This window comes from Zingiber officinale, chromosome 4B, assembly GCF_018446385.1.
Source record: "Zingiber officinale cultivar Zhangliang chromosome 4B, Zo_v1.1, whole genome shotgun sequence".
Taxonomy (NCBI): domain Eukaryota; kingdom Viridiplantae; phylum Streptophyta; class Magnoliopsida; order Zingiberales; family Zingiberaceae; genus Zingiber; species Zingiber officinale.
The window spans coordinates 120,538,020-120,610,108 of NC_055993.1; the positions used below are offsets into that span (position 1 = coordinate 120,538,020).

The 72,089-nt window shown below is 39.7% G+C and overlaps 4 protein-coding genes across 4 annotated transcripts; 1 reads left to right on the forward strand and 3 right to left on the reverse strand.

Annotated features, from left to right (window-relative positions):
- The first annotated feature begins 3,381 nt into the window (after positions 1-3,381).
- LOC121976289 (putative disease resistance protein RGA3) lies at positions 3,382-8,044 on the forward strand. Its single transcript, XM_042528390.1, has 4 exons — positions 3,382-6,803; positions 6,889-7,270; positions 7,344-7,441; positions 7,528-8,044. The coding sequence occupies exon 1, from the start codon at positions 3,429-3,431 to the stop codon at positions 6,801-6,803; it is 3,375 nt and encodes a 1,124-aa protein (XP_042384324.1). The 5' UTR covers positions 3,382-3,428; the 3' UTR covers positions 6,889-7,270; positions 7,344-7,441; positions 7,528-8,044.
- Positions 8,045-11,604: 3,560 nt separating this feature from the next.
- Positions 11,605-12,175, reverse strand: LOC121976291 (histone H4). Its single transcript, XM_042528393.1, has one exon. The coding sequence runs from the start codon at positions 12,104-12,106 to the stop codon at positions 11,795-11,797; it is 312 nt and encodes a 103-aa protein (XP_042384327.1). The 5' UTR covers positions 12,107-12,175; the 3' UTR covers positions 11,605-11,794.
- Positions 12,176-42,045: 29,870 nt separating this feature from the next.
- LOC121976290 (histone H4-like) lies at positions 42,046-42,618 on the reverse strand. The gene has a single exon (XM_042528392.1). It carries the CDS (start codon positions 42,530-42,532, stop codon positions 42,221-42,223), a length of 312 nt encoding a protein of 103 aa, XP_042384326.1. The 5' UTR covers positions 42,533-42,618; the 3' UTR covers positions 42,046-42,220.
- A 2,089-nt stretch (positions 42,619-44,707) lies between these two features.
- Positions 44,708-58,383, reverse strand: LOC121976292 (nudix hydrolase 23, chloroplastic-like). Its single transcript, XM_042528394.1, has 7 exons — positions 57,966-58,383; positions 57,492-57,623; positions 52,331-52,407; positions 45,688-45,823; positions 45,463-45,603; positions 45,275-45,333; positions 44,708-45,028 (listed from the first exon to the last, which is right to left on the reverse strand). The coding sequence occupies exons 1-7, from the start codon at positions 58,227-58,229 to the stop codon at positions 44,968-44,970; spliced, it is 870 nt and encodes a 289-aa protein (XP_042384328.1). The 5' UTR covers positions 58,230-58,383; the 3' UTR covers positions 44,708-44,967.
- Positions 58,384-72,089: the final 13,706 nt, after the last annotated feature.

Below are 72,089 nucleotides of genomic sequence, written 5' to 3' on the forward strand. Positions count from 1 at the left end.
CAAAGCCTAATTGTTGCTACTGCCTTCGTCTGAAGTTCTTCCCAATCTGATCTCTCCATGCTTTCCGGTTTCCTTTCTCCTAGCGCCTTCATCATACCTTGTTGCACCAACAAGTCCTTGACTCTTCTCTGCCATAATCTGAAGTTTCCGGTTCTATCAAACTTCACCATTTCAAACTTTGCAGAAGTCGTCCCCGACATGTTGAAGAAATCTGCCAAAATCTACAGCTCTGATACTAATTGTTGCGTAAAGAAGGGGCGACACCTCTCAACCTCTAACGTGTGGAAAAAGATAAAGAGAGAAAAGAGATCGCACAGAGCAACAAGACAAAGACGCACAAAAGGAGAGCAAACACGAGGAAGGAGAAAAAAAGAAAGAAAAAGAGTTATCGTGGTTCAGCAATGTGCCTATTCCACAAAACGGCCGAAGATTTATTAGAATTCTCTCTACACATGAGAATCACATTACATGATTCTTATGATTATTGTTGTACAATAGATTTACAATGATCCCTATAAATAATGTATAAATCCAGACCCGATAAAATCATAACAGAATTTTATTATAAAAAATCGCAACAGAATTCTATTATGAAAAATTATAACAAAATTTTGTTATATAAAATCACAACCGAATTTTATTACAAAAAATCTTAATAGATTTTTCTTCCATAACATTAATTGCATTGACCTCATCCAAATATGAACAACCTATCTACACATTTGCTTCCTTCTGCATTTGGATCCCTTGAACTCATAAGTCAATTCTCATAATTATCTTCTTCATACAATCGGTTGGTTTTTTCTTTTCTGTCTCTTTTTGCAGGATCAGGTATGTGAATCTCTATCTGGAGTTTCTTTGTAAGTGAATGAGGCATCGATCTCGGGGTGTAATGAAGATATTCATATAGGACTTATCTTTTTTCTACATTCAATATGTTTCTCAACAGTCTTTTAGGTTGAGAAGCAAGCCAATTGCTTACTTTAGCATGCAACAGGATGTGGTTTCTGAAGGTAAATTCAACAGGTATAGTCATCACTAGTGTACAGGCATTTCATACCGTGGCCATAACAAACACCATACATAGGAATACACCAGATTTCAAGTATCACATGAGTGGATGGCTTCTTGTTTCCAGTGCTTCCAGCCTCAGAGAGGAAGACAAGAAAGGTTTAGGATTTGATTCAATTCCACTGATTAGAAGCAAGCACAGACATTGGTCTAAACCAAGAATAATACAGACTCAATTCAAGGTCAACATGTCCAAAATCCTGCTGTTTAATTTCGCCAATGATGATCAATAATATGACCATCAATACACCTAACACGAGTGCTACAATGAAAATGAGAAACCTCTAGGTAGGGTTGAATTGGTTAGTACAGAACAAAGTTATTACTATAAGACCAGGATTCAAATCTCAATAAAATCGAGAAAAAAAATCTCTCCCTTGCACTAGTCAACAACGCTTCCTGATTTACCTTTTCACAGACCCCCATGTGGAGCCACCTTTTGCTATCATACAATGAAAATGAGAAAGTTTATAGTCCGCAAGGCTACTGTACGGTGGAAGGACGTCAAGTTGTCACCCAAATATCTGCGGTTCAATCCCAACTATAACACATTTATAAGGATTTTTCCTTCAAATAGAGCACATAATCATGAGAAGTTGGGCTTATGGGTCACCCATCATGAGCACTTTTTAATTTTTCTTGATAACCGATGAAAATTTTCATGAGGTCAAATAGATCGTCCCATATTCATGTTTTTTTACAATGAAATGAAAAATTGAAGTACTTTTGAGACAGCATTATGCTCTCTCTCTCTCGCTCTCTCTCTCTCTCACAGCATGGCTTTTGAAAATTTATTCCAAAGACAATTCTAGCATTTTCACTTGTTCTAAACTATGGAAAGTGGATCCTGGTCATCATGATCATGTGCTACTTGAATTAAGTAACGAGATAAGGTCTTATAATTTAACCCTGAAAATAGTTTCTTTGTTGCACGATTCCTCTGAACAAGCAATTCATGCTCTCGTTTATGTTTCCTTTTAGATACGTTAATAGTTGGGTCATAGCCCAAATGAAAAATCTAACCTCATCAAAGGACCAATTCATTTTGGGCTTTAGTTACAAAACAAAAACATCACCTTTACAAAAGGGAATTTGTGCCAATCCAATAAGAAAAGTTATAATAATTCAAAGCACAAAGATTGTTCATATCGATTACGGTAATGATCATGACTAAGTCAATCTATTACTAGATATATGGTTTGTTGGTGTAAGTTTTTGATGAGAAGGGCATGTTGCCATTTTGTATATTAGATGAAAAGGGTAACTAACTAATTAACATCGATAAATTTTTCTTTATAAATATATTGAGGAGACAAGATAATAATGCTACATTCCCTAATTATATTAGGACGCCAAAAACATACTAATAATGTTCCATTCCCTAGTTGTCACTTGACACTTGAAGACCAATTGAGTCCATATCGTCTTCACTTTCACTTTTGCATATTTCATCAAGGTGGAGTTGACAATTCAACAAGTTATTCACACAAAGATTTGACTTGAATAGCTAGAAAATATCGAGTGTCAAATCATAATATTGATTCTATCAAAGTAACTATCCTTCTTTCCTTACAAATTAAAATCTCTCTCTTCAATCTATTTCCTATTCCAAAGGACATCTTAGCCTTCGTTTACATTTTTACTTTATTGATGTTGTACATGAAAGTGTACACAATGTGTGAATTCATTTGCTACTAAAATAGTTTTTAAAGGATTCTTTTCTTAATATTATTAAAAATATATAAAATAGAATCTTCTTTACCTTTTACCTTTTACCTTTTCTTGATGCCAAATCATAACTTTTCTTGATGCTAAATCCTTTCCTTAGAAGAGAGGAAGACCCTTTCTTTAGATGAGAGGAAGAGCTTGTACAAAAGAATAATTTAAACGGAGGGTATATGCACTCTATTTATTTATTACATAATTATGTACTTCCCGTCCTTTTCCTCCATAAATAATGGAAAAGAAAAAAGAAAATTGTGTTTACTAAACAAAATGGAAGTAGCATTTCAATTAGTATTCATTATTCATTATTTATTGATGTTTATCTCAATGATTATAGTCACTCTACTTTACATGAATATATTAAACTTTTAAGTTTGTAAGTACATGTGCTAAAATAATATTTAATATGGCAAATTAACATTAAAGTTAAAATTTCTTTTAGGTTTAATTATTCAACATCCATAGCATCAATACTTTGTTCATAATAGAAGCATATGTTACTTTAAAATAGAAAATTAATGTCATTGCTCTAATTGTTTGGAGTCTATATATTAGGGCACTAGCTCTTCTCCATGCAAAACAAAAAACAAACCCTACAATTTGTGATCCTTTTCCTCTTCCTTCCACCAAGAATGGCACTGGTCTTAGATTTCTTTGTCTCAAAATTCTTGACGGCCACAGCGAACATGGTGGAGGCAGAGATCTCTAAGGTACTAGGCATCAATAAAGAGATTAAATCCCTTCAAAAAAGGTTGGGGACAATCAATGGCTATCTCCAACAAGTAGAGCAAAAGAGGCGTATAAATCATGAAATTGACATCTGGGCGCGAAAGTTGAAAGATATCATGTATGATGCCGATGATATTATTGATATTTGTATGATTGAAGGAGGAAAGTTATTGAAAGCTCGAGCCTTATCAAGTTCATCTACTGTAAGCATCCCTTGGAGCTATCTCTTTTCATGCTTTCGGTGCCTTAAATATCGTCACAATATTGCCAATCAAATTATAGCACTGAATAGTAAGTTAGAGGATCTAAAAAAAGATATTGTCATAACAAATTACTTGGATCGAGCAATCAAAGAAGTGGTTGAAAATGTTGATATAGTGATTGCACATGAGACATCTCACCTACAAGTCGAAGGAGATATTGTAGGAGCACAGATAGAAAATGCTATTGAGGCACTAGTTAATTTGATACTAGAGAATAACCCAAAGAAATGTCGTGTCTTCGGAGTTGTAGGAACGGGGGGAATCGGAAAGAGCACTCTAGCAAGTAAAATATTCGAGGATGAACGAATCAAAGATAATTTTCCAAAAAGAATTTGGTTATATGTTTCTAAAATTTACACAGAGTCTGATTTGCTAAAAAAGTTAATTAGGTCTTACGAAGGAAGTGAAACCAAAGGAGAAAATTTTGAAGGAAAAAGCAAAGCAGAATTAGAAAATACACTCGTATCTATTCTCACACGAAATACTTTCATTGTCCTAGATGATGTATGGAATTCATCTGTGTGGACAGATTTCTTGAGAAAACCTATAATGAAAAGTGCAATAAGTTGTACAGTATTAGTTACCACTAGAAAAGAAAAGGTCGTAATGCTAATGAAACCTAGATATATACACCCAGTTGAAAAAATGGATGAAGAAAGTGGTTGGACTTTGCTTAAACATTTAGTATTTGATGTTGAAGGAGATGAAGACGAGATATCAAGCTTTGAAGAAATAGGAATTAAACTTGTCAACAAATGTGATGGTTTGCCTCTTGCGATTAAAGCTATTGCAGGGGTTCTGTACCATCAAAACAAAGCAAAATGGGAGGAAGTTCTTGAAAGTGATGCATGGAATATGGATCAGATTGAGGAAGAATTAAGACCTTTATATTTGAGTTACGAAGACTTACCATCTAGATTCAAACAATGTTTTCTCTATTGCTCCTTGTACCCTCAAAAAGATATGTTTTCTATGGAGATTGTTCAGTTTTGGGCTGCTGAAGGTCTTATTATGAGTGAAGAAGATAACTGGAGGAGGGATCTTCCAACTCAAAACCAGAGAACATTGGAAGATCTAGGGGAGGAGATTTACAGGGAGTTACTTGGTAGGAATCTCTTAGAAGCTAAAAAGGATGAATTGTCCAAGAGTTTCTTCTCTATGCACGATCACTTCAGATCACTTTGTGCAAATTTAATGAGAGAGGAAGGGATTTTATATCGACATGGTAGAGAATTCAAAGCAGATGATAATGTGAAAGTTCGACGGCTGTCAATCTCTTGTATGGGGCCTATGCTAGTGTTACCGGCTCAAATTCTAAGACAAGCTTGTTTGAGAACTCTAATTCTCACGGACTCCCCTCAAACCAAGACAATTGAAGATAGTGTTGTGCGAGCATTACTGTGTTTGCGAGTTTTGGATCTCTCAGAAACATCAATTGAAAAGATTCCAGATTGCATTGGAGAATTGTTGCATTTAAGATATCTAGATCTCGATGGAACAAATATTCGTGAGATTCCGACAACTATCGGGAACCTTGTAAACCTTCAGAGTCTGAATATCTTAGGGTGTAAGTTCTTGGAAAGACTTCCTGTGTCCATCACTAAGTTGCATAATCTAAGATGGCTTAACATGATTGGCTGTCCACTGCTCACTTATGTGCCCAAGGGAATTGGGAAACTGGAAAATATCTATAGCCTTTACGGATTTATGATTGGACAGAATGACTCAACCTCTGAAGAAGGTTGTGATTTAGAAGAGCTGAAAAATCTCTCCAAGTTGAGAGTCCTAATCATTCTGAGGCTTGAGAGGGCAGAAAAAGGAGCCTCTGCACTTGCAAACAAGCCATTTCTTAAGGACCTTACGTTGTCATGGATGCGACCAGATGAGGAGGAAGATGACAATGGTGGAGGGCACGATGCTCAAGCCAATGAAGAAGAAGATGGTGATGGCAAGGATGATGGCTCTGGACAACGAACTGAAACTAAAGAGGAAGAAGAAGACGAAAATGAGGAGGTGGAGGATGAGGGTGAGGAAGAAGAAGACGAAAATGAGGAGGTGGATGGTGAGGAAGAAGAAAAAGGATGGAATGAGGAGCAAATCAGTAAAGCCGAGAGGATATGCAATGAAATGTCTCAGCCTTCATCAACCTTGGTCCACCTTCACTTCTATGACTACCCTGGCCGACAGTTCCCGAGTTGGATGACATCCTCTTCCTTGGCCGAATCTTTTCCAAACTTGACATATTTGATGCTTCTTGGTTTGCCGTGTTGTGTGGAGCTTCTTCCCTTGGGCACACTGCCTCAGCTCAAGTACCTCCGTATTGAAAGTGCAAACGCCATAACGACCATTGGGTCTCAATTTCTCGGATCGAGAAGCTCTGCATTTCCCAAACTTGAAGCGCTCCGATTCGAAGACATGCCCAGATGGGAGGAGTGGACATTCAATGGAGCACCTCTTTCAGTGAAGTTGTTTCCAAGTCTCATGGAATGTGCTATTATCGACTGCCCAATGCTAAGAGCTCTTCCTGACGGACTCCACCGAGCCACCAACCTCAACCAACTGGGCCTGCTTCGAACATATGAGCTAGGTGAGATTAACAACATCACCTTGGCTTACAGGCTTGAGGTCGCAAAATGCAGAGGGTTGAAGAAGATATCCAACATCTCGTCATTAAGATCTCTCGTGGTAATCGAATGTGGCAATTTGGAGTGCGTGGAGAATCTCGACAAGCTGCAGCATTTGGTGTTGATATGTTCAGAGGAAATGGAGCAGCTCCCGCAGTGGTTCATGGACTTGATCGAGCAGCATAACAACATGGCCAGCAGTCACAGGAGTTTGAAGAAGTTTGAGATGGCCTGCAATCTTCAACTGCTAATGAGCTGTCTCGAAGGCAATGAGAATTGGGACATTCTCAAGCATATTCCTGTTGTCGAAATACAGACATACTCCAGCAAAGAGTACATCCGATACACCAAGGATCCCTACAACTATGATACAAACATTCCTTCTAATTGAGTAAGGCAATTCGTCTATCTTCTTCTGATTCCTCCTTCCCGTGTAACCATACAATTCTTTCAAAGACCTTTGTTTGTTTTTGCAGGATAGTGTCAAAAAAAGCTATGCTTTCTTCAATTGTATTGATGAAGGTGTGATTTGTATGGTGCTGTTTGCGTTTGCTTCTTTCTACATTTGGTTTGATTACTTTACATTTGGTGAATGTGTTATTTGTATGTATTTATGTTTGCATTTTCTTCAATTGTACTGGTGAAAGTGTGATTTGTATCGTGTTGTATGCATTTGCAAGTCTGTACGTATCTATTTTCTGTATCAAGATGTAATGAACATATTCATATAGGACCTGTCCTTTTTATATATATATATACATCTATTTGTTTCTCAACCACCTCTTAGGTCAAAGGGTACATACTCTACACCAAAGAGCCCTACAACTATGATCCACATGTTGCTTCTGATTGAATAAGGTGATTCATCTATCTTCAAAGCCCTCCGTCACATACAACCTTTTAGTCATTTCAATCACCTTTCTTTCTGCAGGATGGCGTCAGCAAAAGCACCGATCACTTTGTGTGTTTCTTCAATTGTATTGGTGAAGGTGTGATTCTATGGTGCTGTTTGCATTTGGAATTGAACTGGTAATATCACCTTCAACTTCATCCTTGGAGTTACTTGTCTTTCTTAGGTTAAGATGCATCAAACGGCTTACTTTAACATGCTGCAGGGTGTCGATTTGTCAGAGAAACAAATCAATTTATAGAAGTGTATTTCAAAAGACCAAGTGATGGAGGATCTTCAGTTACAAATCAGGATGAGATACAGTTGAGAAAGATTGCAATGTTGCAGCTTCATGTGGTCTAATTTGCACTTGTCATGTCTGTGGCAGTCTTCAGATATGCATACCCCAGCCATCTCCGATTCGCAAGCAAGCGAAACTTTAGAGTTACAAAGGAGGCCTGCAGCTACAATTGGGATTCAGCCTTGTTGTTGTTGTTGGTGGTGGTGGTGGTGGTGGTAGTAGTAGTGAAGACAAGTTCTCAAGTAGAAACTGAAGCACTTTTGACAACATTATTATTCTTTCTCTTCGAGATTGATCATGCATTGATTCAGCGTGGCTTTTGAAAAGCAATTCTACCATTTTCATTTGTTCTGAACTATGGAAAAGGGATCGTGGTCATCATAATCATGTGTTCACTTGAATTAAGTAATGAGTTAAGGTCTTATTTATCCCTATTTTGTACCCTGAAAATAGTTTTATTGTTATATGATTTGTCAGAACAAGTTATTCAGGCTCTTATTTATGTTTCCTATTAGTTACTTCTATAGTTGGATCACCAAAGGATCAATTCATCTTTTGGGCTTTTGTTGCATAACAAAACATTAAACCAGTTTCATCCCATGGCAGGTCTGAATCGCCTTTACAAAAGATATTTCATGCCAATCCAATAAAAAAAAAGTATACTAATTTCAAACATAAAGACTGTCTATATCAATTACGATAATGATCATGATAAAGATAATCTATTACTAGATATGTCATTTGTTGATGCAATCAAACACCAAATGATTGAACAAGACCTTAGTTTTGACGTATTGATAAAAGTTTAAAGTTAGTTTCATATTAGGCTAATTTCTATGCCAAATATGCATGTGCAAGTTTATCTTGCAAGACGTTCAAGTTTTGATGTAGTTGATAAAAGTTTAAAGGTAGTTTCATATTAGGCTAATTTCTATGTCAAGTTTATCTTTGTATTAGCATTACTGGTGTTACATAAAACATCAATAAGTTGACAAAAGAAGTGAATCGAGGTCGACATGATATTTAATCCCAGAAGTGCAAACAGAAATTTGAATTAATCAACTGATGACGATAAGATCAACAAAAGATTATGTTAGAGGATAAGACTGTTACGATAAACCCAATATCAGTTGACTAATAGCTGATTTCTAATGATACAGTCAAATAAATGATGTGTTTAAACAATGAGGACAGTCAAATCTCAATCCATAAGATTCAATTTTTTTTTATTAGTTGGTATTAGATATCCAACTTATACCAACTAATTCGAAAGTGATCGATCTAACTCCACAAAAGTTTCTCACTAGCTCAATATTTTTTTAATTAATTATTATTATTTTATTTTTTTAGTTGGCATCAACTATCCAGGTTCACTAATCCTAGGGGTGACCGACACGACCGATAGAAGTTTCCCATTAGCCACCAGAATAAATCGGGAAGCACTCTCAACGGGCGGTCTATTAGTCTAACATTTATAGGTTGACAGTTCATTAAGAGAAATTCATCAGTTAATTCGCTAAAACTAAGACTCTAAAACTAAGACTCGATCCTTAGATATGAAACTGAGAACATACCCAGAGCATAGCACAATTAGTTCCCAAGAGGCAAATTTGCTTCCCTAAGACATTAAGAAAGCGTCTTACCACTGCACCATTGTCATGATGGCCACCGACTCAATCATGATGGCAAAAAGTGAATACGCTCGCCCCCAGCGCCCCCGCCAACCCGTCCCAGGGCCAACACGGAGGAAGTAAATCACGGACAACTACTAGCCTTTAGAATAGTGACTAGCACATAAGGGAAGTATTTACCTCGACTTTGTCGAGATTCGAACCTCATACCTCATGATGGCAACACCTCATGTGCTAGCCACTAGACCATCACGAGGGGGCGGCCACCGACTCAATCATGGTGGCAAAAAGGTCAATACGCTCGCCCCCAGCGTCCCCGCCAACCCGTCCCAGGGCCAACACGAAGGAGGTAAATCACGGACGGCTACTAACCTTTGGAATAGTGACTAACACATAAGGGAGGCATTTACCTCGACTTTGTCGAGATTCGAACCCCAGACCTCATAGTGGCAGCACCTCATGCGCTAGCCACTAGACCCATCCGAGGGGACGCCACTGACTCAATCATGTGGCAAAAGGCGAAATCGCTCGCGCCACTGACTCAATCATGATTTTATAGTCAGTGGCTGAATACGTCTAGATTCACACAAAATATAACTATATATCATGGGTGAGACTATTGATATGCGATAATCAATTGACTAATGAAAGTAGTAAGTAGTAGACAGATACAATCAATTAAAACTTGTAAACAATCAAATAAAATTCATTATGGATAATGAGCAAAACTACCTAATCAATTGACCGATCAACAATAACAATTGTATGGATATCAATCAATAACTATAAAAGGAACTCAAATATTATTTGATTAGAGCATCAAAAATCCTTCATCTTTTCATCCAACACTCGTTCTACAACATTCTTAAGGCAACAAGTGTATTCCATTTTTCTGCAACCTTCAAGTTTAATTTTCTATTATTATTGCTACTATTTTACTATTAGGTTTTGTGATTCATCATCCTACCGTATTAATATATTAAGGTTTTGAAAAGGCTTCTGGGCCTTTAAAATGTTTCTAAAATGAATAAAATATAGTGTTTTTTAAGAAGTGACTCGTTAACGAGTATAAGCTACAACATATAAGTTGCATTTGGTATTGATATGTTCAGAGGCAACAGATCAACTCCCACAAGTGGTTGCCAGGTTTGATCGAGCAGCAACACAGCTAGCACCCACAGGAGTTTGAGGAAGTTTGAGATGCAGAGCAATTTGCAACTGCTGAAGAGTTGTCTCCAGGGCAATGAGAATTGGAACATCATTAAGCAAATTCCTTGGATCAAAGTCTTAGCATCTTCTGATAACGAGTATATATTCTACACCAAGGATCACTACACCTATGAAGCACAAATTACTCCTAATTGAGTAAAGCAATTCATCTGTCTTCTGAATCCTTTTTCAATATATAACCTTACAGTTCTGTCAAACACCTTTGTTTGCTTTCTTAAATTGTACTGGTGAAGCTGTGATTTTTGTGGTGCTGTTTACATTTGCTTTCTTCTACATTTGGACCCCTTGAACTGGTATGTCAATTCTCATAATCATCTTCTTCATATAATCTGTTAGTTTTTCGCTGCAAGTTTCTTTTCTCCTTTATCAGGATGAGTCCTTGTATGTATTTTCTTGGTCAGTGAATGAATCATTGATCTCAAAAACATAGGACTTATCTTCTTTATACATTCAATATATTTCTCAATTGGCTCTTAAGTTGAGAAGCAAGGCAAATTGCTTACTATAACATGTGGTTTCTAAAATCTAACTGATGGAAGATCTCGAGTTACAATTCAGTCTGAAACGCCTGGTGAAAGAAGCAAGACATGGCACACTGATTTCAGAAAGATTGCAATGATGCAGTTTTCAGGTAGCCTGATTGGCACTCAGCATGGTTGTGGCAGTTAATCCAGTATGCATAATTTAAAACTATCTTCACTTTGCAAACAAAATTTTGGAGCGCCACAAAAGCTTGCAAGTGCAATTGGGATTGAGGCTTGTTCTTGTTGGAGCTGCAAGAAGAATCATCCTACTCTCTTTGACATAAATCATCCATTGATTCAGCTTAACTTTGAAAAATTTCTTCAAAGCAATTATACAATTTCCCATTTCTTCTAAATGATGGAACAGGATCTTGGTCATCTCGTGAATTGTGATCAATTGAATAAACTAATTTATCTCTATGTTGTACATAAAAAATTAGTTTCTATATTGCATGATTGCTGAGAACATGTCATTCAGACTCTTCGTTTGTCATTCATACTGAAAAGAGACCAAAGCGAAATGTTTTGGATTTCAAATGTAATATTAATCTACCATTTAGCAAAAGATATATATTTGCATCATTTTTTCTATGTTTGGTTGTGATCTATAGACATACTAGTTTTTATTATTCAAATTGAAACTCTACTCCTTTCAAAAGATCAACAAATAAGAGCTCGGCAAAAGGGCCTATTCATTTTAGGATCTCAGCTTCATAGCGAGCTAAACAAATAATTCGTGCAAATCTAAACAAAAAGTTATAGTATCTTGAAGCACGAGCACCATTGATAGCGAGCTTGCGAAAGGGCTTAGCCTCCGAACCCGTAGAGGGTCCGCCCCTGCCGCTTGAGGGCGTAGACCACATCCATGGCAGTGACCGTCTTGCGGCGAGCGTGCTCAGTGTAGGTCACGGCGTCGCGGATGACATTCTCGAGGAAGATCTTGAGTACGCCGCGGGTCTCCTCGTAGATCAAGCCGCTGATGCGCTTGACGCCGCCACGGCGGGCGAGGCGGCGTATCGCCGGCTTGGTGATGCCCTGAATGTTGTCGCGGAGGACCTTGCGGTGGCGCTTAGCGCCGCCCTTGCCGAGCCCCTTGCCTCCCTTGCCGCGGCCGGACATGGTGACGATCTGAATCGAGAATCGCGAAGGCTGCTGCAAAGAAGTAAAGCGATGGGATCGAGATAGGAGCCCTGAATAGGGAGGGTGGGTATTTATAGGGGGAGGGCATTTGGGTTTGGTTGCGAAGAAAAAGGGAGGGATTGTTTTTGGGCTCCAGAAATTGGAATTTCGGACTGTGGGAGGCGGGAAGCTGCGATCGCCTTGCTTCGTTGGATTGAGATTGTACGGTCTAGATTCGTTTCAGGTGTGGTTAGCGGATCGGTGACGTGGCGACGAGTGTTCTTCTGTGACCCGTTCTCCATCATTAGGATTTTAGCCACGTGGAATTGTTAAGAACGTGTAATTTATGTGTTTTTAATAAAGCGAAATTACACATGTAATCTTAAATTTCAGATATGAGCCCCTACGGATTTGCACACTACTTAACTACACAAGTGTACCAATAAATTTTATAATTAATTCTTGTTAGGGTAAAATGTTCTATTTAATGTCTTGACTTTTCTCGTACAGAAGATTATCGTACTAGAATAAAAATATTCTATATGATTTATCTATTTGGATATAACAGGGGCTAAAAATGTTTTAAGTTATTTTTCAATGGATCGATGATATTAAATTATCTGAGATGAGCATTATTATCTTTGCTCTAACAAATATTCATACTTGGTATAAAAAATAGATATATATTTTATATATTTATCCTTTCAAAAAATTATTTAAAATATATATTATTTTAATTTTTAAATATTTTTTGTAATTATAATGGATTTTTAGTAATTATTTTTATATTTTATTTATTAAATATTTTAGAATAGCATTTATAATATAAAATAAAATATGACTTACTTGTTCAGAAATAATATTTGTAATTTTAAAATGATAATATGAGTGTATGACTCATTTCTCTCCGTTATAGATAGGGACCGTATTAAATAAAAAATAAGTAAATCTATTATTTTAACGGCTTCCTAATATCAGTTTTAGAATATGAAGAAAGGTATATATAAGTATATAGGTTATAAGTGCATGATAAAATAAATCTCATATCTTCAATTTTTAAAAATTGATTCTTGACTATTATATCAAAAGATGTCATATGTCCACTGTCTACGCTATAGGACGTATTAAAATTTCAACTGCTATTTACCATGTACAGGTGGTTTTACGTTTTCTCCATTTAATATTTACTTTTGTAATTGTCCAACCACCGTAAACTAGTTGAGTTCATTTTCTATTTATCCTTCTCCCTTCTTTTTGTTTTCTGTTCATCAAAAAATTAGCACCAAAAGATGTATTGTCCTTATTTTCCACTCTCGATCTCCTCCCTCTGTTATCTCCTCATCTTTCTGCTCTTGAGTCACGACTACCATAGAAGGTTATCTCGAGTTCCATGATTGAAAGATTTTGATAGGCCACGACTCTGACAACTGAGTCATCGTGCTCGACTACTTCATTTTAGATTCGCACAAGGAGGACTATCAAGGAGCCTCCTTTGATAGAAATAGCCACGATGAGAAGACGATTGAGGCAGCTACAATGGCTGATTTGAAAAACCCTAGTTGGGTCGACCCGAACACGAAGAGGAAGGACGCCGATTTTTTAGAGGTGAGTACTGATTCAGATGGTTGTGGATTTGATGAGTCGAAGGAGAAAAGATCTTGTCCTAATAGATAAAATGATAAACTTGGTGGTGCTAAAGCATCGAAAATTATTGAGAAGATACATGAATATGAGGAGGGTGAAGAAGTAGTGAGTACCATGAAATGAAAATTGAGAAGCCCGAAAAAGAAATGTGTGAAGAATATGCGAAAATTGAGGAATATTGACATTATCTATCAATTATTTTTTTCCTTTGAAGTTATTCCGGTGTTATTATGTTATTATTAGAGTTCATTGTTAAATAAATGTTAGGTAAAATATCAAGGACTCTCTTTTAATACTTCTTTCACTCCGTAGAAGACGCTCCAGTCTCAATTGAAGACCCAAGCATTGTGTCGCAATGAAGCCTTTTCGGTCGTGAGGCACCTTTCAATTATAAAATTTCAAATGCTTATTGGTGGATTGATCTCATAGTCAATTCTAATCCTTTAGTGAGATGATTCACAGATTCACCCAAGGAGAGTTGGCTCCAACAAGGCATGAGATGACTTTTCCTATTAGTTGTGGAGCTCATCAAGCCACCTTTAGCTGTTATCTTTTCAAGGAAGCTTTGAGTCCCTAATTACTCCTGCAAACTCATGTTCTTTGTCACTAGGTTTCATGCGTATGCAATGGTTGTCTTCCTTGTATTGTTTAGTCGTATTGTTAATGTTGGTCTGTGTTTGATATCAATAATAGTTGTTCTATGCCTTTTTTTCTGTTTATTGAAAGAATATTGATTGTATTATCTTTCGACCAATTTGTTTGTTTATCTTAAGGAGCTCACAGAGAATGATGAAGATTATTGATTGAAAAGTTAAATCACAGGCTAAATTATCTTTAGATATTATATATAGTTTCAATGTAATATATCAAAAATAATAAACATAAACATAGCCATAAAGATAAACAGCAACACTTGTGTTACCGGTTTTCGAAAATCAACAATACCGTGTTGTTGATTTCTGAAATTCAGCAATACCGTGTTGTTGATTTCTGAAAATCAGCAATAACATGGTGTTGTAGATTTTTGAAAATCAATAACGCCTATTTTGGTTTTCGAAAATCAACCCTGTGTTATTGATTTCTAGAATCCAACAACACACATGTTATTGCTGATTTTCAGAAATCAATAACACTTGTTTTGGTTTTTGAAAATCAGCCATGTGTTATTGATTTCTAGAATCCAACAACACCATATTGTTGATTTTCGAAAATCATCATTAAAATTTGAGGAAGCATCATGGGCGGAATCGAGATATGATGTGTCTAATGGCTTCAGAAGCATGCTTTGCGCGCTTAGGAACTCTGGCACCCTCCTCCTGATCCTACTATGGAACTCGGTGTAGTCGAGTCCCATTTTGTTGCGGTTGCTGTTGGTGAGGCCTACTCTCCATTCTTTGCATTAGAAATGACACTCTGCATTGCGAACTTGCGACAAAGGATGGTAGCAGAAGAGGGACGAGCTGCGCTGGGGATCCGGATGCGAGAATTCCAACAGGTGAGGTCAAAAACTGAGGAGATGAGGGAAGAGCTAGAGAGCATCGAGACATGGAGGTGTGACATAGAGGTGGCCGGCGGCGGTGAGAGAGTGAAGGAGATGGTGGAGGAGTTGAAGGGGTCGTTCGGGATGCTGAGGAGTGGGAGTGAGAACCTTGTGGGGGAATTGGATGACTTGTTCGATGAGATTGTGGAGGCAAAGAAGACGTTCATGTATCTTTGCAGTAGGAGATAAAAAGTTTGAAGGTAGAAAAATAAGAAGAAGAAGTCATTAATAAAATCTTTGAATGAATGAGGAGAATGAAGAGGAGAAGATTGTGTTGTTGTTCTTTAAAAGATTGGCAACACGTTGTTGTTAGTCTTTCGAAGATCAGTAATACGTTGTAACAACTACAAATTTTGATTAAGATTAAACTATAGATATATTAAATCGAAACTCATTTAAAGACTTTCGATTTGATATATTGTATGTTTTATAGTTCAATATGAATCACAAGTTATTATATCTTAAAGTTGAACTTGTAGTTGTAGCTGCTCCTATTTCATAGCTGCTACAACGTATATGCTAAGTAAATTTTGAGATGTTATAACTTTTAACTCAGATTTAACTATAGGACGCATAATATATCAAATTAAAAATCTTTGAATGAACTTTGATTTGTTATATTACATGCATGTAGTTCAATCAGAATCAAAAGTTATAGCATCTCAAAATTATAACTTATACTTGTAGCAGCTATGATTTCATAGATGCTACAGTGTGTTGCTGATCTTTGAAAGACTAGCAACAACGTTGTTTTTTACTTAACTTTTAATTGAGATGGAATTATAATAAATATAATATATTAAATCGAAGATCTCTAAATGAGTGCTACTTTAATATATTGTGCGTCCTGTGGTTTAATCTCAGTCAAAAGTCATAGTATTTTGAATATCAACAGTAAAATCAGCAACACAATGTAATACATTGTGTTGTCAAAAAATCAGTAGCACAATGTATTGTGTTGTTAATATTACTACTAATCTACAGAAGACCATAACTTTTGATTGTGACTAAATCAAGCGATGCACAATATATTAAATCGAAGCTCATTCATAAATCTTCGATTTGATATATTATGCATCTCGTGATTCAATCTCAGTCAAAAGTTATAGTCTCTCAAAATTTAAGTCAGCAATAATATTTTTGCTAGTCTTTCAAAAATCAGTAATAAGTTGTAATAACTATAAAATCGTAGTTGTTACAACTACAAGTTATAACATTTAGATGCTATAACTTTTAATTCGGATTGAACTACATGATGTGTAATATATCAAATTGAAGCTTATTCAAAGATCTTTGATTTGATATATTATGTGTCTCATGGTTCAATATGAATCAAAAGTTATCACCTCTTAAAATTGAACTTGTAGTTATAGCACCTACGGTTTAATAGTTGTTACAAAAGTGTATGCTAAGTAAATTTTGAGAGATCATAACTTTTGACTCAAATTTAACTATGAGATGCAAAATACATCAAATCAAAGTTTTCTAAATGAACTTCAATTTGTTATATTTTGTCCTGTAGTCAATTCGAATAAAAGTTATGGTCTCTCAAAATTATAACTTATAGTTGTAGCAACTATGAAATCATAGTTGCTACAACGTATTGTTGATCTTCAAAAGACCATCAACAATGTTATTGCTGACTTAACTTTTGACTAAAATTGAATCATGTGAAGTTCAATATATCAAATTAAATATTTCTGAATGAGATTCGATTTGATATGTTGTGCGTCTCATGGTTTAATCTTAGTTAAAATTTATGATCTTTTAAATATCACCAATAAAATCAGCAACACAATACATCGTGTTGCTGATTTTTCAACAATATAAAATCAACAACATGTTGCTTATTTGCAACACAATGTTGTGTTGCTGATTAGAATTAAACCATGGAACGACACAAAATATATCAAATCAAATGTCATTCAAAGATCTTTAATTTGATATATTATGTGTCTCGTGATTCAATCTCAGTCAAAAGTTATAATCTCTTAAAGTTTAATTCAGTAACAACATTGTTGCTAGTCTTTTAAAGATTAGCAACACATTATAGCAGCTATGAAATCGCAGCTGCAACAACTATGAGTTATAACATTTGTTGGTTGCTACTCGGAAAGCCTAGAGGTTCCACTGTACAAAAATTTTGTACAAAGGTCTGAACCTTTTCCTAGCTACCATGTGTTCTTTTAAATTAAATTTTGGATCGCCTGCGGAACTTAACACGTTTGATCCAAAACTTAATCTATTTGTTCTTTTAGGTTTTGACTTGGATCTCCTGCGGAACTTAACATGTTCGACCCAAATCACCTTAAGTTATTAATTCCATTAAATATTAATTTCCATAATTGGTTCCCAGTACTGACGTGGCGAGGCACATGACCTTCTTGGATATGGGAGCAACCACCACCGACTAGACAAAACCTTTTATAGAAATCTAATATTTAATTTCCTAAAATAACTTTAGATTAACCGAAAAGAACAATCAAATCACAAGGAAAAATAAAACAAAAGAACACAACTTCGAAAAACATATTCGAAATACTAGAATCGTAAGCCTCTTGTATTTGGTATTATTTCCATAAATAACTAGCATGATGCGGAAAGAAAAATTACTAATTATACCTTCTAGAAAGACCTCTTGATCTTCTACCGTATTCCTCTTCTAACCTCGGACGTTGTATGGGCAACGATCTTCCGAGATGAGAAACCACCAAGCACCTTCTTCTCCTCCTAGCTAGGTTCAGCCAACACAAAGAAGCTTCACCAAGGACGAAGAACAAAACACCAACCAAGCTCCAAGGGATACAAGCTTTCTCTCCTTCTTCTTATTCTTCTCCAAGTAGTATCCGGCCACCACAAAAGCTCCAAGCCAATAGAGAAGGTTCGGCCACCACCAAGAGGAAGAAAGGAAGAGAGGTTGGCCGGCCACAACACCAAGGAAAAGAGAAAGAAAAATAGAATAGAGTCGTTAGCCTTGAAGCCTCCTTTACCCCCTCTTTTATAATCCTTGGTCTTGGCAAATAAGGAAAATTTAATAAAAACTTCCTTAATTCTTTTGCCATTGAAAAGGAAAATTTATTTAATTAAAAATAATTTTCTTTCTCAATTTTATTTAGCCGGCCATATAAAAGCTACAAACAAGGAGAGTTTTAATTAATTAAAACTTCCTAATTTATCTCTAGAAATTTATAAAAATTTCTCCAATAATTTTTTATCCCTTCATGATTGGTTTATAAAAAAGAAATTTAATAAATTAAAATCTTTCTTTTAAACATGTGGATAAAATAAAGTTATCTCTAAAAATTAAAATCTCTTTTAATCTACAAATAAGGAAAGATATCAAATCTTTTCTTAATCTTTTGTAGAAACTTATAAAAGAGAATATTTAATTTTAAACTCTCTTTTAAATCATGAACATGGTTAAAAAGGAAAGTTTTCTTAAAATTTAAAATCCACCTTTAATCAACAAATAAGGAAAGATTTCAAATTTTAAACTCTCTTTTAAACATGAAGATGATTTACAAATAAGGAAAGTTTTTACCAAAAATTAAAACCATCCTTTTAATCTACAAATAAGGAAAGAGATTAATCTCTTCTCTTAATCTTTTGTAGAAAGCTATAAAAGGAAATTTTTAATTTTTAAACTATGATATCCACATAAGAAATAATTTTAATAAAAATCCTTTTTAATATTCTAGTGGTCGGCCACCTTAGCTTGGGACCCAAGCTTTGGCCGACCACCTACATGGCTCATCCACTTGGTCTTGGCCGGCCCTAGCTTGGGTTCCAAGCTAGCTTGGCCGGCCCCATTGGATGGGTAAGAAGGTGGGTATAAATCTCTATATACTAGAGGCTACGATAGGGACCGAGAGGAGAAATTGATTTTGGTCTCCCGATGAAATTAAACATCCCGTGTTCGCCCCGAACATACAACTTAATTTCATCAATAATAATTCATTCCACTAAAGAATTATTATTGAACTACCGCACCAATCCCAAATTATATTTTGGGCTCCTTCTTATTATGAGTGTGTTAGTCTCCCTGTGTTTAAGATAACAAATGTCCACTAATTAAGTAAGTTACTGACAACTCACTTAATTAATATCTAGCTCCAAGAGTAGTACCACTCAACTTCATCGTCATGTCGGACTAAGTCCACCTGCAGGGTTTAACATGACAATCCTTATGAGCTCCTCTTGGGGACATTCTCAACCTAGATCACTAGGACACAGTTTCCTTCTATAATCAACAACACACACTATAAGTGATATCATTTCCCAACTTATCGGGCTTATTGATTCATCGAACTAAATCTCACCCATTGATAAATTAAAAAAATAAATATCAAATATATGTGCTTGTTATTATATTAGGATTAAGAGCACACACTTCCATAATAATTGAGGTCTTTGTTTCTTTATAAAGTCAGTATAAAAGAAACGACCTCTAATGGTCCTACTCAATACACTATAAGTGTACTAGTGTAATTATATAATTAAGATAAACTAATACCTAATTACACTACGACCTTCCAATGGTTTGTTCCTTTCCATTATGGTCGTGAGCTACTGTTTATAATTTATAAGGTACTGATAACATGATTCTCTGTGTGTGACACCACACACCATGTTATCTACAATAAAAATTAATTGAACAACTACATTTATCATAAATGTAAACATTTGACCAATGTGATTCTTATTTCTAGATAAATGTTTATACCAAAAGTTAGGCTTTTAGTATACACTCTAACAACATTGAGATGTTATAACTTTTGATTTAGATTGAACTATAGGACGCATAATATACCAAATTAAAATAGCAAGAGTTCTCGCTTGGGACATAGGATAGGTTATGATCCTGTCCGAAATTCGCTGAGATGGCTATCTAGGGATATGGCTACCAATTGGCACGGTGTAAAATACCGGAAATAGGCGAATATTAATAAGGGAATTTTTTTGGAATTTTTGGAAATTTTTCGAGAATTTTTCGGAGCTCGAACGGACGAGTTAACGGGGATAAAAACGGGACCGGGAAAAAGCCTGTTTAGGCTACCCCATTTAAGTGAGGAAAAGTGTATTTATTTAATTCTTTTTCCTTTCCCTTTTATTTTTCCTCATTCGCCGAACTGTTTTCCTTTCCCCAATCGCCGTTTACTCTCCCTCACTCCCGATTTTCCCTGCGACGTCGAAGCCCGAACTGCTGCGGCGGTTTCCTCTCCTTCCCCTCGCTCCTCTGCCTCGAGCCCGAGCCACATTGCCGAGCTCTTTCCCCTATGTGTCGTCTGCCCTAATCGCCTTGCACGCCACCACAGCCGATGCCGCCGGGGTAGTGTCGACCCGCCGTCGCCGACCCCGATCCACTGTCGGTTGAGGGTTTCTTCCACTCCTCTTCAGCCTTATCGTCGGCCTTTCCTTCTCCTCTTCTTCGAGCGCCGGCCACCAGGTCCACCGAGCTCTATCCGCGTCGCCATCACTCTGACCCGACGCCAAGCCTAAGCACCAACGCCCTCTCCGACAGCCACCTCTCGCCACCACCGAACCTCCTCCTCTGCCCGTGCCCTAGGTTTGATCTCACAGCCGGCCTTGCCTCCTTTTTCTCGGAGACGCCCTATTCACGGCAGAAGCAAGCCCTAGATGAGCCCTGCCGATCTTCGGTTGCCAGCCATTGGAATTTTTCCTAGCCGGCCAAACATTTCTGCCCTAGACCTCACCACCGGATCCTCCTTCTTCGCCACCAACCGCCGGCAGTGAGGAGAACAAGGGGTAGCGAGTTAGGTAAGGCAAAAAGGGGTATTTGGATTTTTGATTTGGATCCTGTGGTGAATTTGTTGGTTGATAACTATGGTACTTGTCACTGTTTTCCCACAACAGCTTCTCCGGGTCTCGACAGTAAGTTCTTTAGGATTTGAGCAGCACTGAGGCATCGAAAAATTTGAGGTAAGGTTTAGGGTTTTTGAGCTTCGTGTATATTGATTAGGTTTATGTTGGAGATTGGTAGATTGGATTAGCTTTAGATTTTTAATCTCATGTTATGATTAGGGTTAAGGAACTAACCCTGGTGGACCCACTGATTTTATTTAATTAGGGTTCATTAATTTTGTTGGATGGATTAGTTGGATCCAATTTAGAACTTCTTAAATTGGATTAGAATTTAATTTGGCTAATTGTGGTATGATAGAATTAGCTAAACTAGACCTTATGTTTAATATACAGGACCTTGACACGAGACGAGTATCTCAGAGTCAGATTTGGACCATTTTATCGGAGGCGGGTACTTTTGACTTATGTCATTTGATATACTTAATAGTGAATTTAACAAGTTGCATTAATTATGTTCCTTATTTGTTTCGGTTAGTCACTACCCAATACCTGTTATACGATTGATTGATTTCTTGTTTTGCATCTCATGTATACTTTACCTGCTTATACATGTTTATAGGGGTAGTGATACACCATACTTCTGTTGGAGTGTATACTGAAAGCCTAAGCTTTGTAAACATTCATTATGAATAAAGAATCACATTTGGTCAAATTGTCTACATTTAGTTGTAGTTGTTCAATTAATTTATACTGTAGATAACATAGTATGTGGTGTCACATGCAGAAGATGATGTTATCAGTACCTTATAAATTATAAACAGTAGCTCACGACCAAAATGGAAAGGAACAAACCATTAGAAGGTCGTAGTGTAATTAGGTATCAGTTTATCTTGACTGTATAATTACACTAGTACACTTAGAGTGTATTGAGTAGGACCATTTGAGGTCGTTTCTTTTATACTGACTTTATAAAGAAACAAAGACCTCGGTTATTATGGAAGTGTGCGCTCTTAATCCTAATATAATAACAAGCACATATATTTGATATTTATTTCTTTAATTTATCAGTGGGTGAGATTTAATTCGATGAATCAATAAGCCCGATAAGTTGGGAAATTATATCACTTATAGTGTGTGTTGTTGATTATAGAAGGAAACTGTGTCCTAGAGATACTAGGTTGATAATGTCCCCAAGAGGAGCTCATAAGGATTGTCATGTTAAACCCTGCAGGTGGACTTAGTCCGACATGATGATAAGGTTGAGTGGTACTACTCTTGGACTTAGATATTAATTAAATGAGTTGTCAGTAACTCACTTAATTAGTGGACATTCGATATCTTAAACACAGAGAGACTAACACACTCATAATAAGAAGGAGCCCAAAAATATAATTTGGGATTGGTGCGGTAGTTCAATAATAGTTCTCTAGTGGAATGAATTATTATTGATAAAATTGAGTTGTGTGTTCGGGGCGAGCACGGGATGCTTAATTTTATCGGGAGACCAAAACCAATTCCTCCTCTCGGTCCCTATCGTAGCCTCTTATTTATAGAGTACTATACCCACCTATACCCACCTTCTATACCCACCAATAGGGGGTCGGCCAAGCTAGCTTGGGAACCAAGCTAGGGCCGGCCTAGGTATAAAATTGGGTGGCCGGCCCTAGCTTGAACCCAAGCTAGTGGGGGCCGACCAAATTAAATTTAAAAGGGATTTTAATTTTGATTTTTATTATGTGGAAGAAATAATTTATTAAAGAGAATTAAAATTAAAATATCTCTCTTGTAAAAGATCTACAAAAGATTAAAGAAAGAGATTAGATCTCTTTCCTTATTTGTAGATTGATGAGATATTTTATTTTCTCTTTAAAAAATTATCCACATGTTGATAAAATTAAAATTATAGAAATTTCCTTTTATCAACCATGAAGAGATTTTTAAAGAGAAATTTTATTTTTAAAATTTCCGGAAACAAATTAGGAAGTTTTAATTGTTGATTAAAACTTGTCTAATTTTTTCCTTCATTGATGTGGCCGGCCATTAGAGTTTGATTTGGGAAATTTTATTTTATTTTTCTCAATTAAATCATGTCAAGGAAATTAAGGAAATTTTATTGTAATTAAATTTCCTAATTTGCCTAGGCCAAGGAATATAAAAGAAGGGGTAGGGGTGCCTTCATGAGACACAACCTCTATTATTTTCTCTCCCTCTTTTGTTTCTTGGTGTGGCCGGCCATCCTTTCCCTCTCTTCCTCTTGTGGTGGCCGAACCCCTCTCTTTCCTTGGAGCTCTTGTGGTGGCCGGATACTACTTGGAGAAGAAGAAGAAGGAGGAGAGGAAGCTAGCATCTCTTGGAGCTTGGTTAGTGTTTTGATTTTCTTCCTTAGTGAAGCTTCTTTCTTTGTGGCCGAACCTAGCTAGGAGGAGAGAAGGTGGTTGGTGGTTTCTCATCTCGGAAGATCGTTGCCCACACAACGTCCGAGGTTAGAAGAGGAATACGGTAGAAGATCAAGAGGTTTTTCTACAAGGTATAACTAGTAATTTTTCTTTCCGCGTCATACTAGTTATTTATGGAAATAATATCAAATACAAGAGGCTTACGATTCTAGTATTTCGAATATGTTTTTCGATGTTGTGTTCTTTAGTTTTTTTTATCCTTGTGATTTGATTGTTCTTTTCGGTTAACCTAAAGTTATTTTAGGAAATTAAATATTAGCTTTCTATAAAAGGTTTTGTCTAGTCGGTGGTGGTTGCTCCCATATCTAAGAAGGTCATGTGCCTCGCCACGTTAGTACTGGGAACCAATTATGGAAATTAATATTTAATGGAATTAATAACTTAAGGCGATTTGGGTCGAACGTGTTAAGTTCCGCAGGAGACCCAAGTCAAAACCTAAAAGAACGAATAGATTAAGTTTTGGATCAAACGTGTTAAGTTCCACAGGCGATCCAAAATTTAATTTAAAAGAACACATGGTATCTAGGAAAAGGTTCAGACCTTTGTACAAATTTTTGTACAGTGGAACCTCTAGGTTTTCCGAGTAGCAACCAACAACTTCACCATGTTCAGGACCTAGGTTTTATACCTTCTGTGTACCTTTGATTTGATTTGATCTGTTGACCTATGATGCACTTTTATATATATATGGACTAGGTCAGGATATTTTGTAGTTAGTGTCATGCACCATTTGCATGATTTCATGCTGTGCGATAGTCCGCTCCATTATTGTGAGCACATCGCCAGTTACATGGATCTACACACACCACCACTCATGGGTTAGTGGTCGATTCAGGCAGAGTGTGTTGCAGCAGGGACTCTGTTAGGCACCGTTGGTCCGCTCATGGGTAGTGTGACACAACGTGTTATCCGGCAGGGATTCCTCCCCGTCACTGTGTACCGGGAGTTGAGAGCATTGCGCTCCCCCATTTATGATTTGGGGTAGGAGGATAGGTGTACTCTGACAGCATCCCGTCCACTCGGTCACTCATCAGGAGTAGTGACGACAGAGTGCATGGTTGTCACAGCCCTACCCACTCGGCCTCACTATTGTATGTGAGATGATCGACTAGCGTCATTGGCATCATATGCATGATGCATTTATTGTTTGTGTTTGTGCTTGCTGCATTTATATGCTGCATATTGTTTGGATACCTATGTTTGACATGCATACAGGATTCCTATACCACTCTGACTGTTTGTCCTTATACTCAAGTCCTGGTAAGTACAGTTCTTCTCCTGTTACTTCAGATGCATTTTTATCTTTCTTATATCAGGAGACTGTACGCATGATTAGTGCTAGGTGTTATTTCCCTACTTTGTATATCAATTGTACCTGCTGAGTGTTGGACTCACCCCGCCTCCATTGTTGATATTTTCAGGTTGATGCTGTCAGGAGAGAGTTCCAGTTGCTGGTCCCTGCAGACCTCGAGGATATGATTGGTTTTCTTTCGGTTTCTTTTTTGTTCTAGACTGTTTTGAACTTGTTATGTTTTGGATTATTTTACTTATGGACATTGTATGGATTTTATTATATCGATGGATTTGGATTTGGACTTATTCTACTACATGCCTGCCTGGACGACAGAAGAGGTGAGTTCATCGGATTTGAGCTTTACGAGTGTAGTGGAGTAGGGTTGATTTCGAGTCAGGGTATTACTGCTTTGGTTTACTTATATAAACTGCGTCGTGATGGTTTATTTTTTTGTTATTATTCCAGCCGCATGTGGCTGAGGTATTTAGTGCTTGTAGAAAAGTTTCAGATTGTCCACCGTACAGGGGAGATGTTGCCGAAATTTTCTCGGACAGGGACTCCTCTGGGGCGTGACAATTTAGTGGTATCAGAGCGCAGGTATACGATCTTTTGTTTTCGTATTTTGGATGTTTGGGATAACCTGATACCAATTTATTTACTTGGTATCAGAGCGCCAAGTTTGGCGATACTTGTTGGATTTTTGTATTTTGGATTTTTGAGATTTATCTGATACCAATTTATTGGTATCAGAGCAGGTTATGGATACCTGCTTTTGGTGTTCTAGATTTTTGGATATTTATTTCGGTTTGTACGGATTTCCGTTATGGTTATATTTCATACTTCTGTTTCGGATTGATATGGATTTCCGGCGATTTTCTCGTTCGGAACTTTTGAGGTCAAATTGGGGACTGGACAACGACGGAACATCTCCAGACAGCAATTAGGTATGATGTTTAATTTTATAGTTTATGACATGTATTAGAATTCTTTATTTAATACTTGTCTGGTTGTTGTAACACATATTACATGTGATAGGTTAGCCATTGAGCATGGTCGACCTTAATAGAAATCAAGGATTATAGTCTCTGGTGATTTTTCATATCATACCATTAGTAGTTTTAGCTTCTGTTACTACTAGTAGGAGATGGAGGCACATACCAGCCTCTGCTATTGTTAGCTGGCTAATGGATGATACCTACATATTCCTGTTGACTTAGCCAGTAGAGTTTTTATACTCATATCGTTTGGATTATTAGGGTGCCGATATGATGAAAATTGGTCATTTGGGAGTTATCATGTTTGATCATTGTTGAGAATGGTTTGAGGTTGAGGGATATGGTGAGATCAGATATTGTGATGTGTTGATTTCTAATGATTTATGAGAGTAAATGTTATGTGGTTGTCTGATGATCTATTACTAGATATTTGTTTTGATGATCAATTAGTGGATAACTATTTTGATGATCTATTATTTGAGTTGTCGTTGATGGTGACATAGTGAGTGTGCTTATGAGATTTTAATAAATCTGGTTGGTTGTGGTTAGTTAACAGGATGATAAGATTGATATTTGCTTCCTCTGGTATTGGACTATGTGGATAAAAAAAAAATGATTGGATGTTTTGAATGCTAACTTGCTCTCATGGGGAGTAGAGATGTATACATATGATATCATGTGGGCTGGCATTTTCTAGTTTGAGTTGAGGTAATTAGTGTTGAATTGACCCATGAACTGATTTAGTTGTTTGACAATTTTTTTGGGGGTCAAGTTATTATTTGCTCTGGTGTCTATAAAGGTGGATTCCTTCGGATAGTTCTGTATGGATTATGGATCAATGAACTGGTAGGATTTTTGTTGTGCTACCTTTGGTTGTCATAGTTGAAAATTTTTCTGGGTCGGCTGAGTGGATACATGTATGGAACATGATATCCGGTTGATTATGATTGGATTGGTTTGTGAATTCTGGCAAAAAATTTTGATCATATAACTCCATATGAAAGATTAGTAATGGTTTCAGATATTGAGGATATAAATTTAATTGAAGTGTTAAATGTAATCAAATTTTTTTCATCAATGTCAAGGCTGGATGAAAATGGTTGAGTATTGTGTTGGATTTGGATAACATAGAAGGTAAAATATGGAATGTCAGGTTGATTGGATTAAATATGCTGATTAGGTATATCTATGTGGTGTATACTTGTTCAGTTATGATTATTGTGGGTGTCTAGTAGATTATACCTTAGTGGTTAGACAGACATGTCTGATTGTTTATGGGAGGTATTTCGTCGATTAAATCTATGTTGTGAAATGTGCACATGTGTTTGTGTGTTTTATTTGGAGGTATCTTATCGATTTAATATGAGTTCTGATATGTGCAGTTGTGTTCGGTGTAATATTTGAGGTATCTTGTTTATTATATGATTGTTCTGAGAGTATACTCGTGTCGATTATGATTTGTTGGAAGTATTACGTTAATTGTACTCTTGGCATAGGTGTATATATGCCATGTGAGGTTGTTTGAGGTGTATTGTCGATTATACCTACGTTGATATATGCACACGGGTTCGGTATGCATTGTTGGAGGTAGCACGATGATTTATGCCTATGTTGTGAGTATGTTTGGTGTGTACTAATTGGAGAATTATGTCGATCATACATATGTTGTGTGTGCATGTGTGTCAGGTGTATGGTGGGTAGCATCATGATGATTCTACCTATGTTGAATGTAGAATGTTGAGTGTCTACATTATGTTATTGGTTGTATAACCCTGTCAACTAATTCTCCTATTAGTGGGTGACCAACCCACTAGGATGATGATAGAGTTGACTATGGATTGGATTTGTTTACTAGGTTGTTTATACCTTTGGCTGCCCACAGTGATATGTGGTCGAGTGATCTCGTGCAGCCTTTAGTTAGATAGTTAGGTGCCTTGGACACTTATGGATCGTTTGTGGTGGAGCGGAGCTCCCACATATACATATTTCAGACTGCTTGTAGTGGAGCATTGCTCCCATATCTATTGCAGATACATGTTATGGATTATTATTTTACTCCTACATATTGAGGATTTCTTGTGGTAGAGCGTTGCTCCCCCATATGTGGTATTTTCTGTGATGGAGCGTTGCTCTCACACTGGAGGATCTATGCTTAGGTGATTTATATCGTTGGTGATCAGATCTGTTTATTGTCGAGGATCTTATGGATTGGGAATGTCTGCGATACGGACATTATGTGTATTGGTTTTACCATTAGGGCTAGCGGAGCCTTAGATGTTTTCATGGACTAGATGATTTGGGTATCCCTAGGATATTGGATCAGAATTCGTTATCGTTATTGACGACGTGGTGTTTATTTCCTGATCTGAGGTGTATCACGCACATCATCTTTGCATAGTTCTAGAGATGTTTCGATGGAAACGTCTAGATGTGAAGATCAGTAGTGCGTATTTTGGTTGTCTTCCGTGAGATGTTTGAGACACACGGTCACCAGTAGGAGTATACCGTGGTTCCACAGGAGATCGAGGTTGTTACCGTTGGGAGTAGACGGAGTTTATAGAAGAGGCTCGCAACTTCCTTTGTTTGGCTCGATATTTCCGGAGATACGTTGAGGGTTTCTCTCGGATAGCTATGTCACTGACACGTCTTACCAGGAAAGGCGTGAAGTTCATGTGGACAGAGGATTGCGAGACCAGCTTTCAGGAGCTGAAGCGGAGATTAGTGTCGGCTCCAGTTTTGGTTTTACCTTCTGGAGAGGATGGATTTGTACTCTACACCGACGCGTCTCTACAGGGTTTGGGCGTTGTTATGATGCAGCACGGCAGGGTAGTCTCCTACTTCTCGGCAGTTGAAGGAGCATGAGGAGAACTACCCAGTACATGACTTGTGGCTGGCTGCCATTATTTTACCTTGAAGATTTGGCAGCAGCATCTGTTCGGTATTACATTTGAGATTCTCACTGATCATAAGAGTCTCAAATATATATTTTTACCCAGAAGGAATTTAATCTCCGACAGAGGAGATGGATGGAGTTCCTGAAGGATTGTGACTGTACGATTGACTATCACCGGGGAAAACTAATATGTTGCCGATGCGCTTAAGAGGAAGTCCGGAGGGACTTTAGCTTGCCACCAAGTTGTGGTCACAGACTTGGTTTAAGGTTTCTCCGATTTGGGCCTTGAGGGGTAAGGACAGACAGAGCAGGGTACTCTGGTTACCATGGTTGCTCAGTCGTTGATCAGGACAAGGATACGAGAGCCATAGGCTGCTGATCAGTATTTGCAGTTTATTTACAGCCAGATAGCTTCCGGGCAGCAGACCGAGTTCACACGAGACGAGGAGAGTGTTATACACTATCGAGGCAGATTTTGCGTGCTTTAGTCTCCTCCGGTCTTATAGGAGTTACTTCCGGAGGCTCATCGCTCATGATTTGCGGTCCACCCAAGCGGTACCCGTATGTACCAAGATTTGAGATGTTTCTATTGGTGGAACGACATGAAGGACGACATGAAAGAAGACATCGCGGATTTTGTAGCTAGATGTCTTGTCTGTCAGCAAATGAAGGCCGAGCATCAGAGACCTGCCGGCTTATTTCAGCAGATTTCTATTCCTGAGTGGAAATGAGAACACATTACTATGGACTTTGTGATAGGTTTGCAGAGGACACGACGAGGCCATGACGCGGTTTGGGTAATCTTTGATCGATTAACCAAATCCGCACACTCGTTAGCGATCCGGAAGACTGATTTCCTGGATCGATTGGTAGATCTGTTTTACCGGGGGATCATCAGATCATGTGGTGTTCCGTTGAGTATTATTTCGGATAGAGACTCCCGGTTCACGTCTCGTTTCTGGCAGAGTCTGCAGCAGACCTTGGGCACGCAGATATGTTTCAGTACAACTTTCCATCCGCAGACAGATGGACCGTTAGAGCGGACCTTTCAGACTCTAGAGGACTTGCTGAGGTCTTGTGTATTTGATTTTCGGAGGCAGTTGGGAGGACCATTTTCCATTGGTAGAGTTCGCCTACAACAACAGTTTGCATTCGATTATCCAAATGGCACCGTTTGAGGCGTTATATGGTAGACCTTGTCGGTCACCCGTCCTCTGGGATGAGGTTGGAGAGGCCCAGTTATAGGGACCTCATAGAGCTCAGCTTGAGACAAACTTGGTCCGTACTATCAGACGGAGGATGTTAGAGGCGCAGGACCAAAAGAAGAGTTATGCTGACCCGAGTCGGAGACTCTTAGAGTTCTCCATTTGCGACCAAGTATTTCTACGAGTTTCAACTACGAAAGGGGTGAAGAGATTTGACCTCAGAGGCAAGCCAGCTCCGCGATACATTGGACCTTTCCAGGTCTCGGAAAGGATTGGAGCAGTAGCTTACGGGTTGACACTATCGCCGTCCTTAGCGGGTGTTCACGACGTATTCCACGTATCGATGCTGAGGAGATACGTACATGACCCGACACATGTGCTGGCAGATATCCCAGTTCCAGTTCAGCCTGACATTACATATGAGGAGGTTCCGGTACGGATTCTCGACCGGAAAGAGCGTCAGTTGCGAAACAAGACTATCCGGCTGGTTAAAGTCGGATGGCAGCATCGTTCGGACGAGGAGGCTACTTGGGATCTCGAGGATACTATCCGAGCTCGATATCCCCATCTTTTCACTTGAGGTATGTGATTTAATTTACCGTTCAGCATTCATACTTTCTATTTGTTGTTAGTACTTGCTGATGGTAGATAACGAAATTTGGGGATCAAATTTTTATTAGTGGGGAAGAATGTAAAATACCGGAAATAGGCGAATATTAATAAGGGAATTTTTTGAAATTTTTGGAAATTTTTCGAGAATTTTTCGGAGCTCGAACGGACGAGTTAACAGGGATAAAAACGAGACCGGGAAAAAGCCTGTTTAGACTACCCCATTTAAGTGAGGAAAAATGTATTTATTTAATTCTTTTTCCTTTCCCTTTTATTTTTCCTCATCCGCCGAACTGTTTTCCTTTCCCCAATCGCCGTTTACTCTCCCTCACTCCCGATTTTCCCTGCGACGCCGAAGCCCGAACTGCTGCGGCGGTTTCCTCTCCTTCCCCTCGCTCCTCTGCCTCGAGCCCGAGCCACATTGCCGAGCTCTTTCCCCTCTGTGTCGTCTACCCTAATCGCCTTGCACGCCACCACAGCCGATGCCGCCGGGGTAGTGTCGACCCGCCGTCGCCGACCCCGATCCACTATCGGTTGAGGGTTTCTTCCACTCCTCTTCAGCCTTATCGTCGGCCTTTCCTTCTCCTCTTCTTCGAGCGCCGGCCACCAGGTCCACCGAGCTCTATCCGCGTCGCCATCACTCCGACCCGACGCCAAGCCTAAGCACCGACGCCCTCTCCGACAGCCACCTCTCGCCACCACCGAACCTCCTCCTCTGCCCGTGCCCTAGGTTTGATCTCACAGCCGGCCTTGCCTCCTTTTTCTCGGAGACGCCCTATTCACGGCAGAAGCAAGCCCTAGATGAGCCCTGCCGATCTTCGGTTGCCAGCCATTGGAATTTTTCCTAGCCGGCCAAACATTTCTGCCCTAGACCTCACCACCGGATCCTCCTTCTTTGCCACCAGCCGCCGGCAGTGAGGAGAACATGGGGTAGCGAGTTAGGTAAGGCAAAAAGGGGTATTTGGATTTTTGATTTGGATCCTGTGGTGAATTTGTTGGTTGATAACTATGGTACTTGTCACTGTTTTTCAACAACTCTTTAATTCCAGGATCTTCTTGATCTTGAATAAAGCTGTGGATTGAGGTAAGGTTTAGGGTTTTTGAGCTTCGTGTATATTGATTAGGTTTATGTTGGAGATTGGTAGATTGGATTAGCTTTAGATTTTTAATCTCATGTTATGATTAGGGTTAAGGAACTAACCCTGGTGGACCCACTGATTTTATTTAATTAGGGTTCATTAATTTTGTTGGATGGATTAGTTGGATCCAATTTAGAACTTCTTAAATTGGATTAGAATTTAATTTGGCTAATTGTGGTATGATAGAATTAGCTAAACTAGACCTTATGTTTAATATACAGGACCTTGACGCGAGACGAGTATCTCGGAGTCAGATTTAGACCATTTTATCGGAGGCGGGTACTTTTGACTTATGTCATTTGATATACTTAATAGTGAATTTAACAAGTTGCATTAATTATGTTCCTTATTTGTTACGGTTAGTCACTACCCAATACCTGTTATACGATTGATTGATTTCTTGCTTTGCATCTCATGTATACTTTACCTGCTTATACATGTTTATAGGGGTAGTGATACATCATACTTCACCATGTTCAGGACCTAGGTTTTATACCTTCTGTGTACCTTTGATTTGATTTGATCTGTTGACCTATGATGCACTTTTATATATATATGGACTAGGTCAGGATATTTTGTAGTTAGTGTCATGCACCATTTGCATGATTTCATGTTGTGCGATAGTCCGCTCCATTATTGTGAGCACATCGCCAGTTACATGGATCTACACACACTACCACTCATGGGTTAGTGGTCGATTCAGGCAGAGTGTGTTGCAGCAGGGACTCTGTTAGGCACCGTTGGTCCGCTCATGGGTAGTGTGACACAACGTGTTATCCGGCAGGGATTCCTCCCCGTCACTGTGTACCGGGAGTTGAGAGCATTGCGCTCCCCCATTTATGATTTGGGGTAGGAGGATAGATGTACTCCGACAGCATCCCGTCCACTCGGTCACTCATCAGGAGTAGTGACGACAGAGTGCACGGTTGTCACAGCCCTACCCACTCGGCCTCACTATTGTATGTGAGATGATCGACTAGCGTCAGGGGTGACCAGGACGCATCATTGGCATCATATGCATGATGCATTTATTGTTTGTGTTTGTGCTTGCTGCATTTATATGCTGCATATTGTTTGGATACCTATGTTTGACATGCATACAAAATTCCTATACCACTCGGACTGTTTGTCCTTATACTCAAGTCCTGGTAAGTACAGTTCTTCTCCTGTTACTTCAGATGCATTTTTATCTTTCTTATATCAGGAGATTGTACGCATGATTAGTGTTAGGTGTTATTTCCCTACTTTGTATCAATTGTACCTACTGAGTGTTGGACTCACCCCGCCTCCATTGTTGATATTTTCAGGTTGATGCTGTCAGGAGAGAGTTCCAGTTGCTGGTCCTTGCAGACCTCGAGGATATGATTGGTTTTCTTTCGGTTTTTTTTTCTGTTCTAGACTGTTTTGAACTTGTTATGTTTTGGATTATTTTACTTATGGACATTGTATGGATTTTATTATATCGATGGATTTGGATTTGGACTTATTCTACTACATGCCTGCCTGGACGGCAGAAGAGGTGAGTTCATCGGATTTGAGCTTTACGAGTGTAGTGGAGTAGGGTTGATTTCGAGTCAGGGTATTACTGCTTTGGTTTACTTATATAAACTGCGTGGTGATGGTTTATTTTTTTGTTATTATTCCAGCCGCATGTGGCTGAGGTATTTAGTGCTTGTAGAAAAGTTTCAGATTGTCCACCGTACAGGGGAGATGTTGCCAAAATTTTCTCGGACAGGGACTCCTCTGGGGCGTGACACACGATCGTGTGATGTTGGGGCTCGGTTCCTGGGGACACGGTCGTGCAGGGTTGCACGGCCGTGTGCTGCTTGGCCTTGATCATGGGTGCACGATCATGCAGGGTTGCACAACCGTGTTCTGATCCACCTCTGGTTTAGCCCCACGGCCGTGCAAGAGTCGCACCGTCGTGCACATCTTCCCTTTTGTTTAGCCACACGACCGTGCAAGGTTTGAATGGTCGTGTTCTCTGGCTTGCTCTCGTGCGTCGACAAACGCCGTTTTCACTCCGAAAATTGTCCCTGACAACACAAAACCAAACAAAGAGCAGATATCCATACAAAAGAGTATATATGATGAATACACGATAAAAGAGGTGATTATACAAAGAATACGTACGTATAAAGTTAGCGAATGTGAGTAAAAGCATGCATAAATCATCATAATATTTACGCATATCACAAACACAACGGGAGGGAAAGACGGATGATCATGGGGACCCAGAGAAAGGAGCTTATAGGCATCAATAAGTTTCAGGCTAGCAAGGATTGATTCCAGATCGCTCCTATCTAAATCAGAAAGAAAGTATGAGTACCAGGACATTTCTCTCTCATTAGCCATTATAGAGGGATGGAGAAGGGGAAGGCAGATGAGGAAGGAAAAGTACTTATAGCGGAGAGACACGAAGAAGAAGGCGAGCAATCGAAAGCAAAGGAGCGAAGAAGAGTTGAAGGAAGATGAAGCAGTAAGAGGTAACGGTGGGATGCCTTTAGGGTTAATAAATCAAAACCCCTAGGGAACATCGAAGACCGAGCCGGACAAACGAAATGGCGCAACACACGTCAGTCATCAGATCAAGGAGCAAAGGTGATTTAGGGAAGCGTGTCGGAAAAGTATGCGTTATACATTATGAAAAGTTAAGGTTGCGGAACACGCCTCACCTCCCTATGAAAGGGCATTTATGATGGAAATGATAGGAAAATCATGAGGGAGGATATGCGAGGAGGCGCGCCCTGCTCCATGAAGACCGTTCCTCGAGAATTGGAAAGTTCAGAGGGGAGCCTCGGGAAACGAAAATAGTGGCGGGAAAATGATCAGAATTCGGCGCCTTTACACTCCCTCAAAATCAGAGTAAGGTTTAAATCTAACTAAAAGAGCCTTATATAACACACCTTATGATCGCAGGGATATGGAGGATTTGATAGCTTCTCTTCTTCCAAGCCACAAGTATTACTTCCATATCAAAATTTCTAGACAGATCTCCAGATCAAAATTTTTGAGCAGATCTCCAGATCAAATTCCTGGATAGAGCTCCAGATTAAAATTCTTGGACAGATCTCCAGATCAAAATTCCTAGGCAGATCTCCAGATCAAATTCCTGGACAGAGCTCCAGATCAAAATTCTTGGACCGAGCTCCAAATCAAAATTCCTGGGTAGATCTCCAGATCAAATTCCTAGATAGAGCTCCAGATCAAAATTCCTAGGCAGATCTCCAAATCAAAATTCCTGGGCAAATCTCCAGATCAAATTTCTGGACAGAGCTCCAAATCAAAATTCCTGGACCAAGCTCCAGAACAAAATTCCTAGACAGATCTCCAAATCAAATTCCCGATCAGGTTTCTAGATCACTCTCGATCGGGATTCTAGACTCTCACCCTAGTGCGATTTATAAGTGAGCATGCTCTCACGACCAATGACCTCTCGGTTGGGATTCTAGACTCTCGCCCCAATGCGAGTTATAAGCGAGCTTGCTCTCACGCCTCCAAACTCTCGCCCCAATGCGAGTTATAAGTGAGCTTGCTCTCACGCCTCCAGACTCTTGCCCTAGTGTGAGTTATAAGTGAGCATGCTCTCATGACCAACGACCTCTCGGTCGGGATTCCAAACTCTCGCCCCAATGCGAGTTATAAGTGAGCTTGCTCTCACGCCTCCAGACTCTTGTCCAAGTGCGAGTTATAAGTGAGCTTGCTTTCATGCCTCCAGACTCTCGCCCGAGTGCGAGTTATAAGTAAGCATGCTCTCATGACCAACGACCTCTCGGTTGAGATTCCAGACTCTCGTCTTAGTGCGAGTTATAAGTGAGCTTGCTCTCACGCCTCCAGACTCTCGCCCCAGTGCGAGTTATAAATGAGTTTGCTCTCACACCTCCAAACTCTCGCCCCAGTGCAAGTTATAAGTGAGCATGCTCTCATGACCAACGACCTCTCGGTCGGGATTCCAGACTCTCGCCTCAGTGCGAGTTATAAGTGAGCTTGCTCTCACGCCTCCAGACTCTCGCCCCAGTGCGAGTTATAAGTGAGCATGCTCTCACGACCAATGACCTCTCGGTAGGGATTCCAGACTCTCGCCTCAGTGCGAGTTATAAGTGAGCAGACTCTCACGACCAGCAACCTCTCGGGCGGGATTCCAGACTCTCGTCCCAGCGTAAGTTATTCACGAACGACTCTGGGGGTAGGCTTTTCAAACTCTTGCCTCAGCATGAACCACAAGTAAGCATATTCTCATATTCAACAATTCATTGGTTTACATAAAAGGAGAAGTACCAAAGAAGGGAAGGAAACACAAGAGAAAGACATGAACAAAGACTCAGAACCTAGCCGGATTGGCATTTATTTAATAAAGTTTAAGAGGCATTCCTCAAAATTCATATCATCATACTGGGAATATAAGTAGTCCTAACTTCCTTTTAAATAGCAGTATCAGGTCGCACCTTGTGCAAGATCGATCTGCCTGACCTGCCCACTCCAAATGGGCTCGCGCTTGGATCAGCTCCGCCTTGATGCGTTGAATGGTGCGGTGTAGCTGGGCAATGGTTTCATCTTTCATCCGACCTTCTTCTTGGAGAAGGGTTAGAGAAGTATCATATTTTACCTTCAAATAGGCAATAAAGTGGGTCTGGCTCTCCACGTTCAATTGAGCCTTATGCTTCAAGGTCGCCTAAGCTCGAGTCTGGGACTTAGCGGATAGCCAAAGCTCTTCCATTTCTCGATAAAGGGAAGACTAAAGGTCCCGGCTCTGTGTCATCTCAAATAAGGCCTCATCCTTCCTGGCAAGTAATTGAGTCAAATGAGTAAGTTGCTGGTGCAAAGATGATACCTCATCAGGCTCCACGACAAATTCCATGATGTGAAGAAGTCAGCAAAGAAAGCATAGGGGCATAAGAGGGGTCAACCCTTTTTAAAGAGAGAGATGCGGAGCGTCATCTTCGAAGTATACAACGGCATATGGGAAATAGTGTCGCATTCAAGGACATGTTGCATATCCAAAGATCTGGGAATTGACATAGTGGCATAGACATCCGGAGAATGGCGTAGCATTTGAGAACAAGGTAAATTTCTGAAGACTTGGGGAAAAGGAGCAGTAGTTAAAAGCCCAATAGCAAAGCCCAATGAAATTGGAGTATGGGTCTAGTCAGTCGAACTTGAGCCTCCTTCGACTAGACTTGGGATGAGGCTTGTGATACGGTGTATGATGGTAGGGTCAGGTCAGCAGAAATCAAGGGACGTGGCAGTCAGAAGTCCAGGGGATATGGCAGTCAGAAGTCCAGAGGACATGGCAGTCAGAAGTCAAGGAGATGTGGTAGTCAGAAGTCAAAGAAACGTGACAATCAAAGGTCAAGAGGATGTGGCAATCAGAAGTCAAAAGGACGTGGCAGTTAATATACGGAGTAGGACCACTGGGGGTCATCCGGCGTATAAAGCCAGGGCGGGATCTAATGGTCAGGAAACCAAGTCTGCGGCAGGATGCATGATCAAGGCAAAGCCCCCGACCTGGCTTTACTGATCGGGTTTCTCAAGCTAATTCACGTAAACAAACTTGTCACTCTCGGTCGGGCCTGAATCATAAAAACTGACAGAGAGAGACTCTGATCGCCCCCCCCCCCCCCATCCGTCCAGTCGGTTCATCTGTCAGAGAATACCTGCTTCATGTCAGGGAATATTCCAGCGGTTGAAGTCACCTGCAAGTAGAACCTTCCTCCAGTCTATAGGAGAAGACCACGTTTCCTCCACCACCCGACAAGTCTTGACACTCAACACCCTCTAACAAGGGTCAGTCTCCAAAAGGTACGCACTGTCATATAAAAAGGGGCGTCCTCCCCCTTACGCAGGTACGCTCACTCGCACACTTGTCTACTTTTCTTCTTCCTTCGTACACTGTTCTTCTGTGGAAAAGTACTTGACTTGAGCGTCGGAGGGTCTGCTCCAGGGACTTTTTCCCTGGTTCTTGGTCTCTAATGTTTCGTGTGCTTGTCTGAGTGTGCACAAAGTCCTAGTACCGCCGGCTCAGGCCCAGTAGTCTTTCAGAGCCACGTGGGGGTCCGTTCGTCGAAGCCCGCACGATCGCCGCATCAGTCTCTCCTCCGTCAAAACCAACGACACCTCATCCGGCCTTCATCTGACTCAGATTCCGGACGGGATCAAACAACCTCACCTTGGCTTACAAGCTTGAGCTAACAAATTGCAGAGAGTTGAAGAAGATATCCAACATCCCATCATTAAGATACCTTCAAACATATTCCGGAAAAGAGTACATTCGATACACCAAGGATCCCTACATTTACGATCCACATGTTGCTTATGATTAAGGCAATTCATCTATCTTCAAATTTCCTCCTGGAATGATACAGTACCTCTGCAGGTACTATGGATGCTCGCTCTTGCATTGAAAGTTGTAACTGGGCTTCTGGTTCTAGTTGTTGTTCAAGGGTATATCTTGTGGTTCCTCCACCAGTAAGTTGACGCCCAATTCGTTTTACTACTTGTTGAGTGTTATAAAGGCATCGCTGATTCCTTCTGTAGCTTCTTATTTGGTCTTCAAATAAAGGTGTAGTAGCTACCTGTTGTTCAGTTCTGGTGGCAGCCATGTACCTTTTAATTTTTCCTGCTCCTGTCTTAGAATTTTATATGGATCCTTGAATACCCTTAACTTTCCTGGCTTTTCCTTGGGTTTAGAAGGGCCAAGAGATAGGTTTTGAAGTTTAGAAATTAAGTCTTGTGGAAGAGGAGTGTGAGGAGTGTTTTGTTTTCGAAGCTCCTATTGGATTTCCCTTAAGGTTTCAGCTATTTAGGTGAGTAAATGGATTTTGGTGTTGTTTTGCTTAATAATAGTGGCGATTCCAGGCGTTACACCTTGAAAATCACTGGGTTTAGCAAATCCAATAGAAGGGGTTTCTATGGATTCAGTGGCTGAAATGGCTTCTCGATAAGAAATAGTATTTCTTGCAGTAACAAAGGTGCTCATAAAAACTTATCAGAACTTACAGGGACTCTTGTTCTTCAGGCGAGGGCAGTTCCTTCCCGGAGAATCTCATACAGATGTGCCCTTGACTTCTTCAGGCCTCCTTGCCTTTCTTTATCAAGTTAGGATCTGTCCTTTTGCTTCTCAGGGTTGCATAATACCAACAAGCTTGAAGAACTAGAGTATGACAAGCTCTGATACCAAAAAGAGTGGCGAAGTGGAAGTGGAAATTAGGAAATTGATAAGTTTATGCACCTTACAAACTACAAACTACTTCAGGTAAGACTTGAGTGGATGCTCAATGTCTTGCAAGAGGTTCAATTCCCATTCTTATAGTAAACGTCGGGTGCGCCTTGGGCTCCATCGTCACGTTTGTTGATAAGAAGGAATCATTAGTACAAACTCCTCATTACAGCTAGTGAGGCATCTACTTTAGAAAAGTAGTGCATTATTTGATAGGACAACACTAGTGCAGACTCGACATTACAGCTAGTGGAGCATCTACTTTAGAAAAGTAGTGCATTATTTGACGGGACAACACTACTTTATACAGAGTAGCGCAATTCCTTGGGTCCACCACGCTTATACTTTGAAGTTGCCCATTCTGGTTACACAATCCTGAAGGAGATACGCAGCATGTGAAAGTTGTTTGTCGCATTGTTCTAATGCGGGGTACCAGTCATTCCACCAATTATCTTTTTCTCGGCACTTATTGCATTCTTGCTTTTTGAGGGAATGGATAATTCTGAGCTGCTGCATTGCATTGACGGCTCGGATGGCAGCTCTTTGCTCAATAGCGTGTAGATCTTCTGTGATCTGGTGGAACTCTTCTTGTGGGATTGGTTTCCCATGCCTTGTGCTAACCTTTCTCTGGTATTGCTCAGCGTAATCAAGAGGGTTTGGACCATCTTGTTCAGCAACTCCTGAGCTTGCGGATGTGGCTGGTTCTGGACTTCCTTTATAGCTGGTACCAGTAAAGTGAGTTGGTCTAGGTGCTGCTCCGGCCATTCTGAAAATATCAACACATGAATTAGTCGAGATAGAGAATCAGCTACCTGATTATTTTTTGCGTCTATATGTTCAAATTGCACCATTGGTCCAGCTCCCGTAATGTAATCAGTAAAAGAAATCCATCGAACCCTAGAAGGTTTATGATTTGTCGTTTTCCCAAAAACACTTATAATTGTCTGGCAGTCTGTTCTAATCAGAAGTTCAGCTTTATCCAGGAAATAGATTTTTAGTGATTCCATAGTGTTCATAACAGCATATAACTCAGCATCTATTGTAGATTTTGGTGGATTAAACTTGCCGCTAGAATAAGCACAAATCTTTTTTGAGGAGACAGGATCAAATTTTTTCTTTTTTCATTTGCAAATACCGCCCCAACTATCCATACATCCGTCTACTTCTAGGATCATATAGCATTCTGGTGGAGGTATTTCAAGGTCTGGTAACTGTCGTACCTTGGTTTTGAGTTGATGAATCAGATCCCAGTCTTGTTGATTTAATTTTCTTTCTCCATTTGGGGACGTCTTAGCATATAAATGTCCAAGTAGTTTACCTAAGTTAGGTATGTAATTTCTGGCGTAATTTAGGAGTCCTAGCCATGATCTCAACCCTTTGGTTGTCTTGAGCTCATTATCATTGAAGTCCGCAATCTTTGTAATCACATGGGGTTGAAGTTTAATTCTGTAATTTCCAATAATAGCCCCTAAGAACTCAATTTCAGGAACTGCAATTTTCATCTTCGTAGGGCTCAAGATCAATCCATTCTTCTGGCAAATGCTCAGCATCCTTTGAAAATGTTGCTCATGACTCTTTTTATCCGGAGAAAATACTAGGATGTCATCTATATAAACAACAATGAAGTCTTCCTATACAACCTTTCAGTCCTTTCAATCACCTTTTTTTTTTCAGGACAGTGTCAACAGAGCATCGATCACTTTGTGTTTTCTTCATTTATATTGGTGAAGCTGTGATTCATTTAGAGTTGAACTGGTAGTATCATCTTCAACTTCATCCTTGGAGTTATTTGTCTTTCTTAGGTTGAGAAGCATCAATTGGCTTACTTTAACATGCAGCAGGATATTTATCTCTTAGAGAAACAAGTCCATTTATCAAAGTGGGTTTCTAAAGAGCAATTGATGGAAGATGTGCAGTTACAAATGAGGATGAGATACACTTCAGAAAGATTGCAATGATGCAGCTTCAGGTGGTCTAATTGATACTCGGCAGGGTTGTGACAGTCTTCAGATATACATACCCCAACAATCTCCGATTCACAAGCGAAACTTTAGACCTACAAAAGAGGCCTGCAGCTACAATTGGGATTCAAACTTGTTGGTGGTGCTGAAGACATTCTCTACTGGAAACTGAAGCACTTTTGATAACATTCTACTCTTTCTTTGAGACTGATCGTGCATTGATTCAACACAGGTTTTGAAAATTTCTTCAAAAGCAATTCTACCATTTTCACTTCTAAACTATGGAAAGTGGATCCTGGTCATCATGATCACAAGCTCACTTGAATTAAGTAATGAGTTAAGGTCTTATTTATCCCTCTTTTGTACCCTGAAAATAGTTTCTTTGTTACATGATTCTTCAGAACAAGTTATTCAGGCTTTTATTTATGTTTCCTTTTAGTTACTTGGATCAGAGCCCAAATGAGAAATCTAATCTCATCAAATATCACCGAAGGACCAATTCATTTTTGGGCATTAATTGCATAACCAAACATTAAACCAGGTTTCATCCCATGACACATCCGACTCACCTTTATAAATGGTATTTTGTGTCAATCCAATAAAAAAAAAGTTAAACTAATTTCAAACACAAAGACTGTCCATGCCAATTACGGTAATGAACATGATAAAGGTAATCTATTACAAGCTATGTCGTTTGTTGATGCAAGCAAGCACCAAATTGTTGATAAAGGTAATCTATTACAAGACATGTCGTTTGATGATGCAAGCAAGCACCAAATGGTTGAACAAGACCTTCGAGTTTTGATGTAGTTGGTAAAAGTTTAAAGTTGGTTTCATATTAGGCTAATTTCTATGTCAAATATGAATGTACAAGTATATCTTGGCATTAGCATTACCGGTGCAACATAAAACACCAATAAGTGTAGACAGAAGTTCAAGTGAATCGAGATCAACAAGAGAAGTCCCACAAGTGCAAACATAAATTTACAGAATGTACAAAATGATGAAAATTTGCACTTTGCAGGCTATAGTTCACATCCAAATATAGAAGTGTAGAATCTTCACTTTGCAGCATCTTCTATATTTGGATGTGAACTATAGCCTACTAGTTTTTACTGTTAAATTTAAATTTCTACTCCTTGCAAAGAAACAACAAATAAGAACTCAGCAAAAGGACCGATTCATTTTAGGGTTTCAGCTTCATAACAAATCAAGGAACCAACTGCATCCTTTGACGGGTTCAAATTACCTTTACAAATAGGATAATTCGTGCAAATCTAACCAAAAAGATAACATTAACTTGAAGCACGAACACCATTGATAGCGCTTGCGAAAGGGCTTAGCCTCCGAACCCATAGAGGGTCCGCCCCTGGCGCTTGAGGGAGTAGACCACATCCATGGCGGTGACGGTCTTGCGGCGAGCGTGCTCAGTGTAGGTCACGGCATCGCGAATGACATTCTCGAGGAAGATCTTGAGTACGCCGCGGGTCTCCTCGTAGATCAGACCGCTGATGCGCTTGACGCCGCCGCGGCGGGCGAGGCGGCGAATCGCCGGCTTGGTGATGCCCTGAATGTTGTCGCGTAGGACCTTACGGTGACGCTTCGCGCCGCCCTTGCCGAGCCCCTTGCCTCCCTTGCCGCGGCCGGACATGGTGACGATCGGGATCGGGAATCGCGAAGGCTGCTGCAGAAGAAGGAAAGCGAAGAGATCGGGATGGGAGCCCAGAGCATGGAGGGTGGGTATTTATAGGCGAGGGCATTTGGGTTGGTTGCAAAGAAAAAGGGCGGGATTTTATTTGGGCTTTAGGAAATTGGAATTTGGGACTGTCGGAGGCGGGAAGCTGCGATCGCCTTGCTTCGTTGGATTGAGATTGGACAGCCTAGATTCGTTTTAGGTGTGGTTAGCGGATCGGTGACGTGGCGAGGAGTGTGCTTCGGTGACCCGTTCTCCATGATTTAGATTTTAGCCACGTGGAATCGCTAAGCACGTGTAAATTATGTGTTTTTAATAAAGCAAAATTACACATATAATCTTACATTACAAATATCATACCTGGTACATAAAAAAAATTATTTTATATATTTATCCTTTTTAAAAAATATTTTAAATATATATATTATTTAAATTTTTAAATATTTTTTGTAATTATAACGGATATTTAGTAATTATTTTTATATTATATTTATTAAATATTTTAGAATGGCATTTATAATATAAAAATATGACTCGCTTGTCCAGAAATAATATTTGTAATTTTAAAATGATAATATGACTCATTTATCCAAGGTAGCATATTAAAATTACAAATATGACATATCTATCATTTTAAAATTTTATTTTAAACATATATTATTTTAAATTTTAAATATTTTGTAAATTATAACGGATTTTTAGTAATTGTTTTTGATGTTATGCTTTTTAAATATTTTAGAATGGCATTTAAAATACGAAGACAATTAGATCACAAAAGGGTATTTAAAATATCTAAATAAAATACTCTTGTTTCACAGCAATATTTTAGCAACTATTCAATAACTGTTACCCGTATTTTTTACTCCGTGGAAAATTAATTATTTTATTTTAATTAAAATTATTATATATAAGCACTATTATATAAAAGTATTTTTTTTATTAATTTATTAAATTTATCAAAATTATTTTGAATCAGTCAAAATCACTCTACTTTAAAATAATTATAACATATTACATAGCTGCTACACAATTATAACTAAATTCTAAATCTTAAATTTTAAATCATGAACATTCAAAATATTTTTTACCTGATCAAAATTACTTTCAATTTTTGAAAATAGTTGTTGCAACTACCTAAATAGTTGTTCACCGTTACAAAAGTTATTTAATAGTTACCACAATATATTATATTAATTGTTAAACATGGTGTAGTTACTACACATTATGCTACAATAGGATTAAAAGTAAAGAATACAATATGTTATATTAATTGTTAAACATTGTGTAGTTACTACACATACATTATGCTACAATAGTATTAAAAAAGTAAAGAACACCCTTATAACAATTAGTCATAGCTATTATAACCTATTGAAAGTAAAAGTATTCTAAATTAAAAAAATTAATAAAAGATCCTTTTGTTTAAAAAAAAACACATCCTTTTGACAATTTACCTAATTTGAAAGGTTTAAAATAAAAATCAATATTTGAAATAAGAGTGCGTTAGAAAGAGTCAAACGGAGACGTATCATTATCTTACTATTTTATTAAAAATCTCCCCCCTTTACTAACTAATTTTAGTAAAGCCTAAAATGAATTTACGTTAATATCCTTTTTTCTATTCACACTAAAAATAATTCCAAGGTTTATTAATAATTTTACAAGCGAAACAATCAGTGATCTAGAATTCGAGACTCAGTTGCGGCATATTATTATGAATTTTTCTCATCATTAATTTTCTCTGATTGTTTTATATAAAAAAAATATAATTCTCTTTTAGTCCCACATCTTAGAATTGACAACACTATAATCAAAGAAACTTCTATAAATATTTTAGGCGGATGATGTTAAACAATATACTTTCTTAGTTTTTTTTACTAAGATAAGTATAATATTAAATTAAATGAATTTTTTTCATAGGGAAGCCGTAAGAATGACACTCGAAAATCCAAACAATTCGGATTTTCAAAGATCCAAATAATTCAAATTTTCAAAAGTCATGTACTTTACTCTAATGACTCTACTTTAGTATTTTAATGCTAAAATACTTTAATTAATATAATTTCATTATAAGAGGTTAATGTGATTTCAATGTATTATATTATACACGCGACGCGTGTGCACGATCACTAGTTATTTATAAAAAAAAGACAAATATCATCTTTAGTATCTCATTCACGTTGGAAAATATAACATAATAATACAACAACAACAACAAAAAACTCAGGTTTGAATCTCACAAATTTAACATTAATGATCTCATTAAAGCAAGTAGTGTCTAGTATGACAAATCTTGAACAGCTTACCGATGCAAAATATCAATTGGAGACCTATCTTTGAATGGAAATACAAATGAAGAACTGAGCCTTACTCCAGTTTACACAACCATCATCCTACGAATGCAAGTGGTAATCGACATCGAAGCCTCGTGGATCAGATGGGCTTGCACCTGGTCTGTTACACACATGATATCCATAGTTAGTTTGCAAAGATAAGAAGGGAAGGGTGCATCTATAAAATAGTGGTCAAATTCTTCAATTATTTAGGATTCACTATATACTTCCAAGTATCTTTATCTCACTATTGAGTGTTTGCAACAAAAATCCCTAAACTTGAATAGAAAAAAAAAAGTGATAATTGATGGTTAGTTTTGCCAATCGCAATATTGTGCATCCTCGAACAATTCAGCATAGGACTTACCTCTTATTAATGGTGCAGTAGTGAAACTTTAGGGCTCCAGATGCTATATCTTTGATATACTGCAACCGCATAGATCAAAGATGATATATATAAGTAAACTGGTTCGAAACCTTATGCATTTAATCACGGGAAGATCAATGAAATAGAAGATTATGTCGGATTATACATTAAAGAGAAGTTTCGCTTACCATCTTCAATGTGACAATGATCGAGGAAAATGCTAGAGAATCAAATGGTATGTCCTCCAATGCAAAAAGCTTACACTCGAGTGACTCAGGGCCGGGTGAAAAATGTGGCGTCTTTAATCTTGCTCGGAAAATAATGTAACTCTGTACTGCATATGAGACCGGGCAACATGCTTCATTATCAAGAGAACACAAATGTCAAATTACCAAATAACTATGCTATCTCACTTGGCCAATCCGAGGAATGTCTAACTGAGCAAATGGAGAAAGAACTTCAACTTCAGCACATGCTTCTTCTAAAGTTTCTCTAGCTGCTCCTTCTGCGGCAGACTCACCTATCTCCAAGAAACCAGCTGGAAGTGTCCTGCCGAATCAAATGTGAAAGAGTTAGACCATTTTGCTCTCATAATAAGCTTCATTGCATACATTGTATGCTTGAGCTAATTGGCAATGGAATGGTGAGGAATTGATAGAATCAAATCATACGACTGTAAAGTCCTACAGTTTTAATCTTGAAAATTATATATATGACATTTATAATCATATGTAGTAACTTTCAATGTAGCATTATTATAACGGTAAATTAGAGAAAAATCCCCAATCACAATGTTAACTTTGCATGCAATCCCCATGTCCAAAAAACTTTGTTTCCACTCTCTGCATGTAAAGTATTACTTGTTTCAACTCCCTCATGCAAATATTTATACCTAAATTGCCCCTCAGATTTTTTTAGATACAAAATTTTCAAAATTGAATACAAAAAGTCCAAAAATGAGTATAATTCTTCTTAAAGTCAGTACTTTATATTAAAAATCGAGTATATTTTCTATCAAAATTGTTCCTCTTATTTTTTAGGTATAAAAAGTCTAAAAATAAGTATAATTCATGTTAAATTCAGCACTTTACACTATAATCTAGTACTCTATACTAGGATCGAGTATATTTTCTATCGAAATTAACCCTCATATTTTTCGGTACAAATAGTCTAAAAATGAGTATAATTCCTATTAAATTCAGCACATTAAACTAAAATCGAATATATTTTGAGGTGAAAAAAGAATCGTACTCAATTTGATAGAAAATATACTAGATTCTAAGTTAATATACTCAATTTAAGAGGATTTATACTGATTTTTAGACTTTTGTACCTAAAAATATCATGGACAATTAGGTAAAGATGTTTAACTGGGGAGTGAAAACAAAGATTTTCATGGATGGGGACTGCATGCAAAGATTTGTTTGACAATAGGGACTGCATGCAAAATTACCCTTATTATAAACATTTGGAACTTCACAACTTCACCACACTAATGTTAAAAAACAAAGTTATCAATATGGTAACAATGCAAATATGAATATTAAGGTCTTGCATTTTTTTGTGTGGCAAGTGGTAACTCAATTAGATCCTACACGACACCTGGAAGGACAATCCAGGTCATAATACCATAAGATCACAAGGTTTAAATTGCAATCTTGACATCAGTTGGAACAACAAAGGAACCCTCCAAATGAATTACAGCACCAGCTAGACTTGGAAGCTTAGCAAAGAGTGCTAAGCAAAAGGCAGCAACCTTCACCGCCAAAAAGCTCATCCAGCAAAAATCTGAACCAGCAACCTCCAGATCAAGAGTTATGGAACCTCGTTCTCCAAATTGGATTTCCTTAGCTATTGTAGATCTCAGACCTCCTTGGCTAAAGTCATTGCAAATATTTCTTTCATCAAGAAGCTTCCTTATATCCATTCTTGCATCCACTTTCATTGAACATCTTGATGAAAAGAAATGGCAAGCGCCAAATGAAGAATGTGTCATATTTGGATGAAGTTTACCAGCAGGGCATCAGTAAAAAAAACTTACTTTAGTTATGATTCGGTGAAAGTGAAACAATAATTAAATTTGTGCGGTTAGCATAACATATCTCCATAGAGCATGAACAAATCCTACGCTAGATGTAGGCTAATGAAAGAGATTTATACGCTTAGATGAGTGACTATTGTTAACTTGAGTTGGACATTTTGAACCAATGATTGAACGTCATAAGCTAGATCATTATGAGAATACAGCTTTATATGCATATGTGAGGTTACTGGGTAAACACGCCCACGGCTTCAAGACAATAGAAAGAAGGAAAGAACTAATAATAATTCAACAAAAGATATCAGTATTTTATCCAAAAAAATCCATCCTTCACAGTAGCAGAGAATCTCAATTCCAAGCACAGGTTGACAAATCCAGTGCTAAGGCCCAGCTAGAGCCCGGATAAAGGAGGAGGATTGCGTTAGGTTGTCAACCAGCGTTAAAAGGAAATATTTAATGAATGGATCCATTAAACTATTGTGTTAATGCTACGATGTTCCCCGGAAGGAACGCGTTGCAGGATTCGACTGTAACGTCTCGGCAAGGACCGCTACATCTCTAGAACTCGGGTGTAGTGTTAAATATGCAAGAATTCGCGTTGCAGGATCCGACTGTAATATATCGGCAAGAACTGCTACATCTCCATGAAAACTTGGGTGTAGTATTAAATAGGCAAGAGTTCTCACACCATAAATTGGATAAGAACAAATATGATAAAAAAAATTAATAATCTAAGATTTGGAACATGAAACATAGAAACTCTCACTGATAAATCAATGGAAGTAGTAGATACAATGATTACGAGAAAAATTAGTATTTTGTGTGTACAACAGACAAAATGGATAGGCGAGAAGGCAAAACTAATCGAGAACTCGGGTTGTAAGTTATGGTACACAAGAAAGAGTAAAGCAAAAAATGGAGTGGGTATTGGTATAGATAGTTCGTTAAAGGATGAGGTTGTAGAAGTAGTTAGAAAAGGGGATAGAATTATAGCTCTTAAGATAATAGTGGCAAAAGAAACTATTAACATAATTAGCGTATATGCACCGCAAGTAGGATTAGATGAAACTATCAAATCAAGTTTTTGGGACGACTTGGATGAAATATTACAAAACATTCCGCCAAATGAAATGATTTTAATAGGAGGTGATATAAATGGACATGTCGGAGTGAAAAATGAGGAATACGAGAGGGTACATGGGGGCTATGGGTTTGGAATGAGAAATGAAGAAAGGAAAACTATATTAGATTTTGCAATAGCATGACCTTATATTAGCTAATACGCTTTTTAAGAAAAGAGAAGAACACTTAATCACGTTCAAAAGTGGGAATAATAAATTGCAAATTGACTTTCTTATGGTTAGGAAGAAGGATAGAAGGATTTATAAAGATTGCAAGGTCATACCTGGAGAAAATTTAACTACCCAACATAGGTTAGTAGTGTTGGATATACGCCTCAAGTATAATATCAATAGAAAAAAAATATATACGACTCCTAGAATTAAGTGGTGGAAGTTAAAGGATGGGAAACAACATATATTCAAGGAGAATATAGGAGTATAAGCATTAGGAAAAGTATAAAGTGGTTCTAATACAACATGGGACAAGATGGTATCAAAGATGAAAATAGTAGTTAAGAGTGTACTCGATGAGTCAAAGGGACATGCACCACTAAATAAGGAATCTTGGTGGTGGAATGAGAAAGTACAAGAGAAAGTGAAGGAAAAACGAATAGCTTATAAGAAATTATATATTTGTAAGAATGAGAAAAACCTAAAAAATATACAATAACCAAGAAAGAATCTAAGAGAGTGGTGAGTGAAGTAAAGAATGAAACTTTTGAACGATTATATTAAAAATTATATACAAAAGATAGGGAAAGAGACATTTATAGAATAGCTAAAGTGAGAGAAAGGAAGATAAGAAATGTTATCCAAATAAAATATATTAAAGATGAATGTAATAGGGTACTAATAAATGAGGGAGAAATAAAAGAGCAGTGGAGGTATTTTCACCAAGTTTTTAATGAATGTTTAGGTGATCAATTTAACTTAGGTAATTTAAGCAGATCAAATAAGCATAGAAATTTAAACTTTTATCGTAGAATTCAAACTTCAGAATTAGAACAACCTTTAAATGGGATGCACAATTCGTTAGACCGGATGATATTCCGATAGAGGTATGAAAGTGCCTAGGGAAACAAGATATTGAATGGCTTACAAAATTATTAATATGATATTAAAAACGAAAAAAAATGTCTAATCAATGGAGAATAAGTACTCTGGTTCCCTTATATAAGAACAAGGGAGACATACAAATTGTGCAAACTATAGGGGTGTCAAACTAACGAGTCATACCATGAAACTTTGAGAAAAAGTAATAGAAAAAAATATTAAGGTGACCACGGTAACAGAAAATCAATTTAGGTTCATGCCTGGAAGGTCGACAATAGAAGTTATACATCTACTTAGACAATTAATTGAAAAAATATCAGGAGCAAAAATAAAATCTACATATGGTATTCATTGACTTAGAAAAAGCTTATGATAGAGTGCAAGAGAAATTATATGAAAAATTCTAGAAAAGAGAGGTGTTAGCGTAACATATATTGAACTAATTAAGGATACGTACAAGGATATAACGACCAGAGTAAAGATTTCAGGCGGAGTAACTGAAGCATTTTCAATAAAGATAGGATTACATCAAGGATCAGCTCTAAGTCTCTATTTCTTTATACTAATTATGGACGAACTTACTACGCACATTCAAGACACAGTACCGTGGTGCATGTTGTTTGCAGATGATATTATTTTGGTAGATGAAACACGTGAAGAGGTAATGCTAAACTAGAATCTTGGCGGGAAACACTAGAAGGAAAATGCTTTAAGTTTAGTAAATTAAAGACAAAATATATGCAATTTAAGTTTAGCAATAATAGAAATAATGAGACAATTGTTAAGATAGGAGAGGACGAGTTGCCTGGAACCGAGATATTTAGATATTTAGGATCACGGATTAAAATATCATGTCGTACCGGTAGGAGCAGGCGAAACATCTCATTCTGCCCGCCGACCAACACCGGCACGACCCTGGTACAGGCCCCGCGACAACAGAGAGGTGTCGCGTGACACAGCATCCGCCACGAAGGGTCGCGCGACCTCATGATCCGCCGTGAATGGGGTCTGTGACCCCGCGTCCGCGACAAAGGGGTCGCGCAAACCCCGCATCCACGACAAAGGGGTCGTGCGACCCCCGTGTCTGCGGCGGAGGGGTCACACGACCCGCGTGTCTGTAACAGAGGGGTCGAGCAACCCCCGCGTTCACGGCGAAGGGATCGCACGACCCCGCATCCGCGGCGAAGGGGTCGTGCGACCCCCCATCCACGCCGGAGGGGTCACGAGACCTCCGCGACTGCACCGGAGTCGCGTAAACTCCGCGGCCACATAGTAGCGCGATTTTCTCGTCTCATGCAGGAGTGGCAATGGCAGTGCAGTGGCAAATGTTTTTTTTAATTAAAAATTAGGTAAATTACTTTAATCAACTCCTAATTATGATAGGGATAATATAAAGAGACTTTATTAAAGCCTAATAAAATTATCTAATTAATTTATTCTAATTCTAAAAAAATATAATAAATTATTTATTTATTTATTTATCTATTTTCATATTTATTTCCATATTATTTTTATATTTTATTTTTAATTAATATATTATATATTTAAAAAATATCGAAACTATATCGACACGGTACGATACGATACCGAAACCGTATCATTCCAGTCCAAACCGAAACCTCAGCACGGGTCGAGATTTTAAATCATGTTTAGGATCATTTTTGCAAAATTATAGAGGGATTGAGAAAGATGTCTTACATAGAATACAAGCAGGATGGTTGAAATGAAGGAGAGCGTCGGATGTTTTATGTGATCGTAAAGTACCTCTAAAACTTAAAGGAAAATTCTACAAAATCGCAGTTAGACCTGCTATGTTATATGGAGCTGAATATTGGGTTATGACTCGAGTACATAAGCAGAAGATGGGAGTTGCAAAGATGAAGATGTTAAGGTGGATGTGTGGACATACGAGAATGGACAAAATAAGAAATGAGAGCATTAGAGAGAAAGTTGGAGTTGCATCTATTGAGGGAAAACTCTGAGAGACACGTTTAAGATAGTACGGGCATATACTTAGACAACCAATAAATGTTCTAGTTAGGCGATGTGAAACTATAACGAACACGCATATCAAACGAGGAAAACAAAGACCAAAAAGACTTGGTTAGCCACGATAAACCAAGATAAATTTTATTTAAATATAGATAATGGTATAGTTGGAGATAGAGCTCAATGACGTACAAAGATTCATATAGCCGACCCCACCTAGTGGGATTAGGCTTGGTTGTTGTTGTTGTTCAATATTCTATTTCATAGTGAATCATGTGGCAAAAGATGAAGCGCTCGCCCCCAATGCCCCTACCAGCCAACACAGAGGAGATAAATCACAGTTAAATCACAGTGACTAAGACAAGTGGATGGGAGGTAAGTTATACGGGGTGCAGGGATTTACGCCCCGTCAGTCCCGAAATTCAACCTCTCGACCTTAAGTGACAAACATCCATCCACTTAAAACCTCAACTATGCCAGTGGGGGCAATTTCATAGTGAATCATGCTTCTGGATTGGAGGTGGAAATGCTCTCATAATATTTCCAGTTCAACTGGACAACTGTCCATACTGCTATAAGTTTCTCAGAATTAGTGTTCTCGTGATATTTACTTAGTTTTTATGTGCTTCATGCATTTTAATGTTATTGTTTTATGCTTAATATATTAAAAGAAGGATGTGTGTCATCTAAGTTAAATTATCCTCAAATCAACAGCACATTTGGTAGAGTAAATATAGAACAAAGTAGAAGTGAAGCTAGTCCATGTTTCTTACGTTAAAGATACAACAGCGAGTAAAATGAGGATATGGACCAAATGCTCTGAGAAGTAAGGTGAGAAGATAAGATAAGTACCAGAGGCCATAAGATGGTTCAATCTTCCTTCTACACAGCAAAACTTTGTCGTTGTGCTCTACAAGGCAACCAACAACCTGAAATACCCAAACACTAAAATGATAAGTCATGCAACATACTTCTGGTCAGTAGACTTGTACATTAACAATTATGTTAAATAAGAAATGCACAAGGAAGATCTCAACCAGAGAGAACAGGTGATTCATGCAACAGAATTAAGGTCAGCATCGATATCAAATATGAAACGGCTGCAAATGAAAGACATCATTCAAAGATTTAAATGTTGGACCTCGTGATTATTTTGGTGTGATCAACCAAGTTAAAGTTAGGTCATATTTTGTTTTGATCCCTATGTCTAAGTGTGCAGGAGCTTAGGAGCACAAAAAGTCAAGCAGAAGACGCAGCTAGCGAAAAGGATGGCACAGGAAGGGGAGCCAACGGACTCGGTGCATCCGAGGGACGAAGTGTTGCGAAAGAGTACACCGGTGGATGAGAAGAACGTATGCGACGTTCGAGGGACGAGACGCCGGAGCGAAAGTCTACTCGAGGAGAAGGCCGGAAATTGGGTTCGGGTGAGCCCTATTTCGATTGGCCACAATCACCCAGGCGATCAAAGCAACAACGGAGCAAAGAGAGGTTGTAAAGACTGTTGGAGGCGCCCTCAACAAGGGTTGAAGGTGCCTCCGCCACCTTTAGGCGGAAGGCGCCCTCCATAAGCATGGAGAGCGCCCTCCATAAGCATGAAAGGCGCCCTCTATAAGCATGAAAGGCATCCTCGACCAGATTTCTAGTCGTTGCCAAAGGGTAAAGTTTTATCCTTTGGCGTCTTGCTGGAGGCGCCCTCCAAGTCCTTGGGAGGTATTAGTTAGAGTCCTAGAGCCAATCATTTGATGATTGTTGTATGGACTCGTTGTATCATATTTCTTATATATATAAAGGCATTTGTTTTGGTTATTATACTTACTTGTATTGGTGCCAAATAACTAAGTATAATAGCGTCATTGAGTAGAAGGTTCTTACTTATATCAATCGATTGGTTGAATCGATAGTGAGATGATATAGGGAACACTACTCTTAATCATTCCTAGTCGAGTATTAACATTCAGGGACAATGTTAATGCGACGAGACTAGCATGTAGGTCAACTCGATGACTTGATCTCACAAGTCATGGATATAGAGATATCAAGTTGACACATGGATATGCATTGGAGAATGTATACTAAATGACCCGCCATGAGAAAGTATCATGGATCGTTATATGAGTGTCATATACTTTCTCATGTGGCTATTAGTATGACTATTAGTCCTTGGACCTGAAGTCACCATGGTTCTCTACATAAGGAGTTACGTACTTTGGCTTCGTCAAACGTCACCCGTAACTAGGTGGACTATAAAGGTGGGTATAACAAATTATGCGGGGAGATGTGAGTGATGTCGATGGGATCCTCCTATATGATGGGAGAGACATCGATATTCTTGATAGAGTGAGACCACTAAGTGCGTGGCAAGATGAGTCAATATGAGATGTTGAGCTCATTTGATTAAGTGAGTCTACTTGGGATTCAAGATTTAGATTGATTAGAGGATGACACGGTCTATGCCTCACATTGATTAATCTAGATGTCAAGAATAGAAGGACACTTGTCATATATTGTGAAGAGTCACAAGGTGATGTTGGATCTCAACATTCTTATAACTTGAGTAGTAATGATGTGTTGCTAGATATCGCTCATTACTTATGCTTCTAAATGGGTTTAGGAGCATTGCCAACGTTATAAGAACCTATAGGGTCACACACAAAGGGTAATTAGATGGAGATTAGGTTCATTTGATGAACCTAAAGGATTAGGTCCATGTGATGAACCAAATTGGATTAAGAGTAATCCAAATTAGGCTAATTGAGTTGGACTCAATTTGGTTCATGTGTTAAGTGAGTCTAATTTGGACTTAGACTCATTTAATTAATTTAATTCAATGAATATAGATTCATTAAATTAAAATTGACTTGAACTAATGGTTAGATTAGATCAACCAAGGGAGAGAAGTGGTCAAGTTTGACTTGACTTGAGAGGAAGATGAAGGGTCAAGTTTGACTTGACCATTTGCCACCTCATTGGTGAGTTGGCAAAGAGTGGGCCAATGATGATGCTCCACATCATCATGGTTGCTTAAGTGGGATGTCACCTCATAGGAGTTACCAAGAGTTGTGACTATTGGCATTCCATATAGGTTATAATCCCTCTTAATGTGGCCGGCCACATCAATTCATGTGTAAGTTTCATTTTGTGTTGAAACCTCCTTCTTCTTCCTCAAGCTCTTTCTTCTCTTCCTCTCCTCCACCTTGGTCGAACCATTCAAAGGTGCTAGCACACCTTTTTGTTTAGTTTCTCCATCTCTTGTTTGTGTGGATACACATAGAGAAGTATCTACTTTGATATTCTCGAGATCCAGCGAACCTTGGATGAGCGGGATTAAGCGAAGGGCTTCGCATCAAGGGTAAATTCTTATCTTGTAGATCTAAAGTAGATCTAGGCTTAGAAAACTCGTACGTGAAAGTTTTTACGAAATTTTATTTCTTCGCACGGATCCAGTGGCGGGGTTTCGGAGTTTCCGCAACGCAAAAAGCGGTTTTTGCGGCCCGAAAAACCCAACAGGTGGTACCCTCAAGCTACGGATAGGATTTCCAGAAGCTATAAAAAGGCCCCTGGAGCTAGGAAATAACACAACAACTGCTGTAATCGTATGGGTTTTTCTGTCAATAAGAAACACAAATTGAGGGGATATTTGATGCATGAAAGAGATTTATATGATGAAGCCAATGAGATTGGCCAAATTTTTCTTCAGTGATCATACAAGAAACCCCATTATAAAAGCTCCAAAGCTTTCAAACAAGTAAAAGTTTAAGTAACACAGGCATACTTTCTTTAGGAAAATTTGGTAATGCAAAGTCCTGCAGAAAGAGATCCGATGGTAAATTCAACAGACATAGCCATCACTAGTGTTCTGATATTTCAGACAGTGACCATAACAAACACCATACATAGGAATACACCAGATTTCAAGAATCACCTGACTGAATGGCTTCTTGTTTCCAGTGCTTCCAGCCTCAGAGAGGAAGATGAGAAAGGTTTAGGATTTGATTCAATTCCACTGAATAGAAGCAAGCACAGGCATTGGTCTAACCAAGAATACAGACCCAGTTCCAAGTCAACACGTCCAAAATCCTGCTGTTCCGCCGATGATGATCAATAATATGGCCATCAATACACCTTACACAAGTGCTACAATGAGAAACACTGACCTTCAGCAACTCCTAGAAGCTTTTTCGATAACTTACTCCTTCAATGCTACTCATGATGGCTTCAGGGTACCCAAATCAGAGACAATAAGCTCATATTTAGCATATGAGAGAGTCTAGCCATGATAGAGTCAGGTAGAGGCTCATCATAATCATGATTCACGATGTATCAATAACTAGGGTTATGGTGTTTCGTATGGTTACCAATCCCAACATAACTTTGACACCTCCTATGTGTATCCAAACTCAATGTCAGTGCCTCCAACGCCATTGCAGGCTTAGATTTTCAATACCAACTGTCGGGTACCACTAGGACCTATGCAAGTTTAGGTTTCCAATATCATTTCCTGAAATTAGCATCCACTTTAAATATTAAAGGCTTTATGTTTCAATAGTATGATGAGGGTTTCACACAGTGTTGAGCATGCCTAACCTCTAGTCTTAGGAGCCTTAGTTTGTCAGGGCAAAGGCATTTCTAAAAAATATATAATCTTTTTATCTTGCCACATCTTCTTTTGGACACATGTTTCTGGTAGCAGCTAATGCCATGGTATTTCCTCCATAATCCATTGGAAGATTAAAATAAAGGAGAAAGAAGAGAAATAAGTCTAGGGACTAAACCTTTGTGTGATGAATTGTGTGCCGAGGATGACTATTGCATCATTAGAGTTGCACAAATTTATGAGATCATATAACCAATTGTGATGATGTGGTTGATTTTTTTCTTCTAAGATAGGCTTCCTATTAATAGATTATTTCAAGTAGTGCACTGATGTGACTTCATATAGCATGTACTTATATTGCATTTAAATTCTGTGTGATATTATGGAAGTGTGCACCTTACATATCCTAGGTATGTGCTTGTGCCTTGGCCCTATGTCCTCTTGGTGTATGTTTAGTTGTGTATGGTGGCTTTAAAATGTTGTTTGACATTAGTAACATTTTCATGAAAGAACATCAATTGAAGGGGAGATCACTTCAAACAAGGATTTAAGGCAACTACTCAATAAAATGATACCAAATTTGTTTCCATTTTGGTTCATAAAAAAGTGGAATTCCTTTGCAATCTTATCAAGGCCTCTTCATTGGTTGGGGAGTATCAATATGAACTGGATAGGATAGAGGAACTTAAAAGGGTAGCCTGATGCACGCAGCTCCCTCCAATGCGGGATCCAAGGAAGGATCGGATCATATTGTGTCTATTGTATGCAACCTTACCTGCATTGCAGAGACTATTTCTGCAACTCGAACCCATAATCATCAGATCATACAGCAGCAACTTTACCGCTGCACCAAAGCTCTCCTTCGATAGGATTGAGCAACTTACCTGAGTTTATTGGTCCCAGATGTGTCTCATTGGAATGAGCGCCATTATTTGGATGAAACATTTCTCTGTAATGGACATCCATTATTGATAGGAAAGGTGAAACATTCATTATTGATAGGAAAGGTGAAACAGCATATGCACTGCATAAGGGAATATTGACTAGAACCAAAGTCAAGTTGCATGTCATTGTTGAAAATAATTGCCTACATGATCATCATATATGAATGCAACATAAACTTGTTAGAATTTAAGCCTTTGATCTTTGGGATGGTTGTGATAACCAGGTCCAAGACACCTGAATATTGGAACCCTCAACAACTTGTGAATTGGTAAAACACCATCCAAACATGCTATGCAGTCTCAAAAATTAATGGGTCTTAAAAATAGAATGAAAAGAATTTTTTATAAAAAAAAAAAGGAAATCATATATAAGCAGGAAAAGATTCTCAGTTTTTAATAAGTTGTGCAACAAATAGAGCATCACGTCAAATAACTGATGCAACAGTGCAATAGTATATCAGACACGTAGCAGTACCATTTTGGGATTTTCATAGTGAATTTTGCTGCACACTGTGCAAACAGCTCTTATCTTCTCCTCTCCATCTGGAATAACTTGCTTGGTTGGATTTCCGCATGAATGACAGAAGCGAATTTTGGGCGTTTGCAACTACAATAATTAAGTAGCAACTGATAAACAACATAATGCTAGAATTAAAACTCCAGGAGAAAAAAATATATAAGGAACTTCCAAAAGTTCCATTTGAGAATTATCAATCAATCAACCTGCACTATACTCCATGTAAATTTGATCCACTTCGTTTTTTATAGCAGGGATACAGGCTTCTAAGTTCTAACAATGGCATAAGGATTATATTCTGGTTCTATCATAGACTTTAAAAAAAAAAATTGCGTGTTTATAAGCTGAAGCACTATTTGATGAACTATAAACAACCAATAAAATCAACCTCAAATACTCCACCTAATGAACGAAATCTCCCCTAAAACTTACCACAGGCGGAGCCGCCGCCGCCACGGAAGCAGCATCCACATCGGAGTTGGTGTTTGGCCCACCGGAAGACATACGAAAGGCTCCGAAAACACTTGGTGAACGGGGACAAGGCGGCAAAACAAATGACCTTTGAAGAGAAGCGGCAATCTCGAATTTTAAGGAGGCAGTCGAAGGGAGGGAGGAGGGACTACAGAGGCGATGGCCGCATCGGAATAAGGGCGAGACAACGAATCCTAACGGGAGATGCACGGATCTCAGCATCATTTGAAGGGTTTGCCCTTGCTAAGGCTTTAATGGCAGCACGGCGGCGGAAGGTGGTGGCGGTAGCTGAGGCCGGGCTTTGGACACATCGCCGCCGCGAGTGTGTGGCGGAGGGAACACGCTACTGATTCGAGGCGAGAAGAGGATGTCGACGGGAAAGGGAAACAAAAAAAGGTTGGATCGGGCGAAGGATCCTGACCGTTTATTTCCGCACAATAATTGATAAAAGCCGTTCGATGGGATCAGATAAAGCAATTAAGATCTTTGCTAAGCATAGTGTCCATTTCTGCTAACAGAAATGAATTTTAACGGGGTGTTTAGTTGATGGGTTTAAGAATGAGGGAATGGAATGATAATAAAAGATAGTATTTGGATTGTGAATTTAGGAATGATATTTTGGGAATGATTACTAGATTAATGAAAATCAATCAAACTCATATAATTTGATGGATTTCATTTTCATTTTTATTCTCATCCATCTTATTATCAAACTCATACTCATAGTGAATCACATCATTTAACCAAACCCTCCTTGAGAAGTTTTTAAAATAAAATTAAAAAACTGAATAAAAAATGTTGATATGTAGGTTGGAGATTTTTAATTTAAAAGTTGGTGTGAAAAATTGAACTTCGATTTTTGTTTTTTTTTTCTGAGGTGGAATCCGTAATTAATAATAAAATATTATTATGTATATGACTATTTCAAAACAATATAAAATGCATTATTTTATCTCGATGAACGTAAACAAAAGCAGGGGCATAACTTATTACAATGGACACAAAATCCTCATGACAATGTTCAACTGTAGTATATATCATGGGCTAATTATGCTCTATTGAATTATTTTAAAATACATATTTATACGCTTGTTTTCTTTTATATAAATATAAATTATTATTTAAAAATAAATGAATCAATTAATATATATATATATATATAATTAAATTAAAGTTAATTGAAATATTAAATAAAAATTATATAGAAATATTAAATAAAATAATAATAAATAAAGATACATGATTTATAAGGTAGGGTTCATCAAAAAAATTATATGAAGATTTTTTTATTATAGAGATAATAGTAAATTTTTATACTTTTTATATAGTATTGATGTGATATATTGAAATTAAAAAACTCATTTAGAACTCCAACAATTATAGATGCTCATAGCAAATTTGGCAAAAAAATTAAAGAGATTTTGATGAATTTAAAGTGGGGCAAAATCAAAAGGACGCTCATTATTTGTAAAATTATGAGATGGTAGTTTCATTTTCAATTAAAGTCAAATAAGCGTCTCATTTAACATAATTGTCCAAGATATCCTTATATCATTTGATCATTGAATCGTATAGAAGCTAGCAACTACAATACTGACTATATATTTTGATTTTATTTCTCTAAATAATAATCTGATTAAAATAACATTTTAATGAGTAAAACAAACGATGAAGACTCCATGACACTCACTATAGTTTAAATGAGCATTATCTGATCATGATCAATCGTGCATAACCTAGAGTCGATCCTTGCTCGGGTACCTGTTGACTCGATTCTAGTTCAAAAGTCGGCTAACCGACAGTTCTGACCATTTGAATCGCTGATTAAGTTGAGGATGAATAAGAGAGATTTTATGTATTTTTTTCCCAACAATTGAGATCATTTGACCTTTTTTATCAATGGCTACAATTAGTGTTTGTCACTCTCTGAACTTTATAAATAAAGAACTCATTTTATTATTTTCAGAATCATCTTCCCTACTTTCATTATCAAATCCACAATCTCTTATTACTTCCACACTCATCTTCTCTACTTTCATTTTTAATTCTGCAATCTTTGCACGCTTTAACCTCCAATTCACACGCTTTCGACTTCCACTTCCGAGTTTTGATTACAATGGATGGAGGTCGAGGAGGTTAATCATCTCAATCTCAGAGGGGCAAGGAAATAGTGAATCCGAACATTCGATCCATCGATGATGAAACCAAGCAAGTTCTGAATCTGACTACAACACTCAAAATACAAGGAAATACCGATACAATTACTTCTAAGGTTCGGAAAGTTCCTTCGTTAAAGTCTTCTATTTTTACTAAACATTTTGAGGATGTCACTATTTCCTCGAGAGAAGTGCGTGCAAAATGTAAACACTGTGATGCTTCCTATAAATTTTAAGTCGTCAGCAGCTATGAGTTATTCAAATGACATGTAAAAGTGAAGAACCCAAAGGAATATGAAATTGGTCGTTGTTAAGCACAATTATCTAAATTTTCTATCAGTACTAATTATGGTTTATTTTTATATTCTGATAATAAATTAAGAAAATTATTAGCTAGATTTTTTATGTACAATATCTTTCATTTAGTTTTGGATCTAAATGTATTTTTGAAAAATTTTATAAAGAATCTTTTAATCTGCTAAACGTGTTTATAGTGTTGATGCAGTTAGCACTAATAGTCAAACTCATTTTTTGATGAATGACAAATGATTTAAAGTTATATATTATGTTTGTCTGATACTATTACCGAGTGTGTAGGAATTGACGGACCTAGAGAACCAAACATCAGGTTGAAGTCTAGATGTGTGATTCTGACAAAAAGTCTAGTTGGGTCAATAAGGAACATATAGTTGACTGAAGTCCAGTCGGGATGTTCGATTCTAGACGATTGGCTGAAGTCCGGATGTGTGATTCTGACAGCAAGACCAAGTGGGTTAAAAGGTAAGTCAAGTGACTGTAGATAGTAAGTAAAGTAAGTCACTGGAGGTGAGTGATCCAGTGAGGACGAGTCCCGGTGGGACTATAGGTGCGGTCCAGCTTAGAGCCATTTCGGATGTCTAAGCTGAGACCATGAGATCCTAGTCTTAAAAATATCTGATCTAATTAATAATGTTATTTTATTATTATGTTAACTCTATTTTGTAGGGCATTTTTATTATTTAGATTAACAAATTTTTGTAGGAGTTAGATGGCAAAAATCAGCCTTGAATGAACAGTATCTGAAGCGTCTCAAATCTGCGGGAAGTCACCTTGGAGCTCGAATGGAGGCGCCCTGGATAGGTCAGAGGCGCCCTCAAGGAAATAAAGTGTGCGGATAAAGTTTCGTGGCGTAGAGGCATCTCGAAGCATTAGAGGCATCTCGGAGTGCTTGGAGGCCCCTTGCATGTATAAAAATCGAGGGCTTCAGAGTTGATAAAGGATGGGATTTTCGAGATTAAATTTGAGGTTAGAGGCTCCTCGGATGAGGTTGGAGCCTTGGAGGTGCCCTCAACACTCAATAAAAGCTCTGTTCGACCCGCCATAAGCACACAACTCCTCTACACTTACATTTTATCATTCTACCATTTCGTTCTCCAACTACTACGACGATATAGTCCAGGAGTTTACCGGTAGAGAATTTAGTGGATTGTCTATCGATATGTTCCGAGGGATCATGGGTGAGTCACCGAAGACACCAAACCAAGTAATCGTTTGTGTTCATGTTTTTGTTTTCTGTTTTATTTTTAATTCCGCTGTGTACTTGATTTTAAAATAAAAGAAAAAAATTTAAAACCAAGTGATTCCCCCCCCCCCCCCCCCCTCCTCTCTCAAATACATCAGTTTTACACATACTCGTACAATTAAAAAATTAGTGAAATAAGGGGGAAATTAATTGAAGAATTTAGTAAAGCAGATAATAAAGTTTATTTATGATCCGATATTTAGAGTTAGCAAGCACATTCATATATGAATATCACTTGTCATTGGATCGATAACTCCTAGAATATCGAGAAAAAAATTATTTGCATATAGAGTTTTTGATGAATCATATAATGCTCATAACATCTCGCAATTATTATGTTTAATTTTAGAAGAATATGGATTACTTAACAAAATATTTTCAATATTATTTAATAATGTTAGTTCTACTACTGCTAATATTGAAAAACTAAAATTTATATGTCAAATTATTATTCATGGTTTATTTTTTTCATATTAGTTGCATATGTCATGTTTCAAATTTATATGTTCGAGAATAATTAAAAAAAATTAAAACTAATATTAAAATAATTAGAGCTGTTATTTTTTATTTATGGTTACATCCCTCTATAATGAAACAATAAGGTAAATTATATAAAAATAATGGAATAAGAACTAAAAAAATTTCACATGATGTACACATGTTGAAATTCAACATATCAATTGTTACAAGATTTATTTCAATATAGAAAATTATCATATTCATTTTTTTCATAGAATATTAATAATACTCATATATATTTAATTTCACAATAATGAAATATTTGTAATAGAATTTATGAAATTTTAAAAATATTTAATGATGTAATCAAATAATTTCCTTATTTTCATTATCCTACTTTTTATTTAATTTTAGAAAATTTTTATAGTGTTGTATTAGTTTTAAATGAAAATAGTAACAATAATTTTTTATCTTCCCGTGTATTATCAATAAAAACAAAATGGAAAAATATTTTTTTCATATTTCTGAAATTTATTTAATTACATTTGCTTTAGACCTTAATATAAATTAAAGATTTTACAATAAATGTTAAGTTTATATTACGATCGCTTTAATTCATTTAAAGATTCTTCTCATCCTAATTTTAATAATATGGTATATAATGTTCGAAATTATTTATATAATATTTATAAAGGATATAATATAAAATATAGAATACAAACTAATATTTCTGAAATACAAAATACTAATAATAATTTAAAACTTACAAACGTACAAATTTTATTAAAAGAATGGATGAAACGTCCATGAGAATTTTCAAGTTCAACACAAGAAATTGATAATTATTTTACGACTTCTTTTGATTTTAATGAAGCACATAGAAAACAAATTTTGATGTCCTAAAGTGGTGGTCACAGAATACTCAAAGGTTTTTTGTCCTTTCTATGATCGTCAACGAAACTTTAGCTTGTTCGGTGTTAATAGTTCCTGATCCTGTCCGCGCACTGAGTCAATGGAAACTGGAGACGTGGCGCTCCCTGCTGCTCCCCAGTGATCTTCGCAGCGACGTAGCCTCCGATGAACCTGCAACAAAGTCGGGCCGGGAAGGGGTTCCCGGCGACGACTCTTTGACGCTCAAATCAGGCGATAGCAAGAAGAGGCAGAATAGGCACTGTGGCTACAGTAGGCAAGGAGAAAAATCATACCTCCGTTGAAGTTCGGGGGTCTTTATATAGGACCCCGGAGAGGCGCGTGTACGCTTCCCAAAGCGTGCACGTTCCTCAAAGCATACCTTGGAATGGATGTGTCAGAAAAGCATGTCTGACGTCATACCTCAATTGTCCGAGCATATCTCTGTCATGGCAGCGGAAACTTCCTCCGTACGATCCTTGGTACGGCCCGATCGTCGACCATGCTGCTTGTCGGCGGCAGACGTCTCGAGAATGATATCACTAGCTGCCCCTTTTGTCATCTTCTAAGCCCTTTGTCTTTAACCAAGCCGGTCGGGCTAATCGCTCGACCTCCCGGGTGCCCAGGTATACACGCACCTCGGACCGGGTGAGACGGTTGATCGGTCGCGTACTCGGATGGGGCACCGACTAGTTGTTCTGCCGTTCGGCCTAGCAGCTCAGCTACTCGCCCTAGCGGTTCCTCTATAAAGGAGCTTGTGAGCGTCGAAAGTTCAACCCGAGGTCGAGCTGTCTTCGTGGCGACCCGGGGTCTACCCAGGCCGGTCGGCCAGGAGACTCATCCCTACTCGGTCGGACCTTTTACTCTCCTGTGCCATTGACCCCTTCCTCTGTGGGCCCCCGATCCTTACCACTGAATCACATGCCTTCCCTTCAAGTCTAGTCGAAGGAGGCGGCAAGTCCGACTGACTGGACCGTTGGCTTGGTGGCGTGTCTGCCACTCGATTGTTGATGTTAGTGTCTATCCGATCGGGGACTACGCAAATGGGTGATGCCGATCGGCACATCACCGGTTAGCACTTGGCAAATTTTGTTTGCCAGTGGTTGTCACGCCGCTCCGACAGTGGTCAATGCCGGTATCCCTAGAAACTCCTCGGGATTTGTGCAAATCAACGCCCCTTAAGGCTGAGCACGCGACCATGCCCACATAATGGTGCTCATTAAATGCGACCTGTGAGCGGGCGCCACGTGGTCGCGCAGCCGTCACCGCTTGCTCGATCTTGTGACCTGGATCAGACAACTCCAATCGATCGAGCCCAACGTTTATAAGGGCATCTCCTCTTTCCCAGCCGCTTCTCGTTATCCTGCGTGCGCATCGGGGGGCTTTCGCTTAGTCTCGTCCAGTGTTCCGGCGAACTTGTTTCTCTGCACTCCGGTGATCCCTCGCTTCCTCCTTCGGTCACATCTTCTGTAAGGCTCCTTCGTCCTCTCCTTTCAGTTATTTTGCGTTTCTCTTTGTGCTTTTCGCCGTATTCATGCCCCCCCCTTAGACACTGTTCCGGCTATCCCTCTCCTTAACCTTGTGATTTCTTGCTTTGGCCCTTATCACCAATTGCCAGTTCCTCTCGTCAGTTCGACCTTGACCCCGGCCTCTGGTATACCACCACAGAGAGTCGGTTCGATGAGAGAGATGCACTGAGCTTGACCCGAACTTTCGAACTTCCATCTGACCATGAACTAATACCAATCACACCCTCCGATCAGCCACACGACCCTCCGACCAGCACTGTTTGCTATTTTCGAGACCAGTTTGTGGTCGGTCTATGCTTTCCTATTCATCCGTTCATACTTGAGGTGTGCAACTACTTCCGCCTCCCACTCGGCCAACTCGTCCCTAACTCCTTTAGGTTGCTATACGGGGTAGTTGTCCTCTTTAGGCTGCATGACATCCCCTTAATCCCCAAAACTTTCCACTACTTCTATTATCACAAACAGTCCGAGTGGGACACTTTTATCTTCTAGTCGCGAATCGGCTTTGTTTTCTTCGACAAGATGCCGACCTCTAACAAACATTGGAAAGAGAACTACTTCTACCTTCGTTTTCCCGAGTGGCCCTCTTTCCGTACCAAGTGGCAGACCACTGTGCCGAGCCCGCCGGACCTTGGTAAATACAAGAGCCAGCCAGATTACCTCAACGCAGCCAATATGCTGGCCGAGCAGAGATTCAACATCCACAAGCTGCTTTACGAAGGGGTGTTGTACATATTCGGATTGAGCCTGATCCGAACGAAGCTTTCGAGCAGCATGGGTAAGCGTTTTCCTCGTCCCCCTTCCTTTTGGTCTAACTGATTTATTTTTCTTTTATGCAGCCGACATTATGTGGCGTGCCAAGGCTACTGATCGGATGAGGTTGAAGGCAGCCGAGGTAGAGGCAGCGGCAGCTAAGGAGATGCCCGATCGGGGCATCGAACCGGTCGGCTCACATGAGGGTGAAAGCGATGAAGCTCCACCCGTGGTCGAGGAGTCGGCCGTTCGGATCCCTACAACTGCGCCGATCGGGGATGTTATCTCGTCGGCCGGACAACCCGCATCGAAAGAAGTGGGGCACTCGGCCGAAGACTCCCCATTGATAATACACAAACGGCGTCGGACGGATCTCCACGCCCAATCAGCTACATCTGTGGAACCGGTGACAGAGCAGGCCGGCGCCCCTTCTGCCACCATCACCCCGACCCCCGCTTCAGTCAAAGCCATATCTTCGGACCGCACTCCCCCCCCAGCTGGATCTGCCTGTGGTTTCCCTCGGAGCGCAACCCATCAGTTCCCAGCCACGAGCTCATCTTTGGCTTAGGCGCTCTGGTATAGTCTCCGCCCTGCTCGGCGAGTCGTCTGGCCGCGCAGCTTCAACCCAGTCGAATCTGAGTGGCCGTCGAGTGGTTAAGGTCGTCCTCCATCTCCCAACAGAAGAATTTCTTCTGACGGTTGATCGGCCAGTAGCCCCGAAGCATCAGATCACTATCCGCAGACCACTCGCCAAGATATGGGAGGATGCGAGAGCCCGCGTTGCCTTGATGACTCCTGGCCAGTTCGACGACAGCCACTTGCAGCAAGCTACCAGGGTATGCTTCTTAATGTTAGGATCTTGGGATGGCTAGAGAGGGGGGGTGTGAATAGCCGACCTCAAATTATCGTTTCTTCCTATAATTTAGGTTAGCGCAGCGGAAATAAAACAATAGAAACGAAACGAAGATGATCAAACCTTAGACGCAGCGATGTAACGAGGTTCGGAGATGATACTCCTACTCCTCGACGTGTCCGTAAGGTGGACGAAGCCTATCAATCCGTCGGTGGATGAGACCCCGGATAACCGGCTAAGATGAACTCCTTCTGGGTGGAGAAACCTCGCCACAAACTCTTTGCAACAGCAATAAGGAGTACAACAGTAGAGAAAGCAAACAAGAACAATCGAAATGTAAAACCCTTTGCTTGCCTTCTCGTTGTCGACTGGAATCCTGATGAAGCAGCAACTTCTCGGATCCAACAACAGCAGCTAGAAAACCAGCAGGAAAGCTCACGCGAAGCTTCAGCAATGGAGAGCTCAACAAAGCTCAGATCGCAGGAGCAAGAATCGTAGTCAGCTTCACTGTAGTAGCCTTCTTATATGAACCTGCGAAGAAGACAAAGAAGACACAGAAAGGAATCTAGCCGTTGTGTCACAACGGCTAAGCCTGGACCGATCAGGCTCCATCCTGATCGGTCCAGGAGGTCCCTCGACGGCCCGTGGATCGATCAGTTCAGGCGACGGCCTCAGATCGATCAGCCAACTCTCTGTGAGAGGCGAGTTCTGATCGGCCTCAGGACCGATTAGTTTAGTGGATCGATCCGCTGACCTTCCGCCCGATCGACTTCCCTCGATCGGTCCGGTGACCGATCGGGCCTGCTGAATTTGGTTACTGATCGGTCACCAGACTGATCAGATAACCCATAGTATCACTGGATCGGTCTGCAGACCGATCCAATTTCCCAGCTTTAAACCTAAAGCCTTCCCGGTCTAGAGAACGAGCTACCGAACCCTCTCTGACCTACTCCGGAGAACGAGCTACCGAGCCCTCTCCGACTTCCTCATCCGATCCAGAGAACGAGCTACCGAGCCCTCTCTGACCTAGTCCGGAGAACGAGCTACCGCGCCCTCTCCGACTCCATCTGGTCCAGAGAACGAGCTCCCGAGCCCTCTCTGACCTAGTCCGGAGAACGAGCTGTCGAGCCCTCTCCGACTTCCCATGCCAAGCTTCCATACTTGGACTTCTCCGTGCCAAATCTCCATACTTGGACTTTTCCCGTGCCAAAGCTCCCTACTTGGACTTTTCCCGTGCCAAGCTCCCTGCTTGGACTTTTCCGTGCCAAGTCTCCATACTTGGACTTTTCTCGTGCCAAGTCTCCATACTTGGACTTTTCTCGTGTCAAGCACCCTGCTTGGACTTTTCACCAGATGTCTGGTCAACCTTGACCTATCTAGATTTCCCTTGCCTGGCTTCACTCACCAGGACTTTCCAACTGCCTGGCTTCACTCACCAGGACTTTTCCTTGCCTGGCTTCACTCACCAGGACTTTCACCTGACTTCACTTACCAGGATTTCCCGAATCAGGTCGACTCACCTCGGGTCAACTAGGTTAACCTTGACTAAAGATTGCACCCACAATCTCCCAAGTTTGTATTCTGTCAAACATCAGAATACAACTTTTCTATTCTCGTCAAACATCATAATAGAACTTTTCTATTCTCGTCAAACATCAAAATATAACTCGAGTCAGGTCAACTCGAGTCAGGTCAACCTTGACCTAAGGTTGCACCAACACTTAACACACTGCATGACTATTTAACTTGGTTCTTGATATTATTTCATCTGAGCGCAGAATTAAGTAGAGAACATCGCGGTCAGCAATCACCTGGCTGCGCTGGAGGAAGAGTTGAAGAAACTCCAAATTTCTAGAGGGGCGCCGGCTCAGGGGCCTTCGTACGCCACGCTTCCGTCCGAGCTGACCAAGGCAGAGAAACTGCTTGCTGCCGAGCGGCATAAGTCCTCTGGCTTGGAAACCATGGTTGTTGGGCTTGAAGCCCAGGTTAAGTCCCATGACCAAGAGATCAAGATGGCCACTAACAGAAAGAATAGGGTCGTCTTTGATTTAGAAGAAAAAAATGTGTAGGCCCGAGCGCTGGAGCAGCGTGTCAAAGAATTAACCGACCTGCTATCCACCGAACGAGAAAGTCAATCGGCTGCTGAAGCTAAACTTCAAGGAGATAAGAAGGATCTCCAAGACGCTCTCGAAGCTTCCCAAGCTGCATTAAAGGAATATCAGGACGGCGAATCAGGCCGCTTCGCGATGCTGAAGCAGAACTATTTTCGCTCGGACGAATTTGGCGAGAAGTTTAGCGATCGGCTAGTCCTGGCCTTTGAGGAAGCCATCCAGGCGACAACTGTTTATCTGAAGGCCAAGGGCCAACTCCCGGAGACGGCCTCTATCCCTCCCAAAGACTTGGCCGGACTCCTAGAAACCATCCCCGAGCCCATTTTTGACGTCCTGGAGTGAGGAGCGTTTTTAGCTTGTCTTTGTTTTTATGTTTTGAAGTAGCATTTGTATGCTCACCGTTCTGCGAGTTAAAATTATCCACTTTAATCTGACTTTCATCCAACTTGACTGTATTATCTTTATACGACGAGTCAATATAGAATTCCGACTCTGCTAATGATACTTCTTCGCACGCATTCTTCCCGAGTGGTATCCGGTAGTCTTCGGACCGGGGGGTTTATAGTCGCCGGTCCGACTCTGGGATTTAACGTCGCCGCTCGACGGTCTTCGGGCCGGGGGGTTTATAATCGTCGGTCCGACTCTAGGATTTAACGTCGCCGCTCGACGGTCTTCAAGCCGGACTTTTTATAGTTGTCGGTCCGACTCTGGGATTTAACGTCCCCGCTCGACGGTCTTCAGGTCGGGGGGTTTACAGTCGCCGGTCCGATTCTGGGGTTTAACGTCGCCGCTCGACGGTCTTCGTGCCGGGGGGTTTATAGTCGCCGGTCCGACTCTGAGATTTAACGTCGCCACTCGACGGTCTTCGTGCCGGGGGGTTTATAGTCGCCGGTCCGACTCTAGGATTTAACGTCGCCGCTCAACAGTCTTCGTGCCGGGGGGTTTATAGTCGCCGGCCCGACTCTGGGATTTAACGTCGTCGCTCGACGGTCTTCAAGCCGGACTTTTTATAGTCGCCGGTCCGACTCTGGGATTTAACGTCGCTGCTCGACGGTCTTCGTGCCAGTGGGTTTATAGTTGTCGGCCCGACTCTGGGATTTAACGTCGTCGCTCGATGGTCTTCAAGCCGGGCTTTTTGTAGTCACCGGTCCGACTCTGGGATTTAACGTCGCCGCTCGACGATCTTCGTACCGGGGGGTTTATAGTCGCCAGCCCGACTTTGGGATTTAACGTCGTCGCTCGACGGTCTTCAAGCCGGGATTTTTATAGTCGCCGGTCCGACTCTAGGATTTAACGTCGTCGCTCGACGGTCTTCGTGCCGGGGGGTTTATAGTCGCCGGCCCGACTCTGGGATTTAACGTCGTCGCTCGACGGTCTTCAAGCCGAGCTTTTTATAGTCGTCGATCCGACTCTGGGATTTAACGTCGCCGCTCGACGGTCTTCGTTCGACATAAATTGTTCCTTTGATTTTACTCCTGCTGTCAAAAGATACAACATGATAGAACATTATGAATTACAATGGCATACCTTTCACCCAGCTCGGTACGGCTGGAGGTGATTTGCGCTCCATGGTCGCTCTAGCTTCCGTCCATCTTCATCCTCGAGGTAATAGGCACCCGAATGGAGCTTTTCTACAATCTTGAACGGCCCGACCCAAGGAGCTCCCAGCTTGGTCACGTCGCCGACCAGCTTGACTTTCTTCCAGACGAGATCGTCGACCTGAAAAGATCTGGGAATTACCCGACTGTTGTAATTTTGCTTCATCCTCTGCCGATATGCCATCAACTGAACGACAGCCTTGGCTCGCGTTTAGTCCACCAAGTCCAGCTCCAAATGCCTCCGCTCAGCATTGTTCTCATCGTAGACTTTGATCCGGTCGGATTCTACCCCGACTTCTACCGGGACGATGGCTTCTCCACCGTACACCAGGTGAAAGGGGGTCGCTCCTGTTCCCTCCTTGGGCGTCGTTCGGAGTGCCCATAATACCCCGGCCAGCTCGTCTACCCAACTGCCACCTTCATGGTCGAGCCGAGCCCGGAGAACTCGTAAGATCTCCCTATTGGTGACTTCGGCTTGCCCGTTACTTTGGGGATATGCTATAGAGGTGAAGGCTTGCTGAATGCCGCACCCCTCGCATCATTCCTTGAGCTGCTGACCCGAGAACTGCCTCCCATTATCGGAGATGAGCCACCGCGGGATGCCGAGCCGACAAATGATATGCTGCCATATAAATTTCTTGACCATTTCCTCGGTTATTTTAGCTAGTGGCTCGGCTTCAATCCACTTGGAAAAATAGTCCATTGCTACTAGCAAGAACTTTCGCTGTCCGGTCGCCATTAGAAATGGTCCCACAATGTCTATGCCCCATTGATCGAACGGGCAAGACACCGTGGAAGCTTTTAATTCTTCCGCGGGAGGTTGTGAGAAACTGTGGTACCGTTGGCAGGATAAGCATGTGGCGACTGTCCGAGCGGCATCTTCCTGTAAAGTCGGCCAAAAATAGCCGGCCAAAAGAATCTTCCTTGCCAACAAACGACCGCCCGGATGCCCGCCACATGAGCCTTGGTGTACTTCTTGCAAAATGTAGTCCACATCCTCCGAGCCGACGCATTTAAGCAGAGGCCTGGAGAACGCCTTTTTGTAGAGCTGGTCACTGATGAGGACGAACCGACCAGCTCTTCTTCTGAGCAAATGTGCCTCTGACCGATCGGACGGCATTGTTCCGGACTTCAGAAACTCTGTTACAGCCGTTCGTCAGTCATTCGGAAATGTGAGTCCCTCCATCCGATTGATGTGGGCGACCAGGGACACTTGCTTGACCGGCTGCTCAATGACAATTGGTGATATCGAACTGGCCAGCTTAGCCAGTTCATCTACAGCCTGATTGGCCGCGCGAGGGATCTTCTGTACCACCACCTCTCGGAAACCGGCCCTTAGTTTGGCCAAGGCTTCCGCATAAAGCCTTAGCCTAACGTTGCTTATCTCAAATGCTCCCGAAAGTTGCTAAGCAGCTAACTGTGAGTCTGAATGAATTAGAACATTGCTAGCTCCCACATGCCAAGCAGCCTGCAAACCTGCTATAAGCGCCTCATACTCCGCTTCATTGTTGGTTGCTTTATAGTTCAGTCGTACGGACAGGTGCATTCGTTCTCTGTGGGGGGAGACCAGCAGCACGCCTACTCCACTTCCCTGCCGAGCGGACGATCCATCTACATACACCTTTCAAGTGGCTTCGGGCTCGGGATTTTGTACCTCAGTGATGAAGTCTGCCAACGACTGTGCCTTGATTGCCGTACGGGGCTGATACTGTATGTCAAACTCGCTAAGTTCTGTGGTCCATTTGATCAGTCGCCCGGACGCCTCAGGGTTCAGTAGAACTCGACTTAAGGGGCTATTCGTCATGACTATGATCGTATGACCCAGGAAATAGGCCTGGAGCCTTCGAGCGGCTAGAACAAGTGATAAGGCAAGCTTCTCGAGACCAGTGTAGTGAGACTCAGCATCCTTTAGAATGTAACTAAGGAAATACACTGGTTGTTCTTCGCCGTTCTGTCGGACTAGCGCTGAGCCGACCGCGTGCTCGGTTGAAGACAAATAAATGCGGAGAGGCTCGCTGACAGATGGCTTGGCTAATACAGGTAATGAGTTTAGGTAGGTCTTCAACTCTTCGAACGCTCAGTCACACTCCTCGTCCCATTGGAATTTGGTTGCCCGACGCAGGATCTTGAAGAAGGGCATGCTCCAATCGGCCATC

Coding starts and splice junctions, on each gene's coding strand:
- LOC121976292 (XM_042528394.1), bottom strand. CDS start 58,229: ATGATGCTGAGATCCGTGCATCTCCCGTTAGGATTCGTTGTCTCGCCC. Junction 45,824..52,330: donor GAACCATCTTATGGCCTCTG/GTACTTATCTTA, acceptor TTGATTCGGCAG/GACACTTCCAGCTGGTTTCT. Junction 45,604..45,687: donor ACATTCCTCGGATTGGCCAA/GTGAGATAGCAT, acceptor TATGCAGTACAG/AGTTACATTATTTTCCGAGC.
- LOC121976291 (XM_042528393.1), bottom strand. CDS start 12,106: ATGTCCGGCCGCGGCAAGGGAGGCAAGGGGCTCGGCAAGGGCGGCGCT.
- LOC121976289 (XM_042528390.1), top strand. CDS start 3,429: ATGGCACTGGTCTTAGATTTCTTTGTCTCAAAATTCTTGACGGCCACA.
- LOC121976290 (XM_042528392.1), bottom strand. CDS start 42,532: ATGTCCGGCCGCGGCAAGGGAGGCAAGGGGCTCGGCAAGGGCGGCGCG.